Genomic DNA, 72,089 nt, shown 5'->3' with positions numbered 1-72,089 from the left:
TATTGAGACTGTCCTGGTTTGTAATTGTAACGTCGGAGAATCTGCTTTAAAAATCTTATTAGAATTAATATCAATTCTTCTATCTTTCCGAGTACAAGCAGGAGTTGGGCAAAAAAGTATTTAGTCAGCCACTGATTGTGCAAGTTCTCCTACTAGGTCTGTAATTTTCATCATAGGTACACGTCAACTATGAGCGACAAAATGAGAAAAAAATCCAGGAAATCACATTGTAGGGTTTCTAAACAATTTATTTGTAATTTATGGTGGAAAATAAGTATTTGGTCACCCACAATCAAGCAGGTTTTCTTGCTCTCTCAGACCTGTAGCTTTTAAGAAGCTCTTCTGTCCTCCACTCGTTACCTGTATTAATGGCACCTGTTGGACATCATTATCTGTATAAAAGACACCTGTCTACAGCCTCAAACAGTCAGACTCCAAACCTCCAACCTGCTTAAGCCAGTACATGTCCAGGCCTGTCTGAAGTGAACCACCTTAGTTCACTCTCTGTGAAACTAAATTTAGGGCATAGGTCTGTTTTACATTGGTGGGGGTCATAAATGCAAAAAGACTCCAGGGGTCTCTGTGTGAACCGATTTTATGTTAAATTAAAACTCTAACTCTAAAAATACAGGTAATTTTATAAAAGTTATAAAAGCACACACAAGTGTCCAAATAAACACAAAGGTTAAGAGAGTAAATGTAAATAACTGCAGAATTTTAAATAGAGAAATGGGTTTCAAACTGTGTGCTAACCAGCCAATTAATCATCAGAGTCCATATTGTCTATTTAAGACAAGACAGGTTGCCAAGTAGAGTTAAATTTACCACTGCACCCAGTTTTAGGTAGGAGGGTTTCTGTTTCCCTTTAAGTAATCTAAGCAGTCTTAGCCAGCACCTTTTGAACAAGATTTCCCCAGATAAAGCCCTTGAGGAGTCACCCCGAATATTGCTGTTGTGGAGTGAATGTTGTTGTTCATAATCGGGCTGTATATAGATCATTTATTTAGTGAAAAGGCTCTTCAGACTGCAGTCAGATTATCAGGGATTGTTTCACAGTCTGGTTTAGTGAACAGCTAGACAAAGATTCTGGTATGGGTAGTTTTGAATAGAGCAACATGTAACGTGCAGGAACAGCCCTGATGTTCGAAGCCCAATAATAGAGACAATCTGGTAACGATAAGCAGCTGTAGGGGGGCAGTGGTGGCTGTAGGGGGGCAGTGGTGGCTGTAGGGGGCAGTGGTGGCTCAGCGGTTAGAGCTCCAGGCTATTGATGACAGTGTTGTGGGTTCAATACCTGGGCTCTGCAAAATCCCACTCTTAAACAAGACCCTTCACCTTCTTTTGTGGGCACCGCAGCAATGGCTGCCCACTGCTCCAGCCACGTGTGCTCACTGTCCACTGTGTGTGTTTCACTGTGTGTGTTCTCTGCACAGCTGGGTTACGGAGGAAACAAAATCCCATCAGTGTAACAAAAAATATCAAATGGTGAATCTGGTTTTCTTGTCTTGTACGTCGACGCTGCAGTATTGTGGGGGAATTTTTTCAGGCGTTTCAATATTCTATGTATACGTTGTTTTCAGAAACAGATGGTGGCTTTTGTTACTTTGAAACAATGGAGTCTATGAACTTTACGCCAGCCTCATCACAGGGGGCTCAGAAATCATCAGCGTGATCAGCATAGGACATCAAAGGGGATGAAAACCAGCGCACCTTCCACCAGCGTTACGTTTACTGCAGGATTAAAGTGTTTCTCTACATTCCTAAGACTGACTGATGGAGTTGATTCTTTAAGTGCGGAGAAGCAAATCCCACTACCACAGTTTTGAAGGTTCCACAGAGATCCCAATATCCCTCTGGGTCCAGAGTTTTCAGAGACAGGATCAGAAACCAACAGAGGCGGCCGCCGACATCCCAATGAGTGATTCTGAGTAAATTCAGGCGCTCTACTGACTCTGAGACTCTGTACCCGAGGTGACTGTAAGTAAGTAATTAGACCGCTTGTCTTATGAATTTAGAATAAACAGGAGGAGACGGGACACCATATTCTTAGACCTTCAGGTTACTTTATCCCAGATCCCTTTGATATTTTAATTTTCAATTTAGTTTTAGATCGTTGAGTTTTTGCAGCGACCCGGACTCAAAGGATGAAGATGTCCAAAGCAATGCCTTAAGATCATTTCAGTCTCACAGTTGTCTTGGAAACTTTGAATTGCGATACATTTCAATCCCTGAAAAATTCTCTGGTTTAAACAACCCTGAGAATCTAAATATTCAGACAATGTTTTAGGATAATTTTGTAAAGGGATCCAAATTTATTTTTTAGAAAATTCAAAGATTCTGTAGCAAGGTTTTGGAAATGATGATGATGATGATGATAATAATAATGATAATAATAATTTTGATAATATTTCCATGGTTCTAAAACAGAGCAGAGTTTAATACCCAAAGAGTTCAGACTATAAACGTGAAATTAATACAGGAGACATTGTTACAAGCTCAGTTAATGTACTGCAGGACTGAGGCAGGAGACTCTGGAGCAGGCGAGACTGAAGGTAGGAGAGAATGTGCTTGTTTTAATTGTGGGAAATCAGTATAACCAGTATAAATATATTGAGGATACAAATAATTGATGATTGTTCTGTTACACAGTCAAGATCTGAGCTGCCAAGTGAGAATGACGAGACTGAGACTAATGACTTTTGTTGACGAATTTCCAAAACATTTCTGGTCTCCGAATGAATGATATTTGGTCAATAAAGGGAGCATCTCTGGTTAAAGTGGTGCAAGCAAAACAGCTGATGGGCCTTACTATGCTCAATGTCCCATGTCTACCTGTTGCAATGTTGAATGGCTAAAAGCATTGACATATAAACGCAGTAATCCTATCCTACACTTTTTCAATATTTTTTTTATTTCGATGCGACTCTGCTTTTAAAACTGATTCGACACGAACCGTTGAGTCCCTACTTTATAGTCTTTAATATAAGCTTTGTCGTCTTCATCGGAGTCGGTTGATGTGATCCTTGTGCTGTCTGCTCCCTGTGTTACTGTACAGTACTGTCTCACTGACCGTCGTTTGCGTTTCTGTCTGTGTTTATACTTGAGAAACTTGGCGACTGCTGAGGAGCGACATCTCCTGGTGCTCTGCAAGGAGGTCATCAAGCTTGACTGCTGCTGTTGTTGGAGGCTGTATAAACTCCACCGACGGAAGTCGAGACTGCCCGGGACTCCTCCAACGCTGGCCATCTTAAATCCAGCACTACCGGCACGGAGGACACAGAGGGTTGTTGTCTCCACTCCCGCACTGGAAAGGACCTAGGGCCGTTGGCATGGCCTGGAACAGCCGAGGGCTCCTCAATCACCACGGTTTTTACCTCAACCAACTGGCGCAAGGTTCAGTTCTTCGAGTTCACCTGCTCCCTCACCTAGGACAACTCCTCAGGGCTGTATTTTCATTGTTGGAGGTTTTACTGTAAAACCCTTAAGAGTATCGGGACCAAAGAGTAACGACTCAGTCTTTTTTTTTTTTTCAGGAGTGCTGGACATCACCAGGTGGCTTCAGTACCATCATTCTCTACTTTTCTCTGCCCGATGCAGTGAGGCCCGGAAGGAGCTCTGCCACACACTTTCTGGACACCACTGAAAAAGACAGGACCCCAGGGTAGGCAGCTGGATTGTTGGCAGGTAATAATTTACATGATCTACTGGATTTTATAATCATTTATTCTGTCATTTCTCTGCTTGATTTAAAAAGTAATATATCAGTGTCCCTCATAGTATCTCAGACAAGCCCTGCAGTATGGAGACTGTCTCTGTTCTCCGCATGGTTCGTAATTGTATCGTCAGAACACTACTTTAGGGGGAGTCACATGACCCCATTCATTGGCTCGGTTGCAGCTGGCTAGAGCTCTTATTTAGGCAAACAAACTCTTATATAGCATGAGCACTCTCCACTCCTTCATAATCATCATTTACTGATGGGGAATGCTGTTTCATTGCCCCCAATGGGAGAGCAAAGGAGCTCGACCTCCAGGTGAGATCTACAATGAAAATGGGTTAAGATCTTTCCAGGCTCTCAAAGAGCAATGTAATGTGCCCAGCACCTCTTTCTTTAGGTATCTGCAACTTAAATCAGTCCTCTGTTCTCTGAGACTCACTGAACTCCAAATTACAGCCCCACCTAATGCTTACCAAATTTCTACATAGATTCTATCTGACACCATTAAGATGGTTCCTTATGCACCTTTTTTTTTTTTTTCTTTTTCTTTTCGGATCGGACATGGCTGCTTTAACTTTTACTCTGTCTTTATATCTGTCTTTATTCACACTCCACCTGGTTTAGTCTCTTTAATGAAGTCCCACTTTTGACATACCTATGGCTGATACTTTTGGTGATACTGCTGATACTCCCTACATACTGAGCGTTATTTTATTTTTTCAAATCAGACCCTTTACTCAGTCCTGTCAGAAAAGTGGCAAGTTTAGATTTCAGCTCAACCATTTGGAGGAACAGCTCACCTCGAACAGCTCAGAAAGTAGAATCTCAACCCTTTACATTACTTCATCCAACATGGACTCATGTTATGACTAATTGAAACTAACTTGGGAGAGGGATCTAGGATTGACGTTTGATTAAGAGGTCTGGGGTCTCGGATATTTGTATTAATTTATTTGTTGGGGGGGGGCATTAAAATCGATTCACATTAGGGCCCCTTTTATATTTATGATAAACGTCTGACCACAATGTCAGGTTATATAGAGCCTTTATTTATAGATCCTGTAGCCAACACACTCATAAGTAGGTGAATAAATATTCAACAGCATCACAGCTAGCCTTTCTGAACTTTATTTAATATTGTGCATGTATTCTGTTTATTTCAGAGTCTTTATTCATCAGCCTGTCCTCAATTCTTCCTCACTTCTTCATCATTCACCCAGAGCGCTGTCATATTTCTAATGCCCAGTGCTCCATGCTTCAACCTCATTGTCAACCCAGTCTCCTTCAATACAATATCTAGAACATCACCAGTCACCAATCAGTGTTTCTTTGGCGTCTTTACCCACACAGAGTTCACTGCTCAACCTTTTGTCGTATCTGCGCCCTCTCCCAGCCCTATTGGATCAGCTAGGTCAGTATTTACTAGTTCAAGTACTGCTTTTGCTTGTGCATCAGGTTCTGTTTCTACTCTGAGCAGATTTCTCTTGTCTGCAGACTTCACAGTTCAGTTGATCAATCTTGCCCTTGATCTTCATGCTCTCTACTGCATAATGTGAATCATCATAATTACAGTGATCAAGGATTTCATGCTGTTTGAATATTGTAACACACTGCAACCATCACCACTGTGATCATTGACCACATTCAGGTAATAACGCGTATTGTACTCTTTAATGGGGAACTGGGTACCTTTTTATTAGCTTTGTCTTCTTTATCTGAGCCAGTTGTTGTAATGCTTGTGCTCTCTGCTCCCTGTGTCACTGCGTTTCTGTCTCGCCTGTGTTTTTTTTTTAACTCAGAGGCGACCATGGAGGAACAAGCTCTCCAGGAGGTTGTGAAGCTTGTACGGCAGATCCAGCTGCAGTTGTAGAAGCAGTCCAAACTCCACAGACTGAAGACGAGGCTGTAATTCCAGCACTACCAACGTGGCAGACTTAGAAGGTCGTCGTCTCCTCTCCCGCACCGGAGAGGGCACGGAAGTGTCAGCGTGGCTGGGAAAAGCAGAGGAGGAGTCCACCACATGATTCTGTCACTTTTCTGCTTTTTGTACATCAGTGTCACTCGTAGTATTTCCGACAAATCCTGCAGTATTGAGACTGTGGTTTGTAATCTGCTCTAAAATTCTTATTAGAATTTATATCAATTCTTTCATCTTTCCAAGCAGTTTTGCTGTTGAATTTGGTCTGTTAAATATCTCTAGCCCCTAAAGCAGTCATTGTCAGTGAAGTTATGAAAGTTCACTGCACCCAGTTTTAGGTAGGAGAGTTTTTCTGTTTCCCTTTAAGTAATCTAAGCAGTCTTAGCCAGCACTTTTAGAACAAGATTTATCCAGATAAAGCTCTTGAAGTCCCCGAATATTGCTGTTGTAGGGGAAAGGCTGGATCGGCTGTTTGAAGACTCCTGAGAAGAAGTCAAACCTAATTCCAAAAGTCATTTTTGGACAACACCGAAACGTGTTTGACATCTATCACACATTAGATTCATGTTTTAAACAGATTTATCCAGCTATGCCTTAGTCCAGTGTAAGGAATGCACTATTTTAAACTGAATTATAATGTGTTAAACGTGTAGATGAGGAGTGTTATCTACAATATTCTACCACCATTCAGTAAATGTATTGATTGACAGATGGATCCTCCACCTACTGCTCCTTTTATACTTGTAAGGGCTTCATATGAAATGAGTTCAGTAACAGATATGGTGCCAATTACATGTTTTATCTATGGGTTGACATGCAGAACCGTATCTAATAATGACGAGGAAGTTTGTGGGCACAAACTTTTTTTTCTCTCCAAGATGAAAAGGCCTCATCAATGGTAGAGGGAGTGAAGGTTGTTGTTCATCATCGAGCTGTGTATAGATAATTCATTTAGTGAAAATACTCTTCAGACTGCAGTCAGATTATCAGGGACTGTTTCACAGTCTGGTTTAGTAAACAGCTAGACCAAGATTCTGGTATGGGTAGTTTTGAACAGAGAAACACGTAACATGCAGGAACAGCCCTGATGTTCGAAGCCCAATAATAGCGACAATCTGGTAACAATAAGCAGCTGTAGGGGCAGTGGTGGCTGTAGGGGCAGTGGTGGCTGTAGGGGCAGTGGTGGCTGTAGGGGCAGTGGTGGCTGTAGGGGCAGTGGTGGCTGTGGGGGCAGTGGTGGCTCAGCGGTTAGAGCTTCAGGTTATTGATGACAGTGTTGTGGGTTCGATACCCGGGCTCGTCAAACTGCCACTCTTTGAGCAAGACCTTCACCTTCTTTTGTGGGTGCCGCTGCAATGGCTGCCCACTGCCTCAGCCACGTGTGCTCACTGTTCATGGGGGGGTTTCACTGCCCAGCTGGGTTACAGGGGGAAGCCAAATTGATCGAGTTGATTCTTTAAGCGTGGAGAAGCAAATCCGACTACTACAGTTTTGGAGATTCCACAGAGATCCCAATATTCCTCTGGGTCCAGAGTTTTCAGAGACAGGATCAGAAACAGACAGAGGCGGCCGCCCACATCCCAATGAGTGATTCTGAGTCAATTCAGGCACTCTACTGACTCAGAGACTCTGTACCCGAGGTAACTGTAAGTAAATTAATTAGACCGCTTATCTTACGAATTTAGAATAAACTGGAGGAGACGGGACACCATATTCTTAGACCTTCAGGTTACTTTAACCCGTATCACTTTTGATATTTCAATTTTCAAGTTTGTTTTAGATCATTGAGTTTTTGCAGCAATCTGGACTCAAAGGATGTTTCAATTTCAAAAATGCAAAGAGGTAGAAGCAAGATTCTGTTATTGTGTTAATGTTATTTTTCAGGGTTTTTCAAATTGGAGATTTCGAAGGTTCTAAGACGAGGGAGCCAAGTTTAGACTATACTCGTGAAATTAATACATAAGGAGACATTGTTACAAGCTCAGTTAATGTACTGCAGGACTGAGGCAGGGGACTCTGGAACAGGGGAGATTGAAGGTAGGAGAGAATGTGCTTGTTTTAATTGTGGGAGATCAGACTGTTTTGTAGAGTGTTTAGATCAGGAAAGTGGCAGCACAGCAGAAGCCGTACTCTGGATCAGCCAAATGGATCAAGAAGGTCAGAGCAGCAATAACCTAAGTTCAGTTACAGAACCAGATCCAGACTATGCTGAATAGGATAAGGTGGGAGAAAATGTAGACAGTCTGTAAAGAGGATTTTGAAACCCAGCGAGGAACCCAGTCTAAATGTAAGGATTTGTTGGAAAATGAATTCTGTTTTGGTTGACTCTGGTGCAGCAGTTTCAGTACTTATGGAGGGGTCAGTACCCATATCCGTCAGTACGGACACAATTCTAACAGTGGATGTTTCAGGCTTACCACTTACAGAACATTTGTGCAGTCCTGTGAAGGTGAAATTGGGTAATAGAACAGTAAAACACTGGTTTACAGTATCTACTCATTGCCCCGTGAATTTACTAGGACGTGACTTATTGGGAGCTTTCAGTCTAAACCTACAATGTAGAGATTCAGGTTTTTCTGCTGCTGGTCCTAGTGTAGGGATATTTCCACTTAAAATAGAATTAGTAGAATATTCTTTGGCGATGTGTATGATGTGGATATTTTAGACATGACACCTGACATATCTTAAACACTAAATTATGTAATTGTTTTGCAGCAGTCTGATGATCAGATATTAATATTGTCTGGTTCTCACAAGTAGTCACTAAAGGAAAAAGCTTTTTGTCTAAAAAAGAATCAGTTCAGGAGTGTGTCTTATGTACAGAAGAGAATATAAGCCCATATGGATCTGCATCTGTCTGTCTTAACAAAAATGATGTTTGTATTGATTTAATATTAGTTTCACTGGATTTAGAATGAAAGTTCAGTGATCTACCTGTGATCATGTTGAATGGCTAAAAGCAGTGACCTTTAAACACAGTAATTCTATCCTACACATTTTTTATATTTAGATTTTTTTTTTTGTTTCGATGTGGTTCTGCTTTTAAATCTGTCATTCGATACGATCCGTTGAGCGATCATCCCTACTTTATAGTCTTTAATATTAGCTTTGTCTTCTTTATCTGAGCCAGTTGTTGTGATTCTTGTGCTCTCTGCTCCCTGTGTTACTGTACAGTATTCTGTTTCACTGACCGTCATTTGTGTTTCTGTCGGAGCGAGATCTCCAGGCGCTCTGCAAGGAGGTCATCAGGTTTGACAGCTGCTGGCAGTCCAAACTCCCCCGACGGAAGACAAGGCTGTAGGCTGCCCATGACTCCTCCAACGCTGGGCATCTTAAATTCAGCACTACCAGCACGGCGGACACAGAGGGTTGTTGTTTCCACTCCCGCACTGGAAAGGACCTAGGGCCGTTGGCATGGCCTGGAAAAGCCGAGGGCTCCTCAATCACCACGGTTTTTACCTCAACCAACTGGCGCAAGGTTCAGTTCTTCGAGTTCACCTGCTCCCTCACCGAGGACAACTCCTCAGGGCTGTATTTTCATTGTTGGAGGTTCTACTGTAAAGCCCTTAAGAGTATCGGGACCAAAGAGTAACGACGCAGTCTTTTTTTTTTTTTTTTTTTTTTTTTCAGGAGTGCTGGACATCACCAGGTGGCTTCAGTACCATCATTCTCTACTTTTCTCTGCCCGATGCAGTGAGGCCTGGAAGGAGCTCTGCCACACACTTTCTGGACACCACTCTATAAAATGTAAATTTTTACCTGCTAACAATCCAGCTGCCTACCCTGGGGTCCTGTCTTTTTCAATAATTTATTCTGTCATTTCTCTGCTTGATTTAAAAAGTAATATATCCGTGTCCCTCATAGTATCTCAGACAAGCCCTGCAGTATGGAGACTGCCTCTGTTCTCTTTTCTCAGAAAACTACTTTAGGGGGAGTCACATGACCCCATTCATTGGCTCGGTTGCAGCTGGCTAGAGCTCTTGTTTAGGCAAACAAACTCTTATATAGCATGAGCACTCTCCACTCCTTCATAATCATCATTTACTGATGGGGAATGCTGTTTCATTGCCCCCAATGGGAGAGCAAAGGAGCTCGACCTCCAGGTGATATCTGCAATGAAAATGGGTTAAGATCTTTCCAGGCTCTCAAAGAGCAATGTAATGTGTCCAATACCTCTTTCTTTAGGAATCTGCAACTTAAATCAGTCCTCTGTTCTCTGAGACTCACCAAACTCCAAATTACAGCCCCACCTAATGCTTAAAGGGCTTTACTCCAGTCTTGCTTGGCTTCCAGTATTTACAATTTTTTTACTTTGAGCCTCTTGTAGACGGGTTGGACTGTGTGTGGTCCAAGGATCTTAAGTAATTTTTTTTTATGTTTTGAGAACCATGCATGAGAAATGATCATTTTATCCTTGAGGAATCCTGATCACCCAATAATCCGCTGGAAATTTCTACATAGATTCTATCTGACACCATTAAGATGATTCCATATGCAGCTTTTCCAATCTCTTTTGTGCTTCTATGTACATTATGGATTAGTGTTTTTTATTTTTTTGTTTTTTTTGGGGGTATTTTTTGGAATCAGATTTCTACCAGAGTTCTCAGACTTACTTTGTGCTCTAACTGCTGCAAAAAAAAAGCTGTGAATATATATTTAGAATAAAGTATTTATTTATTTATTTAACTGCCACACAAAAACCAAACATTTGTTCACAAGAAAAGAACCTGGTTTAATAATCTTATTGGGGGGTGTGGCACTTGAGCGGATCGGACATGGCTGCTTAAACTTTTACTCTGTTTTTACATCTGTCTTTATTCACACTCCACCTGGTTTAGTCTCTTTAATGAAGTCCCACTTAAATTAATTAATATCGGTTCACATTGGGGGCCCCTTTTATATTTATGATAAACGTCTGACCACAATGTCAGGTTATATAGAGCCTTTATTTATAGATCCTGTAGCCAACACACTCATAAGTAAGTAAATAAATATGCAACAGCATCACAGCTAGCCTTTCTGAACTTTATTTAATATTGTGCATGTATTCTGTTTATTTCAGAGTCTTTATTCGTCAGCCTGTCCTCAATTCTTCCTCACTTATTCATCATTCACCCAGAACGCTGTCATATTTCTAATGCCCAGTGCTCCATGCTTCAGCCTCATTGTCAACCCAGTCTCCTTCAATACAATATCTAGAACATCACCAGTCACTAATCAGTGTTTCTTTGACGTCTTTACCCACACACAGGAGTGTTCGCTGCACTGTCGTATCTGCGCCCTCCCCCAGCCCTATTGGATCAGCTAGGTCAGTATTTACTAGTTCAAGTACTGCTTTTGCTCGTGCATCAGGTTCTGTTTCTACTCTGAGCAGATTTCTCTTGTCTGCAGACTTCACAGTTCAGTTGATCAATCTTACCTTGATCTTCATGCTCTCTACTGCATAATGTAAAACTTCATAATTACAGTGAACAAGGATTTCATGCTGTTTGAATGTTGTACCACACTGCAACCATCACCACTGTGATCATTGACCACATTCAGGTAATAACGCGTATTGTACTCTTTAATGGGGAACTGGGTACCTTTTTATTAGCTTTGTCTTCTTTATTTGAGCCAGTTGTTGTAATGCTAGTGCTCTCTGCTCCCTGTGTTACTGCGTTTCTGTCTCGCCGGTGTTTTATTTTTTCTTTCTCAGAGGCGACCATGGAGGAACGCGCTCTCCAGGAGGTTGTGAAGCTTGTACGGCAGATCCAGCTGCAGTTGTAGAAGCAGTCCAAACTCCACAGACTGAAGACGGGGCTGTAATTCCAGCACTACAGATGTGGCAGACTTATAAGGTCGTCGTCTCCTCTCCCGCACCGTAGAGGGCACGGAAGTGTCAGCGTGGCTGGGAAAAGCAGAGGAGGAGTCCACCACCACGGTCGTTTTTTATCTCTGCGTGTCGTAACGTAGCCTTGAAGAAGCACTGCCAGACACTTCTGGACACTGTTTGGGTGAAAAAAGCAGACACCAGCATTATCGTCTTCGGCCCCCTGCCCACTTACTGACGAGTGAGGGAGCTGTTTCCCCAGCTCTTATCGCTCCACTGCTGGCTGCGGGACAAGTCCGTCTGAACTGACTATGTAGAAAACTGGGAGAGCTTTCGGCTGCGTCTGGTACTCTACCACAGAGATGAGCTTCACCTGACTCACATATTGTCAAGACAGGTTGCCAAGTAGTATTAAATTTACCACTGCACCCAATTTATCCAGCTATGCCTTAGTCCAGTGTAAGGAATGCACTATTTTAAACTGAATTATAATGTGTTAAACATGTAGATGAGGAGTGTTGTCTACAATATTCTACCACCATTCAGTAAATTTATTAATGGACAGATGGATCCTCCACCTACTGCTGCTTTAATACTTGTAAGGGTTTCATATGAAATGAGTTCAGTAACAGATATGGTGCCAATTACATGTTTTATCTATGGGTTGACATTCAGAACCGTATCTAATAATGACGAGGAAGTTTGTGGGCACAAACTGTTTTTTCTCTCCAAGATGAAAAGGCATCATCAATGTTAGAGGGAGTGAAGGTTGTTGTTCATCATTGGGCTGTGTATAGATAATTCATTTAGTGAAAATACTCTTCAAACTGCAGTCAGATTATCAGGGACTGTTTCACAGTCTGGTTTAGTGAACAGCTAGACCAAGATTCTGGTATGGGTAGTTTTGAACAGAGCAACACGTAACATACAGGAACAGCCCTGATGTTCGAAGCCCAATAATAGAGACAATCTGGTAACAATAAGCAGCTGTAGGGGCAGTGGGGACTGTGGGGGCAGTGGGGGCAGTGGTGGCTCAGCCGTTAGAGCTTCAGGTTATTAATGACAGCGTTGTGGGTTCGATACCCGGGCTCGTCAAACTGCCACTCTTTGAGCAAGGCCTTCACCTTCTTTTGTGGGCGCCGCTGCAATGGCTGCCCACTGCTTCAACCACGTGTGCTCGCTGTTCATAGGGGGTGTGTTTCACTGCACAGCTGGGTTACAGGGGGAAGCCAAATTGATCGAGTTGATTCTTTAAGCGTGGAGAAGCAAATCCGACTACTACAGTTTTGGAGATTCCACAGAGATCCCAATATTCCTCTGGGTCCAGAGTTTTCAGAGACAGGGTCAGAAACAGACAGAGGCAGCCGCCGACATCCCAATGAGTGATTCTGAGTCAATTCAGGCGCTCTACTGACTCCGAGACTCTGTACCCGAGGTAACTAAGTAAATTAATTAGACCGCTTGCCTTATGAATTTAGAATAAACTGGAGACGGGACATCATATTCTTAGACCTTCAGGTTACTTTAACCTGCATCACTTTTGATATTTTAATTTTCAAATTAGTTTTAGATCATTGAGTTTTTGAACAGTAAAACACTGGTTTACAGTCTCCACACATTGCCCCGTGAATTTACTAGGACGTGACTTATTGGGAGCTTTCAGTCTAAACCTACAATGTACAGATTCAGGTTTTTCTGCTGCTAGTCCTAGTGTAGGGATATTTCCACTTAAAATAGGCCCAGTAGAATATTCTTGGGATCTGACAGAGCAGAGAACCTGATGGGTCACATGTAGCTCTGTCAAAGGTTGAATGGTAAAATCCTCCATTTTTACATTGTTTTATTTGTCTCCAGATGGTGTTGACTATGTATGAACATATCGTGGTACAAAAGATACCAGCTGAAACAATATCAGTATCTTATGTGTACTATGGCGATCAGCAGCCACCCATGTAGTCTTGGATGAAGGACAGAGACAGTTGTTTAGAGATGCAGGTGAATTGCATATTTCCCCTGGGCAAGAAAGGGGGGCAGGGGAAAGGATATAGACTTGATGCTAAACATTGGAAAAGCAATAGTATTTTTGGACCCAGTATAAATACATTGAGGATACAAATAATTGATGATACTTCTGTTACACGGTCAAGATCTGAGCTGCTAAGTGAGAATGACGGGACTAATGACTTGCCAGTTTTGGTTGATAATTCTAAAACATTTCTGGTCTCAGAATGAATGATATTGGGTCAATAAAGGGTGCATCTCTAGTTAAAAATTCCCTTTTGGAAAAGGAGGCCGTTGTTGTTGCAGTGCTGACGATGTGTATGATGTGGATATTTTAGACATGACACCTGACATATCTTAATCACTAAATTATGTAATTGTTTTGCAGCAGTCTGATGATCAGATATTAATATTGTCTGGTTCTCACAAGTAGTCACTAAAGGAAAAAGCTTTTTGTCTAAAAAAAGAATCAGTTCAGGAGAGTGTCTTATGTACAGGAGAGAAGAGAGAATATAAGCCCATATGGATCTGCATCTGTCTGTCTTAACAAAAATGATGTTTGTATTGATTTAATATTAGTTTCACTGGATTTAGAATGAAAGTTCAGTGATCTACCTGTGATCATGTTGAATGGCTAAAAGCAGTGACCTTTAAACGCAGTAATTCTATCCTACACATTTTTTATATTTATATTTATTTATTTTTTTTTCGATGTGGTTCTGCTTTTAAATCTCGATGTCATTCGATACGATCTGTTGAGCGATCATCCCTACTTTATAGTCTTTAATATTAGCTTTGTCTTCTTGATCTGAGCCAGTTGTTGTGATTCTTGTGCTGTCTCCCTGTGTTACTGTACAGTACTCTGTTTCACTGACCGTCATTTGTGTTTCTGTCGGAGCGAGATCTCCAGGCGCTCTGCAAGGAGGTCATCAGGTTTGACAGCTGCTGGCAGTCCAAACTCCACCGACGGAAGACAAGGCTGTAGGCTGCCCATGACTCCTCCAACGCTGGGTATCTTAAATTCAGCACTACCGGCGTGGCGGACATAGAGGGTTGTTGTCTCCACTCCTGCACCGGGGAGGGTCTGGGGCCGTCTGCATGGCCTGGAAAAACTGAGTGCTCCACCACCACCACAAAAGGTTTTCACCTCAACTAACTGATGCGAGGTTCAGTTCTTCAATCCTCACAGTGGGCAATGTTTTTATTGTTGGTAAAACCCTTAAAGGTATCAGGGCCAAAGAGTTTCGTGTTTGTTTGTTTTTGTTTTTTTTTTTTTTTTTTTTTTGGCTAAGAGTCCTGGACGTTGCTATTTTTTCTAGATTAATTCTATATCCAGAAATGACACCAAAGGTATCCGGTACATTAAACTGCTACTCCACACAGTCTTGATAATAGTGCAGCTTTGTGACAATGGATGGGGAGCACAAGCTGCCCCATTGAAAATGCTAATTTATCCAGGTCGGAGCAGAGCAATGTTAAACTTTTTGATGACTCCTTGAGTGTTCAGCTTCTGAGTTCCACCACCACAGCCGGTTTGAGGTCCTCCGCTACTTTGCCTTCACCTGCTTCATCCATCAAGGACAACCCCTCAGGGCAGTGTTCGCATTGATGGAGATTCTACTGAACACCACTTAAAAATATCGAGCCCAAAGAGTAACACCACTGTCTCCTGTTTTCCAGATGCCAGATTTTCAGCACTACCGGTGCATCGGACACAGGGTAGTCGTCTCCACTCCTGTACTTGAGAGAACCTGGAAGTGTGGCTGGGAAAAGCAGAGGGCTTCTTATTAAAGCCATTTTTCGCCTCTGCTAACTTGTTCAAGGACGTCCGCTCTTCACCTGCTCCGGCACAGGGGGGCGAGTCCTCAGGGCAGTGTTCTCACTGTTGGAGATTCTTCTGTAAAACACTTAAAAGAATTGACCCTAAACAGTAATGCCCGTGTCTTGTACGTCACCAGGTGACTTTGGCACCATCGTTCTTCACTATTCTCCTCCTGATGCAGCGTGGCGTCCGGTCCTCTAACCCAGAGATGAGTATCACCTGAGCCTTCAGGGGTCCTTCCGGGAACATCAAGAAGGTACCAGGCCAGGACTGACCGGCCCTTCCAAGTCACACTGTCTGGTTAGTGAACTGCATAGTTTGCAGGTAAGTGATTTACAGGATTTACTTGAATCCACCCATTTATTCTGTCACTTTTATGCTTGTATTAAAAAGTAATACATCAGTGTCACTCATAGTATTAAAGTCAAATCCTTCAACTAATGAGAGACAAAATGAGAAATCCAGGAAATCACATTGTAGAGAATTTTTTTTTTTTTTGTGGGTTTGATACCTGGGCTCGGCAAACTGCCACTGAGCAAGGCCTTCACCGTCTTTTGTTGGGGCCCACAGCAATGGCTGCCCACTGCTCCAGGCGTGCGTGTGTGTTCTCTGCACAGCTGGGTTACAGGGGGAAGACAAATTCCATATGTGTAACAAAAAATATCAAATGGTGAATCTGGTTTTCTTGTCTTGTACGTCGACGCTGCAATATTGTGGGGGAATCTTTTCAGGCGTTTTAATATTCTATGTATACGTTGTTTTCAGAAACAGACAGATGGTGGCTTTTGTTACTTTGAAACAGTGGAGTCTATCAACTTCACACCAGCCTCATCACAGGTTGTTTACGGCAGGATTAAAGTGTTTCTCTACATTCCTAAGACTGACTGATCAAGTTGATTCTTTAAGCGTGGAGAAGCAAATCCCACTACCACAGTTTTGGAGGTTCCACAGAGATCCCAATATTCCTCTGGGTCCAGAGTTTTCAGAGACAGGATCAGAAACAGACAGAGGCGGCCGCCCACATCCCAATGAGTGATTCTGAGTCAATTAAGGCGCTCTACTGACTCCGAGACTCTGGACCCGAGGTGACTGTAAGCTAATTAATTAGGCCGCTTGCCTTACTGATTACGAGACACCATGTTCTTAGAACTTCAGGTTACTTTAACCCGGATCCCTTTGATATTTTAATTTTCAAATTAGTTTTAGACCATTTACTTTTTGCAATGATCCGGACTCAAAGGACAAAGATGTTCAAAGCATTGCCTTAAGATGATTTCAGTCTCACAGTTTGTCTGAACTGGGAACTTTTCGGGGTCCAGATTTGTTTTAAATTGGAATATTCTAAGGGATTGTTTTTGGAATATTTTGGTTCTCAGGGTTGTTTAAACCCGAGAATTTTTCAGTGATCCAAATTGATTAAAATTCGAAGTTTCTAAGACAAGATTTTAGGATATTTACTGTTCAAAGAACAATTACATCAATATTTAGTAGATCCCCCTTTTGCAGAAATAACAGCCTCTAAACGCTTGCTATAGCTTCCAATGAGAGTCTGAATTCTGGTTGAAGGTATTTTGGACCATTCTTCTTTACAAAACATCTCCAGTTCAGTCAGGTTTGATGATTTCTGAGCATGGACAGTCCACTTTAAATCACACCACAGATTTTCAGTAATATTCAGGTCTGGGTACTAAGATGGCCATTCCAGAACGTTGTACTTGTTCCTCTGCATGAATGCCTTAGTAGATTTTGAGCAGTGTTTAGGGTCATTGTCTTGTTGCAGTATCCAGCCCCGGCGCAACTTTAACTTTCTCACTGATTCTTGAACATTGTTTTCAAGAATCTGCTGATATTGACTGGAATCCATGTGACCCTCAACTTTAACAAGATTCCCAGTACCTGAACTGGCCACACAGCCCCACAGCATGATGGAACCTCCACCAGATTTTACTGTGGGTAGCAAGTGTTTGTCTTGGAATGCTGTTCTCTTTCCACCATGCATACAGCCCCCTTATGTCCAAATAACTCAATTTTAGTTTCATCGGCCCACAGCACCTTATTCCAAAATGAAGCTGGGTTGTCCAAATGTGCTTTAGCAGACCTACAGCGGCTCTGTTTGTGGCTTGTGCGCAGAAAAGGCTTCTTCTGCATTACTCTCCCATACAGCCTCTCCTTGTGCAAAGTGTGCTGAATAGTTGAACGATGCACAGTGACTCCATCTGCTGCAAGATGATGTAGGTCTTTGGAGCTGGTCTGTGGGTTGACTGACTGTTCTCACCATCCTTCAGTTCTGCCTATCTGAGATTTTTCTTGGCCTGCCACTTCGGGCCGTAACTAGAACTGTGCCTGTGGTCTTCCATTTCCTCACTATGTTCCTCACAGTGGAAACTGACAGCTGAAATCTGAGAGCTTTTTGTATCCTTCCCTTAAACCATGATGTTGAACAAGCTATTTAAGGTCATTTGAGCTCTCATGTTGCCACTCTTCATTAGAAAAAACAATGCAGGAGGAAGAGCCTTCTTTTATAAAGCCCCCAACTTTGGAACAACCTCCCTGTTAATATACGGGAATCAGACACACTCTCAGTCTTTAAATCTGGATTAAAAACCTTTCTCTTTACACCAGCTTTCAGATAACTCACCAGTTCTGTGTTCTGTCCTGTTTTAATTACATAACACCACAGTTCTGTCCTGCTCTGATTACAGGCTTTTTATTACTACTATTGTGGTCGTATCTCTAACTATTTCTGCTACAGGTCTCTCACTAAACGTAAACCTTGTTCTAATCTTCATCTTTGTCTCTCTCCCCTCATGTCCTGAGCTGCCTGCCTGGAGTTGCCCTTTTTTGGTTCAGTTCCTGCGTCTTGGTATCAGGCCTGTCCCGCTACTCAGCACAACACAACCATCCTAACCCCTCTCTCTCTTTTTTACATGTACTGAGATGCCCTGCCGTCCAGTCTGGAGGTGTTCATTCATCCATGTTCTGGAATCAGGCCTGTCGCTCTACTCAGCATGGACTTCAACATTAACACTGAGCATATGTCCAGCACCTACTCACACACATACTTCATAACCTGTTCCTACATTAGCTATAGCTCTTCATTATCTCTCTGTCTAGTTCTTAGTGTAATGTTTGTGCTGTGCGGGTCGACCTAAGGCAGATGGGTTCCTCAGACTGAGTCTTGGTTTCTCTCAAGGTTTCTTCCTCTTAGTATGAGGGAGTTTTTCCTTGCCACTGTCGCTACCACCTCCGTTGTGGTGCTTGCTCATAAGAGACGTGGACAAGGATCTCTGTAAAGCGATTTGTGACATTTGTTGTGAAAGGCTCTATATAAATAAAATTTGAATTGAATTGGCAGTGTGACCCCCTCTGTACCTTTAACCTCTACTATTGTTCACCCAATGCAGCAAGGTCCTGAAGAAACACTGCTGCACGCTTCTGGACATAGTCTTCAGCCCCCTGCCCACCTACCGATGAGTGAGCGAACAGTTTACCCACTTTTTATCCAGTTTATCCACTGCTGGCTGTGGGACAGATTTGTCGCATAGTTGGCAGGTAAATCATTTACATGATTTCCTGGATTTAATAATTTAAAAATCACATTCTGTCATTTCTCTTCTTGTTTTAAAAAGTAATATCTGTGTCCCTCGTAGTATCTCAGACAAACCCTGCAGTATGGAGACTGTCTCTGTCCTCCGTATGGTTTGTAATCGGAGCTTTAGAAAATCAGCTTTAAAAATCTTAGTAGAATTGAATCAAATTCTTTTGCTACAACACCACCATTCAGTACTGCTACCCTTAATGATATTCTGGGATTGTGTTGCTGCTGCCGCCATCCTAAGGGTAGGAAAACTGGTAAATGATCATCAGCCCAGATCAGTATCAGTATTATCCTCCTGATTTCAGTGTAAAGCTATTTTCATCTGGATAACGTTTCTGGTCCATCTACAGTTTTTAATCATAGGCCCACCTTCCCCTCACTGCATGTTCAGCTTCTGGGAGAGGGGTCAGAGTAAATGTGTCATTTTCAATGAGCGAAGTCTTCTCCTCTTTCATAGCGTCAACCCAGAATGTTGATTTTGTTGAATCTCTTTAAAGCTCTGTGGTTCATTACAGTCCCTGTAGCAGTAGTCAGTGTTGGTCAGTGTCTGATCTCCAGTATCTGAATCAGCTGAGTACTGAGGTGCTTTCCTATCTCTTTGGATAGCGTGTACTATCTCTCAGTAGCTTTTTATGGTTTCATCCTTAGGTTTTAGGAAGTACACAGACTACACCCGAGTAATCCTCAGTAAACGCCAGAGTGTATCTACAACCCTCTTCTGGACACTGGATCTATAGGACCAGCTAGGTCAGTATGTACTAGTACTGCTTTTGCTCGTGCATCAGGTTCTGTTTCTACTCTGAGCAGATTTCTCTTGTCTGCAGACTTCACAGTTCAGTTTATCAATCGTACCCTTGATCTTCATGTGAAACATCATAATTACAGTGATCAAGGATTTCATGCTGTTTGAATATTGTAACACACTGCAACCATCACCACTGTGATCTTTGACCACATTCAGGTAATAACGCGTATTGTACTCTTTAATGGGGAACTGGGTTCCTTTTTATTAGCTTTGTCTTCTTTATCTGAGCCAGTTGTTGTAATGCTAGTGCTCTCTGCTCCCTGTGTTACTGCGTTTCTGTCTCGCCTGTGTTTTTTTTTTTGTTTGTTTCTCAGAGGCGACCACGGAGGAACAAGCTCTTCAGGAGGTTGTGAAGCTTGTACGGCAGATCCAGCTGCACTTGTAGAAGCAGTCCAAACTCCACAGACTGAAGACAAGGCTGTAATTCCAGCACTACCTATGTGGCAGACTTAGAATGTCGTCGTCTCCTCTCCCGCACCGGAGAGGGCACGGAAGTGTCAGCGTGGCTGGGAAAGCAGAGGAGGAGTCCACCACCACGGTCGTTTTTTTTTTTTTATCTCTGCTAAGTGGTTTAAGGTCCTCCGCTCCTCACCTGCTCCGGCATAGAGGACAGCTCCTCGGGGCAGTGTTCTCACTGTTGGAGATTCTTCTGTAAAACTTTTAAGTATCGACTAATAAATAGTAAATAGTAACTAAATAGTAACACCACAGTCTCCTGGTTTTCCAGGTGGCTTTGGCACCATCGTTCTCCACTATTCTCTGCGTGATGAAACGTAGCCTTGAAGAAGCACTGCCGTATGCTTCTGGATGCTGTTCAGAAAAGGTTCATCGGGATCATCGTCTTCGGCCCCCTGCCTGCTTACCGAAGAGTGAGCGAGTCGTTTCCCCACCTCTTCTCGCTCCACTGCTGGCTGCAGGACAGGTCTGTCTGTGCTGACTTTGTAGACAACTGGGAGAGCTTGCGGCTGTGTCTGGTCCGGTGTCAGGTAAGTGATTTACATGATTCTTTCACTTTTCTGCTTTTTGTACATCAGTGTCACTCGTAGTATTTCAGACAAATCCTGCAGTATTGAGACTGTGGTTTGTAATCTGCTCTAAAATTCTTATTAGAATTTATATCAATTCCATCTTTCCACGCAGTTCTGCTGTTGAATTTGGGCTGTTAAATATACAATCTCTAGCCCCTAAAGCAGTCATTGTCAGTGAAGTTCACTAAGTTCACTGCATCCAGTTTTAGGTAGGAGAGTTTTTCTGTTTCCCTTTAAGTAATCTAAGCAGTCTTAGCCAGCACTTTTAGAACAAGATTTATCCAGATAAAGCTCTTGAGAAGTCCCCGAATATTGCTGTTGTAGGGAAAGGCTGGATCGGCTGTTTGAAGACTCCTGAAAAGAAGTCGAAAACCTAATTCCAAAAGTCATTTTTGGACAAAACCAAAACGTGTGCCTGTGTTGGTTCTGTTTGACATCTATCACACATTAGATTCAAGTTTTAAACAAATTTATCCAGCTATGCCTTAGTCCAGTGTAAAGAATGCACTATTTTAAACTGAATTATAATGTGTTAAACATGTAGATGAGGAGTGTTATCTACAATATTCTACCACCATTCAGTTATAATATATTGATGGACAGATGGATCCTCCACCTACTGTTGCTTTAATACTTGTAAGGGTTTCATATGAAATGAGTTCAATAACAGAGATGGTGCCAATTACATGTTTTATCTATGGGTTGACATTCAGAACCGTATCTAATAATGACGAGAGTTTGTGGGCATAAACTTTTTTTTCTCTCCAAGATGAAAAGGGAGTGAAGGTTGTTGTTCATCATCGAGCTGTGTATAGATAATTCACTCAGTGAAAAGACTCTTCAAACTGCAGCCAGATTTTCAGGGACTGTTTCACAGTCTGGTTTAGTGAACAGCTAGACCAAGATTCTGGTATGGTTAGTTTTGAACAGAGCAACACGTAACATGCAGGAACAGCCCTGATGTTTGAAGCCCAATAATGGTGACAATCTGGTAACTATAAGCAGCTGTAGGGGCAGTGGTGGCTGTGCCCCCACAGTGGTGGCTCAGCGGTTAGAGCTTCAGGTTATTGATGACAGCGTTGTGGGTTCGATACCCGGGCTCGTCAAACTGCCACTCCTCGAGCAAGGGCTTCACCTTCTTTTGTGGGCGCCGCTGCAATGGCTGCCCACTGCTTCAACCACGTGTGCTCACTGTTCATGGGGGGGGTGGGTGTTTCACTGCCCAGCTGGGTTACAGGGGGAAGCCAAATTGATTGAGTTGATTCTTTAAGCGTGGAGAAGCAAATCCGACTACTACAGTTTTGGAGATTCCACTGAGATCCCAATATTCCTCTGGGTCCAGAGTTTTCAGAGACAGGATCAGAAACAGACAGAGGCGGCCGCCCACATCCCAATGAGTGATTCTGAGTCAATTCAGGCGCTCTACTGACTCTGAGACTCTGTACCCGAGGTGACTGTAAGTAAGTAATTAGACCGCTTGCCTTACGAATTTAGAATAAACTGGAGGAGACGGGATGCCATATTCTTAGACCTTCAGGTTACTTTAACCCGTATCCCTTTTGATATTTTAATTTTCAAGTTTGTTTTAGATCATTGAGTTTTTGCAGCAATCTGGACTCAAAGGATGAAGATGTCCAAAGCATTGCCTTAAGATCATTTGGGTCTCACAGTTGTCTGAACTGGGAATTTCTTGGTGTCCAGATTTGTTTTAAATTGGAAGATTCTAAGATATTGTCTTGGAATATTTAGATTCTCATGGTTGTTTAAACCAGAGAATCTTTCAAATTTATTTAGCTCATTTAATTTTAGGATATTTATTCTCAGTACTGTTCAACCTAAAGAATTTTGTAAAGGGATCCAAATGTATTTTTTAGAAAATTCAAAGAGGTAGAAGCAAGATTCTGGAAATCAATGTTATTTTTCAGGGTTTTTCAAATTGGAGATTTCGAAGGTTCTAAGACGAGGGAGCCAAGTTTAGACTATACACATGAAATTAATACATAAGGCGACATTGTTACAAGCTCAGTTAATGTACTGCCGGACTGAGGCAGGGGACTCTGGAGCAGGCGAGATTGAAGGTAGGAGAGGATGTGCTTGTTTTAATTGTGGGAGATCAGACTTTTTTGTAGAGCGTTTAGATCAGGAAAGTGGCAACACAGCAGAAGCTGTACTCTGGATCAGCCAAATGGATCAAGAAGGTCAGAGCAGCAATAACCTGAGTTCAGTTACAGAACCAGATCCAGACTATGCTGAATAGGATAAGGTGGGAGAAAATGTAGACAGTCTGGAAAGAGGATTTTGAAATGCAGTGAGGAACCCAGTCTAAATGTAAGGATTTGCTGGGAAATGAATTCTGTTTTGGTTGACTCTGGTGCAGCAGTTTCAGTACTTATGGAGGGGTCAGTACCCATATCCGTCAGTACGGACACAATTCTAACAGTGGATGTTTCAGGCTTACCACTTACAGAACATTTGTGCAGTCCTGTGAAGGTGAAATTGGGTAATAGAACAGTAAAACACTGGTTTACAGTCTCCACACATTGCCCCGTGAATTTACTAGGACGTGACTTATTGGGAGCTTTCAGTCTAAACCTACAATGTACAGATTCATTTTTTTCTGCTGCTGGTCCTAGTGTAGAGATATTTCCACTTAAAATAGGCCCAGTAGAATATTCTTGGGATCTGACAGAGCAGAGAACCTGATGGGTCACATGGAGCTCTGTCAAAGGTTGAATGGTAAAATCCTCCATTTTTACATTGTTTTATTTGTCTCCAGATGGTGTTGACTATGTATGAACATATTGTGGTACAAAAGATACCAGCTGAACAATATCAGTATCTTATGTGTACTATGGCGATAAGCAGCCGCCCATGTAGTCTTGGATGAAGGACAGAGACAGTTGTTTAGAGATGCAGGTGAATTGCATATTTCTCCTGGGCAAGAAAGGGGGGCAGGGGGAAGGATATAGTCTTGATGCTAAATATTGGAAAAGCAATAGTATTTTTGGACCCAGTATAAATACATTGAGGATACAAATAATTGATGATACTTCTGTTACACGGTCAAGATCTGAGCTGCCAAGTGAGAATGACGAGACTGAGACTAATGACTTGCCAGTTTTGGTTGATGAAGCATCTCTAGTTGTTGTCTAGTTGTGATTCTTGTGCTGTCTGCTCCCTGTGTTACTGTACAGTATTCTGTTTCACTGACCGTCATTTGTGTTTCTGTCGGAGCGAGATCTCCAGGTGCTCTGCAAGGAGGTCACCAGGGTTGACAGCTGCTGACAGTCCAAACTCCACCGACGGAAGACAAGGCTGTAGGCTGCCTATGACTCCTCCAACGCTGGGCATCTTAAATTCAGCACTACCGGCGTGGCGGACATGGAGGGTTGTTGTCTCCACTCCCGCACTGGAGAGGGTCTGGGGCCGTCTGCATGGCCTGGAAAAACCGAGTGCTCCACCACCACCACCACAGAAGGTTTTCACCTCAACTAACTGGTGCGAGGTTCACTTCTTCAATCCTCACAGAGGGTAATGTTTTTATTGTTGGTAAAACCCAAAGAGTTTCGTGTTTATTTTTTTTTTTTTTTTTTTTTTTTTTTTTTTTTTTTTGGTTGTAGTTTTTTTTGGCTAGGAGTCCTGGACGTTGCTAGGTCGATTCGTTACCATTATTCTCCTCGATCCAGCGAGGCACTGAAGCAGCACTGCCGCACACTTCTGCACACAGTGATTTTTTTTTTTTTTTATTCTAAAATGGAATTTGTTATAAATTGATGTTTGTTGGGGCTGGTATTAACTTTTCTCTAGATTAATTCTATATACAGAAATGACACCAAAGGTATCCAGTAGATTAAACTGCTACTCCACACAGTCTTGATAATAGTGCAGCTTTGTGACAATGGATGGGGAGCACAAGCGGCCCCATTGAAAATGCTAATTTATCCAGGTCGGAGCAGAGCAATGTTAAACTTTTTGATGACTCCTTGAGTGTTCAGCTTCTGAGTCACTTGTGTGTCCATAAGCTTTGTCCACACTGAAAAAGGAGGCTGGGGGCGTCAGCGTGGCCTGAAAATACTGAGGGCTCTTCCACCACCACAGGTCCTCCGCTACTTTGCCTTCACCTGCTTCATCAATCAAGGACAACCCCTCAGGGCAGTGTTTGCATTGATGGAGATTCTACTGAAAACCACTTAAAAATATCGAGCCCAAAGAGTAAACACCACTGTCTCCTGTTTTCCAGATGCCCGTGTCCTTGACTTTGCGTGATGCCTTTGGTACAATGCTTCTCTACTATTCTCCTCCTCCAGTTAGTGAACTGAATAGTTGGCAGGTAAGTAATTTTACATATTTTTTTCTAATTTATTAAACATTTATTCGGTCACTTCTTTGCTTGTATTAATTTTTTTATCAGAGTCACTCATAGTATCTCAGACAAACCCTGCAGCATCAAGACTTTGTCTTTAACAACCTTATTAGAATTGCTGCAGATTCTTTTACCTCAACAACACTATTCAGAGATTGCTGCTGCCATCCTAAGTGTATCATTAACCCAGATCATCAGTATTATCCTCCTGATTTCAGTGTGTTTTTGTAGACTCAATGGTCAGCTGGGTTCTGTGTAAAGCCATTTTCATCTAGATAATCATGCAACATGTTCAGGTTCCTCCAGACTGTTTGAGAGCACACAATGATTTATTCAGTTTACAGACAAGCTTTTAACTGTTTTACCCTTAGTTTTCAGGAAGTTCACAGACTGCATCTGCGTAATCCTCAGTAGATGTCTGAGTGGATCTCCAACCCTGGATCTATCAAAAGCTCCTTAAATTGGTGACCTCATTTAATATTCATGAAGCTTCAGCTGCATTGGTCAGTATATAATGTGGAGTCTCAGCCAATCAGGAGCCTCCGCTGTAAAGCAGCAGCATGGTCTTGCAGCAGTGCGCAGGGCAAATGAGCCGGTGTGACCGAGCTCTGTAGCTCCTCTGGAAGACTGAACTTTAGAAACTGCTCAAGCTGTGTGACTGTGGGTGCCTTTAATTTAGAGTCTGAGACACAAAGTAAGCTGCTGTTCATTTAGTTTGGGAATGGTTTAGTTCTGTTGCTATGCTAGCTTTCTTCTTAGCAGTGTAGCTTCATTGTTTACCTGTGTATTACTGAATATTCATGGTTTCTGTTATTTCTTCATGTTTCACGCTACTGAGCTGTTTTAGGTTAGTATGGATGGTGTAATTCTGTGGATATGTGCTAAATTTGTTTTCTTAGTCAACGTCCTGGTTTTTATTGAACTACTGCTCAGAGGCTATTGCTGTTCCTCTTTTTGTCCTTGTGGGGGCGCTAAAACCCCATAGTTTAACCAGTGAAAACGGTCAGAGGCAGGTTAAAGCTGGTGTCTTGATATAAGCTTTGAGTGGTAATTATTAGCTTTGTTTCTCCTGTCTGTTGAGCGTATACACATCTCTCTTTGAATGCGCTCATTTAGTAGCACTATGATATAGACCTGGAGCCTTTCTGAACTTTTATTTAATATTGTGCATGTATTCTGTTTATTTCATAGTCTTTATTCGTCAGCCTGTCCTCAATTCTTCCTCACTTATTCATCATTCACCCAGAACGCTGTCATATTTCTAATGCCCAGTGCTCCATGCTTCATCCCCCCTTTACTGGATCTATAGGACCAGCTCGGTCAGTATGTACTAGTACTGCTTTTGCTCGTGCATCAGGTTCTGTTTCTACTCTGAGCAGATTTCTCTTGTCTGCAGACTTCACAGTTCAGTTTATCAATCTTACCCTTGATTTTCATGCTCTCTACTGCATAATGTAAAACTTCATAATTACAGTGAACAAGGATTTCATGCTGTTTGAATGTTGTGAAACACTGCAACCATCACCACTGTGATCATTGACCACATTCAGGTAATTAAGCCTATTGTCCTCTTTAATGGTGAACTTGGTGCCACTTTTGTGGATATGTTGATTTTTATGAGCTTTGTCTTCTTGTTGTGATCCTTGTGCTCTCTGCTCCCTGTGTTGCTGTACAGTACTGTCTCCCTGACCGTTGTCTGTGTTTTTACTCCGAGATGACCGTGGAGGAACAAGCTCTCAGGAGATCATCAAGCTATTTCGGCAGATCACGCTGTTGTTGTAGTGGCAGTCCAAACTCCACAGACAGAAGACGAGGCTAGAGGCTGCCAGTGACTCCTGGAATGCTGCCTGTGACGCCGTGGTCTTATTTTCAGCACTACCGGTGCAGGGTCGTCATCTCCACTCCTGTACCTGAGAGGGCCTGGAAGCGTCAAGCTTGGCTGGCAAAAGCTGAGGGCTCCTCCATCAACACAGCCATTTTTCGCCTATGCTAACTGGTTCAAGGACCTCGGCTCTTCACCTGTTCCGGCACAGAGGGCGACTCCTCAGGGCGGTGTTCTCACTGTTGGAGATTCTTCTGTAAAACACTTAAAAGAATTGACCCTAAACAGTAATGCCCGTGTCTTGTACGTCGCCAGGTGACTTTGGCACCATCGTTCTCCACTGTTCTCCTCCTGATGCAGCGTGGCGTCCGGTCCTCTAACCCAGAGATGAGCATCACCTGAGCCGCCAGGGGTCCTTCCGGGAACATCAAGAAGGTACCAGGCCAGGACTGACAGGCCCTTCCCAGTCACACTGTCTGGTTAGTGAACTGCATAGTTTGCAGGTAAGTGATTTACAGGATTAACTTGATTCCACCCATTTATTCTGTCACTTTTCTGCTTGTGTTAAAAAGTAATACATCAGTGTCACTCATAGTATTTCAGTCAAATCCTGCAGTATTGAGACTGTTATGGTTTGTAATTGTAATGTTGGGAAATCTACTTTAAAAATCTTATTAGAATTTATACCAATTTTACTATCTTTCTGAGTACAAGCAGTTTCACATTGAGTTTGGGCTGTTAAATATAAATATACAGCAATCAAGTATTTAGTCAGCCACTGATTGCAAGTTCTACTTAGAAAGATTAGAGAGGTCTGTAATTTTCATCATAGGTACACTTAAACTAATGAGAGACAAAATGAGAAATCCAGGACATCACATTGTAGAGAATTTTTTTTTTTGTGGGTTAGATACCTGGGCTCGGCAAACTGCCACTGAGCAAGGCCTTCACCGTCTTTTGTTGGGGCCCACAGCAATGGCTGCCCACTGCTCCAGGCGTGCGTGTGTGTTCTCTGCACAGCTGGGTTACAGGGGCAAGACAAATTCCATATGTGTAACAAAAAATATCAAATGGTGAATCTGGTTTTCTTGTCTTGTACGTCGACGCTGCAATATTGTGGGAGAATCTTTTCAGGTGTTTTAATATTCTATGTATACGTTGTTTTCAGAAACAGACAGATGGTGACTTTTGTTACTTTGAAACAATGGAGTCTATCAACTTCACACCAGCCTCATCACAGGTTGTTTACTGCAGGATTAAAGTGTTTCTCTACATTCCTAAGACTGACTGATCGAGTTGATTCTTTAAGCGTGGAGAAGCAAATCCCACTACTACAGTTTTGGAGGTTCCACAGAGATCCCAATATTCCTCTGGTCCAGAGTTTTCAGAGACAGGATCAGAAACCGACAGAGGCGGCCGCCCACGTCCCAATGAGTGATTCTGAGTCAATTCAGGCGCTCTACTGACTCCGAGACTCTGTACCCGAGGTGAATTTATTCAGAGTTCATTTGTACACAATTATGCAAATTTGGACAGTCATACAAATTAGGAGATGATGTCATTTAGCGACGTCTAGCGACCTTTAGGACAGTCAACAGCTGCTTTCCTTACTGAGGAGCAGCAGCAGCACTGGCGGTCAATGGCGGTCCCGTTGAGGCAGCTTGGGACTCTGTGGATTTCCTGCTGCTCTGACAGTCTTTTAGCTTCAGTCTTTTAGCTGGTAGTTGTGTTATTTTCCTGTAAATATGGTGGTGGTCAGTAGTCTAGCTCTGGTCACATCAGTGTAGGGGTGAGGGCCCTTTATTTGTTTATTATTCTTTTTCTTTTCTCCTGTGTTAAATGAGGGAGGAGGTAAGACCACTGTATTTTCTGTTTCTTTTTCTAGGTTATTTAGTAAGATGGGATGTGAGGTTTTGTTTATTTTGGTCTTTTCTCACCCTGAAGGTTTATGATGTTGACCGTTGTTTGTTTGTCATGTTGAAAATAATAAAAGATTTCACTTGAGCATCAGATCTGTTGTGCTGGTTCATTTATTTCTCTCCCCAAAGCTCTAGACCTCAACTTTACTATATTATAAACGGTGTGATGAACGGGGTCAGAAGTTCACTTTTAATGTTGTAAATAAATTAGCCCAGGTTTCAGAAAGCAATTATAGCTAATCTACGGCTGTCAGTGGGCTTTAAGTTATATGTTGAGGCGATAAACTAAAGCAGTAATAAATGCTGTTTAATGTAGAATGAGTTTTCTCTCTTACCAGACTCAATGTTCCACAGCCTCCTACCCTGCTACCTTTGGTGCAATTGTGTCTTAAATTGTAGAAGCATCACGGTAGGTCCTTTTTTTTAAAGAAGAGTTCAGGAGGAAAAAGATACAAGTGTGTGAAACGTTCAGAAACTGGTTGTAAAGGGAAGACAATTATCATTCACAAGCCCTGAAACATGCCAGCAGTCACTGTCCATCAGTTTGCTGGTAAGGTTGAAATGTGCAGTGCTGGGAGTCCAGAAGCAGGACCGGGATCTTAATTTTAGACCAACTCCATTTACACTGTCGTTCCCACAGCTCAGAATGTCTGCTTTTGTAGACGTCCATCAATTTAACCTGGAAAGCACAATCCTGGTCACGTCTTTCCCACTGTAGTACATAACAGAAACACACCAAAGATATCATGGCCAAAGCTCTCTGATGAGAACGTTAGTCGTACAGCTAATCTAAGCAGCTCAATGCTCTCTGGATCCAGTGGAGGAAGCAGGACGACGCCTTGGTTTGGTTCTTGTAGAGTCAATCCGGAATCTTCCCTGTCAATGGCCTTAATATGAGTCCCCTAAATACACACAGCCAGATAATTCACCTCAATTTTATTTAAATAGAGCTTTTACAACAAATGTAGTCACAAACAGCTTTACAGAGATTTACATTTAAGGCATTTAGCAGACGCTCTTATCCAGAGCCTCTTACAAAGGATATGTGTCAGAGCCTCTTTTGAGCAAGCCAGTGGCAACAGTGGCAAGGAAAAACTCCCTCGAGTCGAGAGGAAGAAATCTTAAGAGGAACCCATCCTCCTCAGGTCGACACCGGATCATAATAAAAATCAAAACAGGAATAAAAACAATAAAACAAAACTGGATTAAGAAAAAGAGAAAAAGGTAAATGTGGCATGAAGCCAAACAAAATGAGAATGTGAGTGAGAGTGATAAAGTCCATGCAGGTAAACAGTCAGAAGCAGAGTCATGCAGGGAGGTGAGGATGAATCAATGCGAGGCCCCAGAGCAGGACAGCGGGCAGGAAGGTTCTCCAGTTTGAATCTCAGCCCCTTCTCTTCCTACTCCTGTCATCTCCTTCCAACTATGAGGGTTTATTTAGGCTGTACTCTACACACTGCACACAAACACTTTTCTACAAAACAACAACGGCTAACTGTACAGTTTATTAACAATTCAGCTGAAGGTGGCACTATTGCAGATGTCCCCCAATATCAGGCTTTGTGTGTACTTTTGAACAGGATGCTGCAGAAGTATTGGAGCAGAAATGAAAATATTGCTGCACTGATATTAAAGGAACACAAGAATTTAGAGTATAGGGTCTTCTCACAGACTGCGTTTTTAAAATGAAGGTCACATTGATGGTCAATCAGAGGAAATATCTCACATACTTTAAAAATGAATCTCAGTCTAGATAATCTGGGGAGAGGAAGCCTCTGTCTCCTGGTTAAAATTGTATGTTAAGAAGTTTAGTCAGTTGGGGCTTCTTAAGGGTCTGTTAAAGAAAAAGGGTTTTAATGGGAGGAGCCAAGACACAACACACAGCACAACTAAAGCACTTAGTAAATCAATTCAGAAACAAATAAATAAAACATACCGACTGGTCTTCTCCAAACTCTTCATACTGTCCTGTTAGGTTTTAGTGCACCCTTGACAGTCTTTATTTGAACCACCAAACAGATTGTGACCCAGAGAGCTTTCAGCCTTAGTCAAAGATGAGCCTTCAGTTTCACTGTTGATGAAAAGACATGAGTAATTTAGCCATTTAGGGGTGTTTTACAGAGTAGGATTCTCAGTTCAGCCAGAGGACTTAAGCCCAGAGTCCAGCCTGTTCAGTAGGAGAAGAGCTGAGGGACATTCCCATCCTCACCATTGGACTAAATGTATCTGGCATATCTGCTTTAATTCAGATATAAGTTATAATAATGTTATAATACAGAATCAATTTTTCCTATAAAACAAGTATATTGATATAAAAACCTGGAACTGGATACTCCACCTCCAGCACAGTGGGTTATGGTCATTACCTCGACTGCAGCCAATGGTGCTGTCACCTTATTGAAGGCAGAGTGTGAGGATCAAGCTGCAGCAGATAAGAGATGAAGGTGTGGCATGGTTCCTCCACTGTGATCTCATCTGGATAGACTAAGGCTTCATGCTGGAGACATGGGAGATTCTTGTCAATGGAGCCTCTGAAAGGCAGATCCCCCGTGACCATGACATAAAGAATCACACCCAGGCTTCACACATTACTCTGCTTTGGATCATAAGGTTGATCCATAAGCACCTCAGGTACAGCAAAAGGAGGACTGCTACAAAACATCTGACTTAGGTCAGCAACGCTTCTCTAAAAGTGTCCAAAACCAAAGTCAGACAGTTGGACCTGGTCATCAGCAGCGCATATTCACATGTGAGGTCTCAATGGACAATGTCCTGCTAGTGCAGATAGACCGTGGCACAAAGGAGCTGGAAGAACCATGTTTTAGCCCGGTTGATGAGGATATAGTGGAGCTCCCTGATCTGTTGCAGCAGCCTCCATCACGATCAACACCTGTCCGCAACACACTGAAATTTCCTGGATGTGAACAATGTGACGGTGGTTCACTGCTCTTAGAATGTCAAGGAGCAGGAAATCCGAATCCTCATCGGACTCTGTCATCATTTCCAAAATTTTTAGAGCCACTTGGTTGGGGTACTGTTTGGATGTGGTCAGCTTAACCTTGAAGCCCTGTAAATGGAAGACTGAGATTAAAGTAAGAAGGTTAAGAACGTTGTAAGGACCACTTTCTCCTGTGTAGTCTTGCAGTTCAATGTCCTGTATATATAAACCTGGAACTGGATACAGTGCGTTAACTATGGTCCTTACCTCGGCTGCTGCCAAGGTGCTCATGACAGGGTTCCTCCACTGTGATCTCAACGGTCTGTCGCTGGAGACGTGGGAGATTCCTTATCTTGGAGGCTTTAAAGGGCAGGAGCCCGGTCCTACGAATCATTCCAGTTTATTAACCCACTGATTGAGGAACAATAAGAAATAAATGGAGAGCAGGCAATCAGCAACTCGGCAGACTTTTCCTCCTCATTGTAAACATTATTTTAGTTGAATCATAACATCTTCCAATCACCTGGCATGAAATGGGGAGATTTGATTCTTTTTGAAACCTGGGAATCTCCTAAACATATCAATTATATTTGTGAGTGTTACATCTGTCACAAGTGGCATTCAGATTTGGATCCATTTAGGCTACTGTCAGCTTTAGGTATATGAACATGATACACAATCATAAACTGGATCAATCAATGTCTGCTACAAGGAGGGGAGACATGGAAAGAATCACTTTCCATACTTTTCCTGAGAAAGAGGAGCTCGAGTACACTTATAAGGGTCAAAGTAGGAGGGCAATGATTGACATACAAATTTTTTCCTTTAGAATGGCTGAAAAGTCGCCCCAGAAATGTAAAAATAAAACCCAAAAAACAAACATATAGACACATGACTGTTGGCTGGACGCTGCTGCTAATTATATGGACAATTGAGACACGTTGAGACAAGAGGTAATTCATTAAGTGGCCGGTTGGTATAAAGAGAGATAATCAACATACTTGCTGTAGACACTGGAAATGGCTCCGGTTTTGAAGTCTTATGTGGGACACTTCCTACAGCATAGGCAGAAAGAAAGAGAAAGAAACATGCAAATTAACTACATGAGTCCAGTGTACAGAACGCACTGCCTGCATTCAGTGGCTTTCCACCGATTAACTTCCGGTAATGAATGAGGCGATCTGGCAAATTCAGTGGGCATAGATCCATTCAACCTCACAAGTTTGTCAGAAATGTCATTTTTCTGTCTCACGCCAGGTATTGGGTTCTCTGAAAACACAAGCACACATTTCACAACACCTAAACACACCAAATGCATGTAGCCTAATGCAACACCACTGACAAGGTATTCCAGCTGTAATAAGGGGGCTTTTGTCAAACTGGTGGTTCTCATTGTATGCAAACTGACTGACCTCTTTATCTGTTCTTTGATTTAAAGTCTGGTACATTTAAAAGTTTTAGTACATTTTAAAAAGCTCTAGCAGAAGCATCACATGGAAATACTTAGACGTGCCCATTGTAGGCGTTTCCCTGAAAGATAAACCCGTCATTCTGTAGTTTCACCAGCTCTTCTAGGAAGTCATCGAGGTAGTCCACTAGTGGATGAGGCTTTGACTGTTCACAGAACAGTGCACCTACAAATGGTTCCACGTTGTGGAATTTTACTCAAATAGGTCAAAACTGTGCTGCTAGACTTAAAAATGATAAGCCTATCAACATTCACTACTAAATCAACTGTGCTATCTGAATGTGTCAGGCATTAACTCTGACCTGGTCTGAGGCAAATGTAGGATTCTAGGTCATAAACACATTGTCCTCCACATTTTAATTTGACCTAAACATCTGAGAGGGTTAAAAGCAGAGTGTGTGCAACTTTGGGTAGATTGTGTCCACGATCTCTAGGAATTCCTAAAAGTTCATTAACGCTGCTTTGAGTTGTCATATTCTTTGTGGCCCTTTCTGCAAGGTCTGAGGCAAGGTCAGGTCCATTCCCATCTGTGCTTAAAAGTTCTGCATCTGTGTCTACTACACATTTTCTCTGACTACTACACATTTTAGAATAACCATAGTCTGTAGACTCTGGATGCACACTAGAATCAGAATTCAAGGTTATGTCCAGAAAATCTAGATTCATACTGGCATTAGTTTACACAGTTACAGCCTCATTAACTTCCTTTAGAATATGGGGTGCCGGTTCAAAAGTTGCTAAAGTGTTCACTTCAGCCATTCAGCTTCTCCATCTTTTCAGATACTGTGTACTGGATGCCATTTGTGGTTCTGTTGTTAAGAAATATTGATCCAAACCACCAATTAAAACAGGACGGGGCGGTCAGGGAGCTGACCCAAACGCAGAGAGGAAAGCCTGTAAGGACAGGCCTTAACGTGTGATATAAGGTTAAAGTATGTGTGGTTGATGTGACTGTGGGTGCTTTTGTGTACTTGTGGGAGAACAGTTGCTCCCAACTGGGTTTGAACCAGCATCCCTGGCAACAGAGGTCCCACACCTTACCACTGCACCACCAGCAAGCACAGGCAATTGGTGGAGTTGCACCCCTTAAAACAAAGAATTAAAAAAGGCAGGAAAACCAGACTAAGGAGACGCCAAGATGGTGTAGTTCAGACTTAGGACAGTTAGCACTAAAACAACTGAAGAAAAACAAATGAACCTCTCTCTCTCTCTTTCTGGAGAGGGAACTTCAATGCTTTACTCAAACACTTTTACTTATGAGCTGAGCTCTCTTCAGCTACTTCATTTTGCAACCCTGTTATCTGTTTCTGCAACTTTTCTTGTTTCTCCTTTCAAACTCCTTTCTTTCACTTCTGGGTAGCGTACCGGTCACCCCTCTACAAAGGTGTGACTGAGAAGGGACGTTTGTCACAGCTTTAAATGCTGTGATGACCAGGTGTGTCTGGTTGGCACTGATTACCTCTAGGATCTCTGGGGATTGGAGTTCCCTTGGGTAACCGTGCCTCACCGCTGTCGCCCTCTGCTGGTAGGTGGCAGCAGACACTGACCCCTTACAAAAGATGCATTTAAAAATAAAATAAAATAAAAATACTTAATTCTACACAAATTCACTTACCCCAGACTTAAGACATAGTTTAGCACTGGAGCTACAAGTCTAACGTCACATTTGTTAGAATCATTAGACTAAATTATAGATGCACAATGTGGACAAACATCTTGGCTGATAAACTACATATTGTGTCATTATTGACAATATTGACAATTGTGTCATTTTTTCCTCCCTAAAAAGGTTTGCAGTCACAAATGATTAAGGAAACATTATAAGGAGGAAAACTGCACAAACATCTGAACATTAAATGAAGCTGAGGCTGCAGTAATACTCACTATTCACTGTTTAAGCTCTGCCGGCATGTTGTGGCACAGCAGTCTGTCCCAAGTCCAGTCAGCGTCTGAAACACATATTCCTAAATAAAATGATACAGTTAGCTACAGTTCATTCAGCATCTCTGATAATACATTTCAGTGCCTAATAAAACCCACAAACTCATGTTTCCCTTGTTCTGCCAAAGCTAAAGATCCAGGTCTGAGCAGGAGAGCAAATGTTGTCCTGATCAATAACTAGACAAACAGCCGCTCCTGAAGCTGCTTCATTCTCACTAGATACCCACTTAGTTTAGGAGGAGAGCTCCTTTCAGACACTGTAAAACTCTCCTTACTTCAGCTTTAAGCACAAAATGAGACCCTGGAAGTTTGAAATGGAGTTTATTCCCACTTTAATAAGAACTAATGAAATCTGGAGGTGAAGTGGAGTTAAACAGGGCTAATGCAGCTCAGCACCAGCTATTAACTCCAGCTGATCTTCACACAGCAGCAGCAGCTCAAACAGCTCAGGGCAGAAAGCCTGTGTTGTCGGATGAAGCCATAAATAAAAGTTAGTCTTTCTTTTAGAAACGTTACTAAAAGTGTTTTAGAGAAGTTTCTAAGTGAACTCCGTACTTCACCACCCGACCACCCACAGACATCCTCCCCCCCTGTTCCCTGTGGCCAGCAGGTCTTAACGGAGCTAGCGCTAGCAGGTTAGCTCCTACAGTCGTACAGCTGCAGCACAGACACACACCTAACGATAATCCTCATATTTCAAATATTCGCTGTAGGTTCATGCTCTCATATATGTTGAAATATCAGTTAAAGCAGCTGGCTAACATGAACTCAGCTGCTTGTATCGGGAGCGTCTGTGCTGGGAGCCTCCCTGCAGGAGCCGGACAGGCTGGAAGGGGCGCTACCGGGGACGCACTGCAGCTCCTTTTGGGTGAAGCTGGAGCGACGATGAGGGATTATTCACTACTAAACTGTCCAGAGTTCATTATTAACATTAAATATCACACACACATGCTTTTCTATATCCCATAAAACACACAAACATGCTAAATAAACCCGTATGAAATTGTACATCCACTACTTCATTAGCATATTTAATTTCATTAAGAAAATAAGTGCAGAATATGTCGTAGTTTATTCTATGTAGTTTCAACAAATTATTTATTTTATGAATAATCCACATTTAATGTAACAGTGAAACCAAATCAGTAAATCATTCATATTTTATATATATATATATATTTTTATTTGATTAAATAAAGCTTGCAGATGTTAGTAAAGAAAACACTGACAGACAGAAAGGGGGTTTGGACTGACGGACTGTTCTCAGGCCTGTTTTTAAGCTCTAATGTGGTTCTTCGTTCACTGGGTTACATTAGACTCGTAGGTCAAACTCTTCTCCATTTTAGACACAGCTGTGGACGGAGACACTGTGGACTGTGGAGGGACAGAAGACATGATGTCCTGTCTCTCTGTTACACTTTCAGACACTAATGAAAGCTCAGAGACTTTGTGAGTCCGAACAAGGAGGAGCCTCTTCATCTGGAAGCAGTCCGAGCAGAGGCAGAGCGCCTGACTCAGGCTGAAAGAGGAGCGGTTTTTATTCATGGACATTCAGCCATCATCATCACTATCATCACCATCATCACCATCATCATCATCACCCTCACCATCATCACCACCATCATCATCACCATCATCATCATCACCCTCACCATCATCACCACCATCATCATCACCATCATCATCACCGTTATCACCATCATCATTATCACTATCATCACCATCATCATCATCACGATCACCATCATCACCATCACCCTCACCATCATCACCACCATCATCATCACCATCATCATCATCACCATCATCATCGTCACCATCATCATCGTCACCATCATCGTTATCATCATCACCATCATCATCATCACCATCATCATTATCACTATCATCACCATCATCATCATCACAATCACATCATCACCATCATCATCATCATTATCACCATCATTATTATCACTATCATCATCATCATCACCATCATCATCATCATTATCACCATCATTATTATCACTATCATCATCATCATCATCACTATCATCACCATCATCATCATCACGATCACCATCATCATCATCATCATGATCATCATCATCATCATTATCACCATCATTATTATCACTATTATCACCATCATCATCATCATCTTCATCATCATCATCATCATCATCATCTGTATAAGTGTATCTTTTCTAGATCTGAAGATAAATTATCATGATTCCAACATTTGGTGTTTGTATGTTGATCCCATGTTTAGTCGTGAAGCAGTTTCTTAAAAATGTTAGTTTTAGCATTTTATATGGAGTGTGTGTGTGTGTGTGGTTACAGTGTAAAAACAGTGTAAAACAGTGTAAAAACTCCCTTTCAGCCTTTTTAACACATTTGAGGTCAAAGTGCTTCTCAGCTTCTCAGCTCTACTGCGCCACCTGCTGTTCTAATAAAACACTACACCTCCATCGCCTGATTCACTTGTGTTCATAAGCTTCGTCCAGACTGAAACAGGAGCTCCATACAGTGATGTCTGCCTGTGTTTCTCCTGTTCATTGAATGTAATTTTATCTACATTTAACTGCATGTATTTGATCTGAGTGTGTAACTGCTTTGTTCTCCTCGTAAATAAAATAGTCACGTTTATTAATATTTGATAATGTGAAAAATCCCCCTGTTTAATGTGCATGTAGACTGAACATCTGCTGAACACAGAAATAAACAGAAACACTTCAGTGTTTTATTAGAGCTCATTTCACATCGTCTCCAGTTAAAAACCCTCGAATATGGAGGAGGTTTGTCAAGCACTTTTATTCTCTTTAGTCGGTTTGGAAACAACACCTGACCTTCAGAGAGAAACTGCTTCATGTTTTGTCTTTTTAAATGAAAGTCCAGCAGATTCACACAGTTTCTACATTTCTATTTCATTTCAGTTTATTTTTATAAAGTGGAGCAGAAGTAATTCACTATGGAAAATGATTATAGCAGCATTATGAGGAAACTTCAGCCACGCTGCTTAAGCCTGGTCTCCTCACTGCTGCTACTGAGCTCCGTCCAGAAACCCCCAAACCTCCTCCTCTCCTCCGAGACCCGGAAACTTTGAGGCGCCATCATGCCGCTTGTCCAAATACCTGTGTTGTGACATAGTCTGCATCCAGAAACTTTTGCTACTCCTCCTCCTTTCCTACTGCACCTCGTCTACCCCGGAGGAAGGTGGAGGAACTGAGAGGAGGAGAGGAGCAGGAGGACTGGAGAGCAGGAGCAGTAATTGGGGAAATGGGACAGCTGATCTCTTTTAGATATGATGTTGACTACTGATGAACTGAGCCAATCACAACACTCGCTTTCAGCACACCCCTAGTACTGCCCAGCCAATCACAGCTGCTGCACAGAGCAGCACGTATACGACAATTCTGTCTATTTAACAGCGTTAATTGTGAATTATATATATATGATATATATTAATATAAATTATATATATTATATTATTTGTTTATTTAATAATAACAACTTGTTAGTAGTAGGGTCATTAAGAAAGCTGAACTGAACAGACAGTACTTGCGGTTCTGTTAACTGAATAAAGATCATTTAAGCTCAGTTCCAGTATAGAGTTCAGCTTTATTAGTCTTTATATCACATCATTACTTCAGCTATAAATATTCATCTGTAAGTGATCGTGTCTCATTGATGCTTTTCAGACTAATACAGTCTCGGTTTCTCACTTGTGTCTCAGACCTGTATCAGAGCTCTGTTGTAGTGATGATGTCGTGGCAGATTATAGGAATATGATATTTATGTGGAGAAATATTTGTTTTATTACATTAAATGAAATTACATTTTACTACTTAAATATTTTCATATTTACACATGAAACCTTCCTCTATGGGTAAATTACATCTATACAGTCTTGTACAGCTGACTTGTTGTGAGTGACGTGGAATCTAAAAATAAACCGCATCTTTATTCATGTCGGACTCAGGGTGCCTGGTTTACAGGACAATTCACAGAGACTTAGGCCTGGAGAATAAGGGTTCTCTTGAGCAAATGGCCAAAAAATGGGACCATTATTATTATTATTATATAATATAAATTATATAAGGTGCATGTCATGTTCCACATAATGATAATGACTGTAGGTATAAGGGCTTGCGCTGGTGTCTGTTATGTTACATTATCCTAACCAGAATAACAGTGTTTAGAAAGTGTGTTTTCAGAGATTCCCAACTAGGGACAACATTGTATCATCACATTAATGTCTTTTAGGAGCTAAGAAGTCCCCCTACAGGGATGGGCACAGAGCACGGTGAGGCCACAGCAGCCACATGGCGCTGGTTTGGGGCAGTGCATGCCATCCTGGGAGGCAAACCTTCAGTGGCCTCAACAAGTAAAGGCTCAGACACAGAGGGGGCCTACAAAGGGGAAGATGACACACCCTCCTGTGCCAAGTCTGACCCTGTGAGCCAGTCAGTCTCCTCCACCAGCAGGAGTGCCTCCTGTCCCCCCTCAGGAACTCCAGCAGCCAAAAGGAGGAGGCGTACTGACTCTGCAGAGGTGCTGGAGTTTCTGAGGGAGGAAGCTGCCAGAGCTCAACGAGAGGAGGCTCAACATGAACATTTCTGTCCTTGTTTAAAGAAAGACTGAAAAAAAGTAATGAGTTATTTGGTGAATATTTTATTTGTGTACAGAAAAATATTTTAGTTAATCCTTCAAATAAATTCTGATCTGTGTTTGTCTTTTCCTCTTTTGGGTCCAGTACTGTAAAATGAAGTGAATTCCCACACTGCGGCCTCTTTCTCAGTAGATTATATATTTAAAGTTTAATAGCCTTGAATAATTATCACACAACTCTTAAATGAAGAGGTTTGGAATAACCAGCACTCTTCCTAGAGCTGACCTCCCCACCAGACTAAATAATCAGGGGAGAAGGGCCTTGGTAAGAGAGGTGACCAAGAACCCAAATGGTCACTCTGGTTCAAAAAGATCCTGTTTACAGAAACTTCCAGAAGCTCAACCATCACTGCAGCACTCCACCAATCTGGGCTTTATGGCACAGTGGCCAGATACAGGAGAGCCCCTAAAGGACTCTCAGACTATAAGAAACAAGGTTCTCTGATCTGATGCAACCAAGATTGAACTTTTTGGCCTCAGTTCTAAGAGTCATGTCTGGTGGAAACCAGGTTCTGCTCATCTCCTGCCCAACACCATTCTTTCAGTGAAGCTTCATGCTGTGGGGGTATTTTTCAGGGTCTGGGACAGGGAGACTGGGTCAGGGTTGAGGGGAAGCTGAATGGAGTACAGATATATTCTTAATGGAAACCTGATCCAGAGCACTCAGGACCTCAGACGGGGCAAAGGTTCACCTTCCAACAAGACAGTGACTCAAGACAACACAGGAATGGCTTAGAGACGACTCTGTGAATGCTACTGAGTGGCCAACCAGAGCCCTGCTTTACACCCTAATAAAAATCTCTGGAGAGCCCTGAGAATGACTGTCCACCGACGTCCCCACCCAACCTTACGGAGAGGATCTGCAGAGAAGAAAGGCTGAAAATCCCCAAATCCAGCTGAGCAAACCTTGTGGCATCATACCCAAGAAGACTGGAGGCTGTAATCACTGTCAGAGGTGCTTCAAATAAGTAAAGGGTCTGAATACTTCTGTCAATGCAACATTTTAGTTTTTCCTTTTTTTAATAAATTTGCAGAAATTTCTAAAACTCTGTTTTAAATTTGTCATTATGGGATAAACATGGTGCCAGTGTGTAAAGCTGTATATTTTCCTTTTATTAAAGATTTATGTTTCCTGATTAAAATTATATTAATAAAGTACCCAAAGGAAAAATATATTTTTTTAATTTCTCCTTTATATCTGTTATTATTTACAGTTATTAATTTGAGTTACTTTTAATAAGTTATTAAATAGTTGTAAACACTCTGTTTTCTTAAACTAGTTTATCATTTTCAGTTTAGAGAGTCAAAAGTATTTTTATTCAGGTTTAGGAGGGACTTTTATTTTGACAGAATTTCGTTCGCTACTCTGGACAAGTGTTGCTAGCTTCACACTGCTAGCTCGTTGCGCTCGGGGCTGCAGCGGGACCGGGGAACTGACGCGCCTTGAAACGTGATTGCGTAAGGAAGCGTCACTTCCGGCGACACGTGATCTCCGGTATGTTTGAGCGCGTGTTTGGATTCGGTTCTTCTTCAGAAGCTCGAGTCGTGATTCTTCACAGAGCGTCGAGCGACCGGCCCTCCTTTCTAGTCTCTCCTCTCAGCTCTGTCTCCTTCCTCTGAGACAGCTGCTGTGATCCTGGAGCTCTCTGCTCCCTGTGCTGCTGTACAGCTCTCTGTCTCACGGAGGGTCGTCGTCTCCTCTCCCGCACCGGAGAGGGCCTGGGGGCGTCAGTCTGGCCTGGAAAAGTCGGGGACTCCTCCTCCACCACCGCCGGTTTTCACCTCTGCTGACCGGTTCGAGGTCCTCGGAGCCCGAAGAGGAACCACGGTCTCCTGTTCTCCAGCTGCCCGTGTGCTGGACGTCGTCGGGCGGATTCCCTTGGCGCTATTCTCCGCCCGACGCGGAGGTTCAGAAGGAGCCCTGCCGCTTCAGAAAAACCCAGACGAGAGGATCCTCGTCTTCCCCCTGCCCTCCTACCGACGAGTGAGCGAGCCGCTCCCCCAGCTCCTCTCGCTCCACTGCTGCTGCGGGACAGGTCCGTCCACGCGGACTGTGTAGAGAACTGGGAGAGCTTTCGGCTGTGTCCGGTCCTCCACCGCAGAGATGAGCTCCACCCGGTCCGGTCTGGCTCCGTCCTTCAGGTTAGTGAGCTGGACAGTGGGCAGGTGAGTGATTTCCATGATCTACTGGATTTAATCATCATTTATTCTGTGATTTCTCTGCTTGTTTTAAGAAGTAATAGATCAGTGTCCCTCATAGTGTCTCAGACAGACCTGCAGTGTGGAGACTGTCTCTGTCCTCCACATGGTTTAAAATTGGAGCTTCAGAAAATCTGCTTTAAAGATCTTATTAGAATTGAGACAAAATCTTCCATATTTCTGAGTACAAGCAGTTCTCCTGTTGAATTTGGGCTGTTAAATATACGATCTCTAGCCTCTAAAGCAGTCATTGTCCATGAAGTTCTGACCGCTGTCCAGTTACAGTTTAGGTTCAGTTGATCAATCTTACCTTGATCTTCATGCTCTCTACTGCATAATGTGAATCATCATAATTACAGTGAACAAGGATTTCATGCTGTTTGAATATTGTAACACTGCAACCATCACCACTGTGATCATTGACCACATTCAGGTAGTAAAGTCTATTGTCCTCTTTAATGGGGGGCTTGGTACTGTGTTTGTGGCGTCCTTGTTCCCCACGTCCTTGGTGAGAGTCCCGAAGGCTGTCGCAGTTTCATACTGAATGCATCGACTCCTCAAGGTTTAGCTATTGCAGTTACTGGTGTGGAAGTGGTCCTGGTGGAGTCACCAGAATTAGAATTTAGACTCGATTGGTATCCTAGTCTTGCAGAATACAAACAATTCTTGTAAAACTGGTAAATGATCATCAACCCAGATTATCAGTATTATCCTCCTGATTTCAGTGTGTAAAGCTATTTTCATCTAGATAATGTTTCTGGTCCATCTACAGTTTTTAATCTTAGGCCCACCTTCCCCTCACTGCATGTTCAGCTTCTGGGAGAGGAGTCAGAGTAAATGTGTCATTTTCAATGAGCGAAGTCTTCTCCTCTTTCATAGCCTCAACCCAGAATGTTGATTTTGTTGAATCTCTTTAAAGCTCTGTGGTTCATTACAGACCCTGTAGCAGTAGTCAGTGTTGGTCAGTGTCTGATCTCCAGTATCTGAATCAGCTGAGTACTGAGGTGCTTTCCTATCTCTTTGGACAGCGTGTACTATCTCTCAGTAGCTTTTTATGGTTTCATCCTTAGTTTTTAGGAAGTACACAGACTACACCCGAGTAATCCTCAGTAAACGCCAGAGTGTATCTACAACCCTCTTCTGGATACTGGATCTATAGGACCAGCTAGGTCAGTATGTACTAGTACTGCTTTTGCTCGTGCATCAGGTTCTGTTTCTACTCTGAGCAGATTTCTCTTGTCTGCAGACTTCACAGTTCAGTTCATCAATCTTCTCCTTGATCTTCATGCTCTCTACTGCATAATGTAAAACTTCATAATTACAGTGAACAAGGATTTCATGCTGTTTGAACGTTGTGAAACACTGCAACCATCACCACTGTGATCATTGACCACATTCAGGTAATTAAGCCTATTGTCCTCTTTAATGGTGAACTTGGTGCCACTTTTGTGGATATGTTGATTTTCATGAGCTTTGTCTTCTTGTTGTGATCCTTGTGCTCTCTGCTCCCTGTGTTGCTGTACAGTACTGTCTCACTGACCGTTGTCTGTGTTTTTACTCCGACATGACCGTGGAGGAACAAGCTCTCAGGAGATCATCAAGCTATTACGGCAGATCACGCTGTTGTTGTAGAGGCAGTCCAAACTCCACAGACAGAAGACGAGGCTAGAGGCTGCCAGTGACTCCTGGAATGCTGCCTGTGACGCCGTGGTCTTATTTTCAGCACTACCGGTGCAGGGTCGTCATCTACCACTCCTGTACCTGAGAGGGCCTGGAAGCGTCAAGCTTGGCTGACAAAAGCTGAGGGCTCCTCCATCACCACAGCCATTTTTCGCCTATGCTAACTGGTTCAAGGACCTCGGCTCTTCACCTGCTCCGGCACAGAGGGCGACTCCTCAGGGCGGTGTTCTCACTGTTGGAGATTCTTCTGTAAAACACTTAAAAGAATTGACCATAAACAGTAATGCCCGTGTCTTGTACGTCGCCAGGTGACTTTGGCACCATCGTTCTTCACTATTCTCCTCCTGATGCAGCGTGGCGTCCGGTCCTCTAACCCAGAGATGAGAATCACCTGAGCCGCCAGGGGTCCTTCCGGGAACATCAAGAAGGTACCAGGCCAGGACTGACAGGCCCTTCCCAGTCACACTGTCTGGTTAGTGAACTGCATAGTTTGCAGGTAAGTGATTTACAGGATTAACATGATTCCACTCATTTATTCTGTCACTTTTCTGCTTGTATTAAAAAGTAATACATCAGTGTCACTCATAGTATTTCAGTCAAATCCTGCAGTATTGAGACTGTTATGGTTTGTAATTGTAATGTTGGGAAATCTACTTTAAAAATCTTATTAGAATTTATATCAATTTTACTATCTTTCCGAGTACAAGCAGTTTCACATTGAGTTTGGGCTGTTAAATATAAATATACAGCAAACAAGTATTTAGTCAGCCACTGATTGTGCAAGTTCTCCTACTTAGAAAGATTAGAGAGGTCTGTAATTTTCATCATAGGTACACTTCAACTAATGAGAGACAAAATGAGAAATCCAGGAAATCACATTGTAGAGAATTCTTTTTGTGGGTTAGATACCTGGGCTGGGCAAACTGCCATTGAGCAAGGCCTTCATCATCTTTTGTTATATATAAATATCAAATGGTGAATCTGGTTTTCTTGTCTTGTACGTCGACGCTGCAATATTGTGGGAGAATCTTTTCAGGCGTTTTAATATTCTATGTATACGTTGTTTTCAGAAACAGACAGATGGTGGCTTTTGTTACTTTGAAACAATGGAGTCTATCAACTTCACACCAGCCTCATCACAGGTTGTTTACGGCAGGATTAAAGTGTTTCTCTACATTCCTAAGACTGACTGCTCGAGTTGATTCTTTAAGCGTGGAGAAGCAAATCCCACTTCCACAGTTTTGGAGGTTCCACAGAGATCCCAATTTTCCTCTGGGTCCAGAGTTTTCAGAGACAGGATCAGAAACAGACAGAGGCGGCCGCCGACATCCCAATGAGTGATTCTGAGTCAATTCAGGCGCTCTACTGACTCTGAGACTCTGTACCCGAGGTGACTGTAAGCTAATTAATTAGGCCGCTTGCCTTACTGATTACGAGACACCATATTCTTAGAGCTTCAGGTTACTTTAACCCTTTGATATTTTAATTTTCAAATTTGTTTTAGACCATTGACTTTTTGCAGCGATCCGGACTCAAAGGACAAAGATGTTCAAAGCATTGCCTTAAGATGATTTCAGTCTCACAGTTTGTCTGAACTGGGAACTTTTCGGGGTCCAGTTTTTTTTTTTTAATTGGAATATTCTAAGGGATTGTTTTGGAATATTTTGGTTCTCAGGGTTGTTTAAACCTGAGAATTTTTCAGTGATCCAAATTGATTAAAATTCGACGTTTCTAAGACAAGATTTTAGGATATTTACTGTTCAAAGAACAATTACATCAATATTTAGTAGATCCCCCTTTTGCAGAAATAACAGCCTCTACACGCTTGCTATAGCTTCCAATGAGAGTCTGAATTCTGGTTGAAGGTATTTTGGACCATTCTTCTTTACAAAACATCTCCAGTTCAGTCAGGTTTGATGATTTCTGAGCATGGACAGTCCGCTTTAAATCACACCACAGATTTTCAGTAATATTCAGGTCTGGGGACTGAGATGGCCATTCCAGAACGTTGTACTTGTTCCTCTGCATGAATGCCTTAGTAGAGTTTGAGCAGTGTTTAGGGTCATTGTCTTGTTGCAGTATCCAGCCCCGGCGCAACTTCAACTTTCTCACTGAGTCTTGAACATTGTTCTCTCTAACTATTTCTGCTACAGGTCTCTCACTAAACGTAAACCTTCATTTTCTCTTTACACCAGCTTTCAGATAACTCACCAGTTCTGTGTTCTGTCCTGTTTTAATTACGTAACACCACAGTTCTGTCCTGCTCTGATTACAGGCTTTTTATTACTACTATTGTCGTCGTATCTCTAACTATTTCTGCTACAGGTCTCTCACTAAACGTAAACCTTGTTCTAATCATCATCTTTTTGTCTCTCTCCCCTCATGTCCTGAGCTGCCTGCCTGGAGTTTCCCTTTTTTGGTTTAATTCCTGCGTCTTGGTATCAGGCCTGTCCCGCTACTCAGCACAACACAACCATCCTAACCCCTCTCTCTCTCGCTCCCTCTCTCTCATTTTTACATGTACTGAGATGACCTGCCGTCCAGTCTGGAGGTGTTCATTCATCCATGTTCTGGAATCAGGCCTGTCGCTCTACTCAGCATGGACTTCAACATTAACACTGAAGAAACACTGCTGCACGCTTCTGGACATAGTCTTCAGCCCCCTGCCCACCTACCGATGAGTGAGCGAACAGTTTACCCAGCTTTTTGAGCTCCACTGCTGGCTGTGGGACAGATTTGTTGCATAGTTGGCAGGTAAGTCATTTACATGATTTCCTGGATTTAATAATTTAATCACATTCTGTCATTTCTCTTCTTGTTTTAAAAAGTAATATCAGTGTCCCTTGTAGTATCTCAGACAAACCCTGCAGTATGGAGACTGTCTCTGTCCTCCGTATGGTTTGTAATCGGAGTTTCAGAAAATCAGCTTTAAAAATCTTAGTAGAATTGAATCAAATTCTTTTGCTACAACACCACCATTCAGTACTGCTACTCCTAATGATATTCTGGGATTGGATTACCCAGATTATCAGTATTATCCTCCTGATTTCAGTGTAAAGCTATTTTCATCTAGATAACGTTTCTGGTCCATCTACAGTTTTTAATCTTAGGCCCACCTTCCCCTCACTGCATGTTCAGCTTCTGGGAGAGGGGTCAGAGTAAATGTGTCATTTTCAATGAGCGAAGTCTTCTCCTCTTTCATAGCCTCAACCCAGAATGTTGATTTTTGTTGAATCTCTTTAAAGCTCTGTGGTTCATTACAGACCCTGTAGCAGTAGTCAGTGTTGGTCAGTGTCTGATCTCCAGTATCTGAATCAGCTGAGTACTGAGGTGCTTTCCTATCTCTTTGGATAGCGTGTACTATCTCTCAGTAGCTTTTTATGGTTTCATCCTTAGTTTTTAGGAAGTACACAGACTACACCCGAGTAATCCTCAGTAAACGCCAGAGTGTATCTACAACCCTCTTCTGGACACTGGATCTATAGGATCAGCTAGGTCAGTATGTACTAGTACTGCTTTTGCTTGTGCATCAGGTTCTGTTTCTACTCTGAGCAGATGTCTCTTGTCTGCAGACTTCACAGTTCAGTTCATCAATCTTCTCCTTGATTTTCATGCTCTCTACTGCATAATGTGAAACATCATAATTACAGTGAACAAGGATTTCATGCTCTTTGAATATTGTGAAACACTGCAACCATCACCACTGTGATCATTGACCATGTTCAGGTAATAAAGTCTATTGTACTAAGTCTATTGTAATGGGGAGCTTGGTACTGTATTTTTGGCTGTGTTTGTCACGGCCTTGGTGAGAATTCAGAGGCCGTCGCTGTTTCAGTCTGAATGCATCGACTCCTCAAGGTTTAGCTATTGCAGTTACTCATGTGGAAGTGGTTGCGGCGGCATCACCACAATTCAGTTCAGTTCTAACCTTCCAGAGTACTCTGTCTCACTGACCGTCTGTTGCGTTTCTGTCTGTGTTTACTCGAGGAACATGGCGACCACGGCGGAACGAGCTTTCTAGCTCTCTAGCTTGAACGGCAGATCCAGCTGCTGTTGTAGAGGCAGTCCAAACTCGCCAGACGGAAGACGAGGCTGGAGGCTGCATGTGACTCCTTCAATTAGGCTCTCTTAATTGCCGCACCACCAGTGCAGCGAACACAGAGGGTCATCACCATTCCCGCATCTGTGAGCCTGGGGGTGTCAGCGTGGCCTGGAAAATCATCTCTGCTAACTAGTTTGAGGTCCTCGGCTCTTCACCTGCTCCGGCACCGAGGACGACTCCTCAGGGCGGTGTTCTCACTGTTAAAGATTCTTCTGTAAAACACTGAAAAGCACAGAGTAACGCCACAGTCTCCTGTTTTCCAGGCGCCCGTGTCCTGGATGTTGGCTTCCCTTGTGGCTGCATTGTGGCAGCATGACTCTTCGGCACGGTTGTACTTTACTGTTCTCTTCCTGAAGGAGCACTGCTGCACGCTTCTGCACACGGTTCAGAAAAAGACTTTCGTCCCCCTGATCACTTACTGCACTAGTCCTTTTCCCAGCTCTTCACACTATGCTTTAAACAAATTCTGCCCGCCTTGTCTTAGTCCAGTGTAAGGAATGCACTATTTTAAACTGAATTATAATGTGTTAAACATGTAGATGAGGAGTTCTCTACTATATTTTACCACCATTCAGTAAATATATTCATGGACAGATGGATCCTCCACCTACTGCTGCTTTAATACTTGTAAGGGTTTCATATGAAATGAGTTCAGTAACAGATATGGTGCCAATTACATTTTTTTATCTGTGGGTTGACATTCAGAACCGTATCTAATAATGACGAGGAAGTTTGTGGACACAAAACTATGTAGCTGCAAATACCTGAAAAAAATGAGCTTGAAGATTAAATTCAGTTCTAAGTTGTTTAAAAGATGCAAACCTTTTTATCAATAAACAGATTTAAGACATTTACTCCTTTTTCTCTCCAAGATGAAAAGGCCTCATTAATGGTAGAGGGAGTGAACGTGGTTGTTCATCATCAGGCTGTATATAGAGAATTCACTTAGTGAAAGGACTCTTCCAAACTGCAGCCAGATTTTCAGGGACTGTTTCACAGTCTGGTTTAGTGAACAGCTAGACAAAGATTCTGGTATGGTTAGTTTTGAACAGAGCAACATGTGTAATGTGCAGCAACTGCATGATCGTGGCTATGATAATAAATGGAGGTTCGAAGCCCAAAATAATAGTGAAAATTTATGATAACGATTACAGGGGTAATGATGATAAATTTGGGGGAAGCCAAATTCCATCTGTGTCACAAAAAATATCAAATGGTAAATATGGTTTTCTTGTCTTGTACGTCGATGCTGCAATATTTTTAGGCCTTTCAATATTCTATGTATCTGTTTGTTTTCAGGAACAACAAAACAAACGCGGCCATCTATCAGCTTTACACCAGCCTCATCACAGGGGGCACAGAAAACAGCACGCATCAGCAAATTGAGCTCAAAAGGACCAGAAAGTGTGAATGTCACACGTCCATCGTGTATTTGTGAGGTATAAAAAGTGTAATTCCAGCGTGCAAAGTATTTTTTCAGACAAACTAAAAGAGGCAGAAAATTGGTCTTATAAATATTTTGCAACACGTGTGATTGTAAATTCCTAAATATATATATTTGGGGAAGAATATGCGTGATGCCTTTGGCACAATCATTCTCTACTATTCTCCTTGAGACGCCGCGAGTTCCTGGCTTTAGTGAACTGAATAGTTGGAAGGTAAGTGTATAGGGTAAGTGTAAGTGTAGGAAAACTGGTAAATTATCATTAACCCAGATCATCATTACAATCCTCCTGATAATGTGTGTTTGGGTCAGCTGGGTTCTGTGTAAAGCCCTTTTCATCTAGATAATCATGCAACATGTTCAGGTTCCTCCAGACACCTCTCACCATGGACGACATCATATGCCACTGACTGGTCAGTCTGGGTTTGGTGTTCTGGAACACACTGAAAGAAAGTTCTAGCTTCTATCGGTCATGTTTGTAAGTGTAGCATCCTGATCCAAATACTCTCCTCTTTGAAAGGTTAAGCTTTCTCTCTGTCAACGTAGAGTCATTGAATACATATATATAGCTGCTGAGGTCTCACTCCTTATCCCCTGCTTACAGAACAATGACTGTAAATCTGCTGCTGTGAACTCTGAACCATTATGTGAACAAACACATTTTACTGTTTCATTTGGAGACGAATCGGCCAAACATCTCTCAGTAGCTTTAACTGTTTCACCCTTAGATTTAAGGAAGTTCACAGACTGCATCTGAGTAATCCTCAGTAAATGTCTGAGTGGATCTCCAACCCTGGATCTGTCCAAAAGCTCCTTAAATTAGTGACCTCATTTAATATTCACGAAGCTTCAGCCGCATTGGTCAGTATATAATGCGGAGTCTCAGCCAATCAGGAGCCTCAGCTGTAAAGCAGCAGCGTGGTCTTGCAGCAGTGCGCAGGGCAAACGAGCCGGTGTGATCGAGCTCTGTAGCTCCTCTGGAAGACTGAACTTTAGAAACTGCTCAAGCTGTGTGGCTGTGGGTGCCTTTAATTTTGAGTCTGAGACACAAAGTAAGCTGCTGTTCATTTAGTTTATGAATGTTTTAGTTCTGTTGCTATGCTAGCTGTCTCCTTAGCAGTGTAGCTTCAGTATTTACCTATGTATTACTGAATATTCATGGTTTCTGTTATTTCTTCATGTTTCACGCTACTGAGCTGTTTTAGGTTAGTATGGATGGTGTAATTCTGTGGATATGTGCTAAATTTGTGTTCTTAGTCGATGTCCTGGTGTTTATTGAACTACTGCTCAGAGGCTGTTGCTGTTCCTCTTTCCGTCCTTGTGGGGGCGCTAAAACCCCATAGTTTAACCAGTGAAAACGGTCAGAGGCAGGTTAAAGCTGGAGTCTTGATATAAGCTTTGAGTGGTAATTATTAGCTTTGTTTCTCCTGTCTGTTGAGCGTATACACATCTCTCTTTGAATGAACTCATTTAGTAGCACTATGATCTAGACCTGGAGCCTTTCTGAACTTTTATTTAATATTGTGCATGTATTCTGTTTATTTCAGAGTCTTTATTCATCAGCCTGTCCTCAATTCTTCCTCACTTATTCATCATTCACCCAGAACCCCCCCCTCCCCCCCATTACTGGATCTATAGGACCAGCTTGGTCAGTATTTACTAGTTCAAGTACTGCTTTTGCTCGTGCATCAGGTTCTGTTTCTACTGTGAGCAGATTTCTCTTGTCTGCAGACTTCACAGTTCAGTTTATCAATCGTACCCTTGATCTTCATGCTCTCTACTGCATAATGTGAAACTTCATAATTACAGTGATCAAGGATTTCATGCTTATTGGATGTTGTGAAACACTGCAACCATCACCACTGTGATCATTGACCACATTCAGGTAATTAAGCCTATTCTCCTCTTTAATGGTGAACTTGGTGCCACTTTTGTGGATATGTTGATTTTTATGAGCTTTGTCTTCTTGTCGTGATCCTTGTGCTCTCTGCTCCCTGTGTTGCTGTACAGTACTGTCTCACTGACCGTTGTCTGTGTTTTTACTCCGAGATGACCGTGGAGGAACAAGCTCTCAGGAGGTCATCAAGCTATTATGGCAGATCACGCTGTTGTTGTAGAGGCAGTCCAAACTCCACAGACGGAAGACGAGGCTAGAGGCTGCCAGTGACTCCTGGAATGCTGCCTGTGACGCCGTGGTCTTATTTTCAGCACTACCGGTGCAGGGTCGTCATCTTCACTCCTGTACCTGAGAGGGCCTGGAAGCGTCAAGCTTGGCTGGCAAAAGCTGAGGGCTTCTCCATCACCACAGCCATTTTTCGCCTATGCTAACTGGTTCAAGGACCTCGGATCTTCACCTGCTCCGGCACAGAGGGCGACTCCTCAGGGCGGTGTTCTCACTGCTGGAGATTCTTCTGTAAAACACTTAAAAGAATTGACCCTAAACAGTAATGCCCGTGTCTTGTACGTCGCCAGGTGACTTTGGCACCATCGTTCTCCACATTTCTCCTCCTGATGCAGCGTGGCGTCCAGTCCTATAACCCAGAGATTAGCATCACCTGAGCCTCCAGGGGTCCTTCCGGGAACATCAAGAAGGTACCAGGCCAGGACTGACGGGCCCTTCCCAGTCACACTGTCTGGTTAGTGAACTGCATAGTTTGCAGGTAAGTGATTTACAGGATTAACATGATTCCACCCATTTATTCTGTCACTTTTCTGCTTGTATTAAAAAGTAATACATCAGTGTCACTCATAGTATTTCAGTCAAATCCTGCAGTATTGAGACTGTTATGATTTGTAATTGTAACATCAGGAAATCTACTTTAAAAATCTTATTAGAATTTATATCAATTTTACTATCTTTCCAAGTACAAGCAGCTTCACATTGAGTTTGGGCTGTTAAATATACAGTGGGGCAAACAAGTATTTAGTCAGCCACTGATTGCAAGTACTCCTACTTAGAAAGATTAGAGAGGTCTGTAATTTTCATCATAGGTAAACTTCAACTAATGAGAGACAAAATGAGAAATCCAGGACATCACATTGTAGAGAATTTTTTTTTGTGGGTTAGATACCTGGGCTCGGCAAACTGCCACTGAGCAAGGCCTTCACCGTCTTTTGTTGGGGCCCACAGCAATGGCTGCCCACTGCTCCAGGCGTGCGTGTGTGTTCTCTGCACAGCTGGGTTACAGGGGGAAGACAAATTCCATATGTGTAACAAAAAATATCAAATGGTGAATCTGGTTTTCTTGTCTTGTACGTCGACGCTGCAATATTGTGGGAGAATCTTTTCAGGCGTTTTAATATTCTATATATACGTTGTTTTCAGAAACAGACTGATGGTGGCTTTTGTTACTTTGAAACAATGGAGTCTATCAACTTCACACCAGCCTCATCACAGGTTGTTTACGGCAGGATTAAAATGTTTCTCTACATTCCTAAGACTGACTGATCGAGTTGATTCTTTAAGCGTGGAGAAGCAAATCCCACTACCACAGTTTTGGAGGTTCCACCGAGATCCCAATATTCCTCTGGGTCCAGAGTTTTCAGAGACAGGATCAGAAACAGACAGAGGCGGCCGCCCACATCCCAATGAGTGATTCTGAGTCAATTCAGGCGCTCTACTGACTCCGAGACTCTGTACCCGAGGTGACTGTAAGCTAATTAATTAGGCCGCTTGCCTTACTGATTACGAGACACCATATTCTTAGACCTTCAGGTTACTTTAACCCAGATCCCTTTGATATTTTAATTTTCAAATTTGTTTTAGAGCATTGACTTTTTGCAGTGATCCGAACTCCAAGGACAAAGATGTTCAAAGCATTGCCTTAAGATGATTTCAGTCTCACAGTTTGTCTGAATTGGGAACTTTTCGGGGTCCAGATTTGTTTTAAATTGGAATATTCCAAGGGATTGTTTTGGAATGTTTTGGTTCTCAGGGTTGTTTAAACCCGACAATTTTTCAGTGATCCAAATTGATTAAAATTCGAAGTTTCTAAGACAAGATTTTAGGATGTTTACTGTTCAAAGAACAATTACATCAATACTTAGTAGATCCCCCTTTTGCAGAAATAACAGCCTCTAAACGCTTGCTATAGCTTCCAATGAGAGTCTGAATTCTGGTTGAAGGTATTTTGGACCATTCTTCTTTACAAAACATCTCCAGTTCAGTCAGGTTTGATGATTTCTGAGCATGGACAGTCGGCTTTAAATCACACCACAGATTTTCAGTAATATTCAGGTCTGGGTACTACAATGGCCATTCCAGAACGTTGTACTTGTTCCTCTGCATGAATGCCTTAGTAGATTTTGAGCAGTGTTTAGGGTCATTGTCTTGTTGCAGTATCCAGCCCCGGCGCAACTTCAACTTTTCTCACTGATTCTTGAACATTGTTTTCTTTTAACTATTTCTGCTACAGGTCTCTCACTAAACGTAAACCTTGTTCTAATCTTCATCTTTTTGTCTCTCTCCCCTCATGTCCTGAGCTGCCTGCCTGGAGTTGCCCTTTTTTGGTTCAGTTCCTCCTTGGTATCAGGCCTGTCCCGCTACTCAGCACAACACAACTATCCTAACCCCTCTCTCTCTCGCTCCCCCTCTCTTTTTTTTTTTTTTTTTACATGTACTGAGATGCCCTGCCGTCCAGTCTGGAAAAATTCTCTGGTTTAAACAACCCTGAGAATCTAAATATTCAGAATGTTTTAGGATAATTTTGTAAAGGGATCCAAATTTATTTTTTAGAAAATTCAAAGATTCTGTAGCAAGGTTTTGGAAATGATGATGAGATGATGATGATAATAATAATAATAATAATAATAATAATAATTTTGATATTATTTCCATGGTTCTAAAACAACAGAGCAGAGTTTAATACCCAAAGAGTTCAGACTATAAACGTGAAATTAATACAGGAGACATTGTTACAAGCTCAGTTAATGTACTGCAGGACTGAGGCAGGAGACTCTGGAGCAGGCGAGACTGAAGGTAGGAGAGAATGTGCTTGTTTTAATTGTGGGAAATTAGTATAACCAGTATAAATATATTGAGGATACAAATAATTGATGATACTTCTGTTACACAGTCAAGATCTGAGCTGCCAAGTGAGAATGATGAGACTAATGACTTTTGTTGATGAATTTCCAAAACATTTCTGGTCTCCGAATGAATGATATTGGGTCAATAAAGGGAGCATCTCTGGTTAAAGTGGTGCAAACAAAACAGCTGGTGGGCCTTACCATGCTCAGTGTCCCATGTCTACCTGTTGCAATGTTGAATGGCTAAAAGCATTGACATATAAAAGCAGTAATCCTATCCTACACTTTTTCAATATTTTTTTTATTTCGATGCGACTCTGCTTTTAAAACTGATTCGACACGAACCGTTGAGTCCCTACTTTATAGTCTTTAATATAAGCTTTGTCTTCTTCATCGGAGATGATGTGATCCTTGTGCTGTCTGCTCCTGTGTTACTGTACAGTACTGTCTCACTGACCGTCGTTTGCGTTTCTGTCTGTGTTTATACTCGAGAAACTTGGCGACTGCTGAGGAACGACATCTCCTGGTGCTCTGCAAGGAGGTCATCAAGCTTGACTGCTGCTGTTGTTGGAGGCTGTACAAACTCCACCGACGGAAGTCGAGACTGCCCGTGACTCCTCCAACGCTGGCCATCTTAAATCCAGCACTACCGGCACGGCGGACACAGAGGGTTGTTGTCTCCACTCCCACACTGGAAAGGACCTAGGGCCGTTGGCATGGCCTGGAAAAGCCGAGGGCTCCTCAATCACCACGGTTTTTACCTCAACCAACTGGCGCAAGGTTCAGTTCTTCGAGTTCACCTGCTCCCTCACCGAGGACAACTCCTCAGGGCTGTATTTTCATTGTTGGAGGTTCTACTGTAAAACCCTTAAGAGTATCGGGACCAAAGAGTAACGACTCAGTCTTTTTTTTTTCAGGAGTGCTGGACATCACCAGGTGGTTTCAGTACCATCATTCTCTACTTTTCTCTGCCCGATGCAGTGAGGCCTGGAAGGAGCTCTGCCACACACTTTCTGGACACCACTCTGAAAAAGACCCCAGGGTAGGCAGCTGGATTGTTAGCAGGTAATAATTTACATGATCTACTGGATTTTATAATCATTTATTCTGTCATTTCTCTGCTTGATTTAAAGTAATATATCAGTGTCCCTCATGGTATCTCAGACAAGCCCTGCAGTATGGAGACTGTCTCTGTTCTCTGCATGGTTTGTAATTGTGTCGTCAGAAAACTACTTTAGGGGGAGTCCCATGACCCCATTCATTGGCTCGGTTGCAGCAGGCTAGAGCTCTTGTTTAGGCAAACAAACTCTTATATAGCATGAGCACTCTCCACTCTTTCATAATCATCATTTATTGATGGTGAATGCTGTTTCATTGCCCCCAATGGGAGAGCAAAGAAGCTCGACCTCCAGGTGATATCTGCAATGAAAATGGGTTAAGATCTTTCCAGGCTCTCAAAGAGCAATGTAATGTTCCCAGCACCTCTTTCTTTGGGTATCTGCAACTTAAATTCGTCCTCTGTTCTCTGAGACTCACTGAACTCCAATTATAGCCCCACCTAATGCTTAAAGTGCTTTACTCCAGTCTTGCTTGGCTTCCAGTATTTACAATTTTTTTACTTTGAGCCTCTTGTAGACGGGTTGGACTGTGTGTGTTCCAAGGATCTTAAGTAATTTTTTTTCTGTTTTGAGAACCATGCATGAGAAATGATCATTTTATCTTTGAGGAATCCTGATCACCCAATAATCCACTGGAAATTTCTACATAGATTCTATCTGACACCATTAAGATGGTTCCTTATGCAGCTTTGCCAATCTTCAGCTTTTGTGCTTCTGCGTACATTATGGATTATTGTTTTTTTTTTTTTTTTTTTTTTTTTTTTTTTTTTCTTTTCGGATCGGACATGGCTGCTTAAACTTTTACTCTGTTTTTACATCTGTCTTTATTCACACTCCACCTGGTTTAGTCTCTTTAATGAAGTCCCACTTTTGACATACCTATGGCTGATACTTTTGGTGATACTGCTGATACTCCCTACATACTGAGCGTTATTTTATTTTTTCAAATCAGATCCTTTACTCAGTCCTGTCAGAAAAGTGGCAAGTTTAGATTTCAGCTCAACCATTTGGAGGAACAGCTCACCTCGAACAGCTCAGAAAGTAGAATCTCAACCCTTTACATTACTTCATCCAACATGGACTCATGTTATGACTCATTGAAACTAACTTGGGAGAGGGATCTAGGATTGACGTTTGATGATGAGGTCTGGGGTCTCGGATATTTGTAATTACATCTTTCCTTACACCTGTCCGCCTGCACAGTATATTCCCTAATACTTCAAACATGCGTTTTAAATGCTTTGCTGAAGTGGGCACAGTTTTACATGTTTTCTGGTTGTGTGTGAAGTTACAGGATTACCCATAAAGCCATCATTGTCAATGAAGTTATGACTGCTAACTGCGAAACTGAATCAGTGGTATTTTTTTATTTTTTTATTTATTTTTTGTGGGGGGCATTAAAATCTGTTCAAATTGGGGGCCCCTTTTATATTTATGATAAACGTCTGTCAGGTTATATAGAGCCTTTATTTATAGATCCAGTAGCCAACACACTCATAAGTAGGTGAATAAATATGCAACAGCATCACAGCTAGCCTTTCAGAACTTTATTTAATATTGTGCATGTATTCTGTTTATTTCAGAGTCTTTATTAGTCAGCCTGTCCTCAATTCTTCCTCACTTATTCATCATTCACCCAGAACGCTGTCATATTTCTAATGCCCAGTGCTCCATGCTTCAACCTCATTGTCTCCTTCAATACAATATCTAGAACATCACCAGTCACCAATCAGTGTTTCTTTGGCGTCTTTACCCACACACAGGAGTGTTCACTGCTAAACCTTTTGTCGTATCTGCGCCCTCCCCCAGCCCTATTGGATCAGCTAGGTCAGTATTTACTAGTTCAAGTACTGCTTTTGCTCGTGCATCAGGTTCTGTTTCTACCCTGAGCAGATTTCTCTTGTCTGCAGACTTCACAGTTCAGTTTATCAATCTTGCCCTTGATCTTCATGCTCTCTACTGCATAATGTGAAACATCATAATTACAGTGAACAAGGATTTCATGCTGTTTGAATGTTGTAACACATTGCACATTGTCGTTTTTTTTTTTTACATCTCTGCTAAGCGGTTTAAGGTCCTCCGCTCCTCACCTGCTCCGGCACAGAGGACAGCTCCTCGGGGCAGTGTTCTCACTGTTGGAGATTCTTCTGTAAAACCCTTAAGTATTGACCCTAAAGAGTAACACCACAGTCTCCTGGTTTTCCAGGTGGCTTTGGCACCATCATTCTCCACTATTCTCTGCGTGATACAACGTAGCCAACAAAGCACTGCCGTACGCTTCTGGACGCTGTTCGGAAAAGGATCATCAGGATCATCGTCTTCGGCCCCCTGCCTGCTTACCAAAGAGTGAGCAAGTCGTTTCACCACCTCTTCTCGCTCCACTGCTGGCTGCGGGACAGGTCTGTCTGTGCTGACTTTGTAGACAACTGGGAGAGCTTGCGGCTGTGTCTGGTCCGGTGTCAGGTAAGTGATTTACATGATTCTGTCACTTTTCTGCTTTTTGTACATCAGTGTCACTCATAGTATTTCAGACAAATTCTGCAGTATTGAGACTGTGGTTTGTAATCTGCTCTAAAATTCTTATTAGAATTTATATCAATTCTTCCATCTTTCCAAGCAGTTCTGCTGGACATAATTCCAAAAGTCATTTTTGGACAAAACCAAAACCTGTGTGCCTGTGTTGGTTCTGTTTGACATCTATTACATATTAGATTCATGTTTTAAACACATTTATCCAGCCTTGTCTTAGTCCAGTGTAAGGAATGCACTATTTTAAACTGAATTATAATGTGTTAAACATGTAGATGAGGAGTGTTATCTACAATATTCTACCACCATTCAGTAAATATATTGATGGACAGATGGATCCTCCATCTACTGCTGCTTTAATACTTGTAAGGGTTTCACTGCCCAGCTGGGTTACAGGGGGAAGCCAAATTGATCAAGTTGATTCTTTAAGCGTGGAGAAGCAAATCCGACTACTACAGTTTTGGAGATTCCGCTGAGATCCCAATATTCCTCTGGGTCCAGAGTTTTCAGAGACAGGATCAGAAACAGACAGAGGCGGCCGCCCACATCCCAATGAGTGATTCTGAGTCAATTCAGGCGCTCTACTGACTCTGAGACTCTGTACCCGAGGTGACTGTAAGTAAGTAATTAGACCGCTTGCCTTATGAATTTAGAATAAACTGGAGGAGACGGGACGCCATATTCTTAGACCTTCAGGTTACTTTAACCCGTATCACTTTTGATATTTTAATTTTCAAGTTTGTTTTAGATCATTGAGTTTTTGCAGCAATCTGGACTCAAAGGATGAAGATGTCCAAAGCATTGCCTTAAGATCATTTGAGTCTCACAGTTGTCTGAACTGGGAATTTCTTGGTGTCCAGATTTGTTTTAAATTGGAAGATTCTAAGATATTGTCTTGGAATATTTAGATTCTCATGGTTGTTTAAACCAAAGAATCTTTCAGATTTATTTAGCTAATTTAATTTTAGGATATTTAATTCTCAGTACTGTTCAACCTAGAGAATTAAAGGGATCCAAATGTATTTTTTAGAAAATTCAAAGAGGTAGAAGCAAAATTTTAGAAATCAATGTTATTTTTCAGGGTTTTTCAAATTGGAGATTTTGAAGGTTCTAAGACGAGGGAGCCGAGTTCGGACTGTACACATGAAATTAATACAGTCTAAATGTAAGGATTTGCTGGGAAATGAATTTCGGTTTGGTTGTCTCTGGTGCAGCAGTTTCAGTACTTATGGAGGGGTCAGTACCCATATCCGTCAGTACGGACACAATTCTAACAGTGGATGTTTCAGACTTACCACTCACAGAACATTTGTGCAGTCCTGTGAAGGTGAAATTGGGTAATAGAACAGTAAAACACTGGTTTACAGTCTCCACACATTGCCCCGTGAATTTACTAGGACGTGACTTATTGGGAGCTTTCAGTCTAAACCTACAATGTACAGATTCAGGTTTTTCTGCTGCTGGTCCTAGTGTAGGGATATTTCCACTTAAAATAGGCCCAGTAGATTATTCTTGGGATCTGACCGAGCAGAGAACCTGATTGGTCACATGGAGCTCTGTCAAAGGTTGAATGGTAAAATCCTCCATTTTTACATTGTTTTATTTGTCTCCAGATGGTGTTGACTATGTATGAACATATCGTGGATACAAAAGATACCAGCTGAAACAATACCAGTGTCTTATGTGTACTATGGCGATCAGCAGCCGCCCATGTAGTCTTGGATGAAGGACAGAGACAGTTGTTTAGAGATGCAGGTGAATTGCATATTTCCCCTGGGCAAGAAAGGGGGGCAGGGGGAAGGATATAGTCTTGATGCTAATTATTGGAAAAGCAAGAGTATTTTTGGACCCAGTATAAATACATTGAGGATACAAATAATTGATGATACTTCTGTTACACGGTCAAGATCTGAGCTGCCAAGTGAGAATGACGAGACTGAGACTAATGACTTGCCAGTTTTGGTTGATGAAATTCTAAAACATTTCTGGTCTCAGAATGAATGATATTGGGTCAATAAAGGGTGCATCTCTAGTTAAAAAGTCCCTTTTGGAAAAGGAGGCCATTGTTGTTGCAGTGATGACTATGTGTATGATGTGGATATTTTAGACATGACACCTGACATATCTTAATCACTAAATGATGGAATTGTTTTGCAGCAGTCTGATGATCAGATATTAATATTGTCTGGTTCTCACAAGTAGTCACTAAAGGAAAAAGCTTTTTGTCTTTAAAAGAATCAGTTCAGGAGTGTGTCTTATGTACAGGAGAGAATATAAGCCCATATGGATCTGCATCTGTCTGTCTTAACAAAAATGATGTTTGTATTGATTTAATATTAGTTTCACTGGATTTAGAATGAAAGTTCAGTGATCTACCTGTGATCATGTTGAATGGCTAAAAGCAGTGACCTTTAAACGCAGTGATTCTATCCTACACATTTTTTATATTTAGATTTTTTCTTTGTTTCGATGTGGTTCTGCTTTTAAATCTCGATGTCATTCAATACGATCCATTGAGCGATCATCTCTACTTTATAGTCTTTAATATTAGCCTTGTCTTCTTTATCTGAGCCAGTTGTTGTGATTCTTGTGCTGTCTCCCTGTGTTACTGTACAGTACTCTGTTTCACTGACCGTCATTTGTGTTTCTGTCGGAGCGAGATCTCCAGGCGCTCTGCAAGGAGGTCATCAGGTTTGACAGCTGCTGGCAGTCCAAACTCCACCAACGGAAAACGAGGCTGTAGGCTGCCCATGACTCCTCCAACGCTGGGCATCTTAAATTCAGCACTACCGGCATGGCGGACATAGAGGGTTGTTGTCTCCACTCCTGCACCGGAGAGGGTCTGGGGCCGTCTGCATGGCCTGGAAAAACCGAGTGCTCCACCACCACCACAGAAGGTTTTCACCTCAGCTAACTGGTGCGAGGTTCAGTTCTTCAATCCTTACAGTGGGCAATGTTTTTATTGTTGGTAAAACCCTTAAGTATCGGGGCCAAAGAGTTTCGTTTTTTTTTTTTTTTTTTTTTTCTTTAGCTTCAGCCTGTCCTCAATTCTTCCTCACTTATTCATCATTCACTCATAACGCTGTCATATTTCTGATGCCCAGTGCTCCATGCTTCAGCCCCCCCCCCCCCTTACTGGCTCTATAGGACCAGTTAGGTCAGTATGTACTAGTACTGCTTTTGCTCGTGCATCAGGTTCTGTTTCTACTCTGAGCAGATTTCTCTTGTCTGCAGACTTCACAGTTCAGTTTATCAATCTTACCCTTGATTTTCATTCTCTCTACTGCATAATGTGAAACATCATAATTACAGTGACCAAGGATTTCATGCTGTGTTTGAATATTGTAACACACTGCAACCATCACCACTGTGATCATTGACCACATTCAGGTAATAAAGCCTATTGTACTCTTTAATGGGGAACTTGGTACTTTTGTGGATATGTCTTCTTTTTTATTAGCTTTGTTGTGATCCTTGTGCTCTCTGCTCCCTGTGTTGCTGTACAGTACTGTCTCACTGTCCGTTGTCTGTGTTTTTACTCAGAGGTGACCATGGAGGAACAAGCTCTCAGGAGGTCATCTAGCTATTACGGCAGATCACGCTGCTGTTGTAGAGGCAGTCCAAACTCCACAGACGGAAGACGAGGCTAGAGGCTGTCTTTGACTCCTGGAATGCTGCCTGTGACGCCGTGGTCTTATTTTCAGCCCTACCGGTGCAGCGGACACGGTAGTCGTCTCCACTCCTGTACTTGAGAGAACCTGGAAGTGTCCAGTGTGGCTGGGAAAAGCAGAGGGCTTCTCCATCACCACAGCTATTTTTCGCCTCTGCTAACTGGTTCAAGGACGTCAGCTCTTCACCTGCTCCGGCACAGAGGGGCGAGACCTCAGGGCAGTGTTCTCACTGTTGGAGATTCTTCTGTAAAACACTTTATAATTGACCCTAAACAGTGATGCAACGGTCTCCTGTTTTCCAGGTGCTCGTGTCCTGGACTTCGCCAGGTGACTTTGGCACCATCGTTCTCCACTATTCTCCTCCTGATGCAGCGTGGCGTCTGGTCCTCTAACGCAGAGATGAGCTTCACCTGAGCCGCCCGGGGTCCATCGTTCTTTCCAGGAACATCAAGGAGGTGCCCGGCCAGGCCTAACTGACCCTTCCCTGTCACACTGTCAGGTTAGTGAACTGCATAGTTTGCCGGTAAGTGATTTACATGATTTCCTTGATTCCACCCATTTATTCTGTCACTTTTCTGCTTGTGTTAAAAAGTAATACATCAGTGTCACTCATAGTAATCAGTCAAATCCTGCAGTATTGAGACTGTTATGGTTTGTAATTGTAACGTATTAGAATTAATATAAATTTTACTATCTTTCTGAGTACAAGCAGTTTCACATTGAGTTTGGGCTGTTAAATATAAATATACAGCAAACAAGTATTTAGGTAGCCACTGATTGTGCAAGTTCTCCTACTTAGAAAGATTAGAGAGGTCTGTAATTTTCATCATAGGTACACTTCAACTAATGAGGAAATCCAGGAAATCACATTGTAGAGAATTTTTTTTTGTGGGTTAGATACCTGGGCTCGGCAAACTGCCATTGAGCAAGGCCTTCATCGTCTTTTGTTGGGGCCCACAGCAATGACTGCCCACTGCTCCAGGCGTGCGTGTGTGTTCTCTGCACAGCTGGGTTACAGGGGGAAGACAAATTCCATATGTGTTACAAAAAATATCAAATGGTGAATCTGGTTTTCTTGTCTTGTACGTCGACGCTGCAATATTGTGGGAGAATCTTTTCAGGTGTTTCAATATTCTATGTATACGTTGTTTTCAGAAACAGACAGATGGTGGCTTTTGTTACTTGGAAATAATTGAGTCTATCAACTTCACACCAGCCTCATCACAGGTTGTTTACTTCAGGATTAAAGTGTTTCTCTACATTCCTAAGACTGACTGATCGAGTTGATTCTTTAAGCGTGGAGAAGCAAATCCCAGTACCACAGTTTTGGAGGTTCCACCGAGATCCCAATATTCCTCTGGGTCCAGAGTTTTCAGAGACAGGATCAGAAACAGACAGAGGCGGCCGCCCACATCCCAATGAGTGATTCTGAGTCAATTCAGGCGCTCTACTGACTCCGAGACTCTGTTCCCAAGGTGACTGTAAGCTAATTAATTAGGCCGCTTGCCTTACTAATTACGAGACACCATATTCTTAGACCTTCAGGTTACTTTAACCCGGATCCCTTTTGATTATTTTAATTTTCAAATTTGTTTAAGACCATTTGACTTTTTGCAGAGATCCGGACTCAAAGGATAAAGATGTTCAAAGCATTGCCTTAAGATGATTTCAGTCTCACAGTTTGTCTGAACTGGGAACTTTTCGGGGTCCAGATTTGTTTTAAATTGGAATATTGTTTTGGAATGTTTTGGTTCTCAGGGTTGTTTAAACCCGACAATTTTTCAGTGATCCAAATTGATTAAAATTCAAAGTTTCTAAGACAAGATTTTAGGATATTTACTGATTAAAGAACAATTACATCAATATTTAGTAGATCCCCTCTTTTGCAGAAATAACAGCTATAGCTTCCAATGAGAGTCTGAATTCTGGTTGAAGGTATTTTGGACCATTCTTCTTTACAAAACATCTCCAGTTCAGTCAGGTTTGATGATTTCTGAGCATGGACAGTCCGCTTTGAATCACACCACAGATCTTAAGTAATATTTAGGTCTGGGTACTACGATGGCCATTCCAGAATGTTGTACTTGTTCCTCTGTACCTCATTGTCTTGTTGCAGTATCCAGCCCTGGCGCAACTTCAACTTTCTCACTGATTCTTGAACATTGTTCTCAAGAATCTGCTGATATTGACTGGAATCCATGTGACCCTCAACTTTAACAAGATTCCCAGTACCTGCATTGGCCACACAGCCCCATAGCATGATGGAACCTCCACCAGATTTTACTGTGGGTAGCAAGTGTTTGTCTTGGAATGCTGTTCTCTTTCCACCATGCATACAGCCCCCTTATGTCCAAATAACTCCATTTTAGTTTCATCGGGCCACAGCACCTTATTCCAAAATGAAGCTGGGTTGTCCAAATGTACTTTAGCAGACCTACAGAGGCTCTGTTTGTGGCTTGTGCACAGAAAAGGCTTCTTCTGCATTACTCTCCCATACAGCCTCTCCTTGTGCAAAGTGTGCTGAATAGTTGAACGATGCACAGTGACTCCATCTGCTGCAAGATGATGTAGGTCTTTGAAGCTGGTCTGTGGGTTGACTGACTGTTCTCACCATCCTTCAATTCTGCCTATCTGAGATTTTTCTTGGCCTGCCACTTCGGGCCGTAACTAGAACTGTGCCTGTGGTCTTCCATTTCCTCACTATGTTCCTCACAGTGGAAACTGACAGCTGAAATCTGAGAGCTTTTTGTATCCTTCCCCTAAACCATGATGTTGAACAATCTTTTTCAGGTCATTTGTGAGTTGTGTTGAGGCTCCCATGTTGCCACTCTTCAGAGAAGATGCAAAGAGGAGAAAAACCTTAACCTCCTTCTCATAATTGGATCCCCCTGTATATGTAGGTCAAGGGTCAATGAGCTTACAAAACAAATTGTGTTCCAATAATTAGTGCAATGTGCCTAAGTTTGTTTAAATAATTGTTGCACGCTTTCTGTAAATAATATAAACTTCATGTAAATCGCTTCATAAGCTCCAGCTTAAGGGTACTAACTAGAGCTAGGGGATTTAATCATATTAGTCCAATTATTTCATCCTTACTCTGGTTACCTGTTAAAATTCATATGGATTATAAAAGACTACTTCTAACATCATAATCTCTCAATGGTTTGACCCCACATTATCTGGAGGAACTTCTTACACCTTACAGCCCTCCACATACACTCCGCTCGCAAGATGCTGGCCTGTTATCAGTCCCACGTATTAGAAAAAACAATGCAGGAGGAAGAGCCTTCTTTTATAAAGCCCCCAACTTTGGAACAACCTCCCTGTTAATATCTGGGAGTCAGACACACTCTCAGTCTTTAAATCTGAATTAAAAACTTTTCTCTTTACACCAGCTTTCAGATAACTCACCAGTTCTGTGTTCTGTCCTGTTTTAATTACATAACACCACAGTTCTGTCCTGCTCTGATTACAGGCTTTTTATTACTACCACAGGTCTCTCACTAAACGTAAACCTTGTTCTAATCTTCATCTTTTTGTCTCTCTCCCCTCATGTTCTGAGCTGCCTGCCTGGAGTTTCCCTTTTTTGGTTTAATTCCTGCGTCTTGGTATCGGGCCTGTCCCGCTACTCAGCACAACACAACCATCCTAACCCCTCTCTCTCTTTTTTACATGTACTGAGATGCCCTGCCGTCCAGTCTGGAGGTGTTCATTCATCCATGTTCTGGAATCAGGCCTGTCGCTCTACTCAGCATGGACTTAAACATTAACACTGAGCATATGTCCAGCACCTACTCACACACATACTTCATAACCTGTTCCTACATTAGCTATAGCTCTTCATTATCTCTCTGTCTAGTTCTTAGTGTAATGTTTGTGCTGTGTGGGTCGACCTAAGGCAGATGGGTTCCTCAGACTGAGTCTTGGTTTCTTTCAAGGTTTCTTCCTCTTAGTATGAGGGAGTTTTCCTTGCCACTGTCGCTACCACCTCCATTGTGGTGCTTGCTCATAAGAGACGTGGACAAGGATCTCTGTAAAGCGATTTGTGACCTTTGTTGTGAAAGGCTCTATATAAATAAACTTTGAATTGAATTGGCAGTGTGACCCCTTCTGTACCTTTAACCTCTACTATTGTTCACCCAATGCAGCAAGGTCCTGAAGAAACACTGCTGCACGCTTCTGGACATAGTCTTCAGCCCCCTGCCCACCTACCGATGAGTGAGTGAACAGTTTAACCAGCTCTTTGAGCTCCACTGCTGGCTGTGGGACAGATTTGTCGTATAGTTGGCAGGTAAGTCATTTACATGATTTCCTGGATTTAATAATTTAAAAATCACATTCTGTCATTTCTCTTCTTGTTTTAAAAATTAATATCAGTGTCCCTTGTAGTATCTCAGACAAACCCTGCAGTATGGAGACTGTCTCCATCCTCCGCATGGTTTGTAATTGGAGTTTCAGAAAATCAGCTTTAAAAATCTTAGTAGAATTGAATCAAATTCTTTTGCTACAACACCACCATTCAGTACTGCTACTCTTAATGATATTCTGGAATTGGATTACCCAGATTATCAGTATTATCCTCCTGATTTCATTGTGTAAAGCTATTTTCATCTAGATAACGTTTCTGGTCCATCTACAGTTTTTAATCTTAGGCCCACCTTCCCCTCACTGCATGTTCAGCTTCTGGGATAGGGGTCAGAGTAAATGTGTCATTTTTGTTGGTAAAACCCTTAAAAGTATCGGGGCCAAAGAGTTTCGTGTTTTTTTTTTTTTTTTTTTTTTTTTTTTTTTTTTTTTTATTTACTCTAAAAAGGAATTTGTTATAAATTGATGTTTGTTGGGGCTGGTATTAGCTTTTCTCTAGATTAATTCTATATCCAGAAATGACACCAAAGGTATCCAGTAGATTAAACTGCTACTCCGCACAGTCTTGATAATAGTGCAGTTTTGTGACAATGGATGGGGAGCACAAGCGGCCCCATTGAAAATACTAATTTATCCAGGTCGGAGCAGAGCAATGTTAAACTTTTTGACTCCTTGAGTGTTCAGCTTCTGAGTCACTTGTGTGTCCATAAGCTTTGTCCACACTGAAACAGGAGGCTGGGGGCGTCAGCATGGCCTGAAAATACTGAGGGCTCTTCCACCACCACAGCCGGTTTGAGGTCCTCCGCTACTTTGCCTTCACCTGCTTCATCCATCAAGGACAACCCCTCAGGGCAGTGTTCGCGTTGATGGAGATTCTACTGAAAACCACTTAAAAGTATCGAGCCCAATCTTACCCTTGATTTTCATGCTCTCTACTGCATAATGTGAAACATCATAATTACAGTGACCAAGGATTTCATGCTGTGTTTGAATATTGTAACACTGCAACCATCACCACTGTGATCATTGACCACATTCAGGTAATAAAGCCTGTTGTACTCTTTAATGGGGAGCTTGGTACTTTTGTGGATATGTCTTCTTTTTTATTAGCTTTGTTGTGATCCTTGTGCTCTCTGCTCCCTGTGTTACTGTACAGTACTCTCTCACTGCCCATTGTCTGTGTTTTTTCTCCGAGATGACCGTGGAGGAACAAGCTCTCAGGAGGTCGTCACGCTATTACGGCAGATCCAGTTGTTGTAGAGGCTGTCCAAACTCCACCGACGGAAGACGAGGCTAGAGGCTTTCTGACTCCTGGAATGCTGCCTGTGACGCCGTGGTCTTATTTTCAGCCCTACCGGTGCAGCGGACACAGGGTAGTCGTCTCCACTCCTGTACTTGAGAGAACCTGGAAGTGTCCAGTGTGGCTGGGAAAAGCAGAGGGCTTCTCCATCACCACAGCCATTTTTCGCCTCTGCTAAGTGGTTCAAGGACGTCAGCTCTTCACCTGCTCAGGCACAGAGGGGCGAGTCCTCAGGGCAGTGTTCTCACTGTTGGAGATTCTTCTGTAAAACACTTCAGAATTGACCCTAAACAGTAATGCCACAGTCTCCTGTTTTCCAGGTGCTCGTGTCCTGGCCTTCGCCAGGTGACTTTGGCACCATCGTTCTCCACTATTCTCCTCCTAAAGCAGCGTGGCGTCCGGTCCTCTAACGCAGAGATGAGCTTCACCTGAGCCGCCCGGGGTCCATCATTCTTTCCAGGAACATCAAGGAGGTGCCAGGACTGACAGGCCCTTCCCAGTCACACTGTCAGGTTGGTGAACTGCATAGTTTGCAGGCAAGTGATTTACATGATTTACTTGATGCCACCCATTTATTCTGTCACTTTTCTGCTTGTATTAAAAAGTAATACTTCAGTGTCACTCATAGTATTTCAGACAAATCCTGCAGTATTGAGACGGTCATGGTTTGTAATTGTAACGTCGGGAAATCTACTTTAATAATCTTATTAGAATTAATATAAATTTTACCATCTTTCTGAGTACAAGCAGTTTCACATTGAGTTTGGGCTGTTAAATATACAGTGGGGCAAACAAGTATTTAGTCAGCCAACGATTGACCAAGTTCTCCTACTTAGAAACATGAGAGGTGTCGGTAATTTTAATCATAGGTGCATTTCAACTATGAGAGACAAAATGAGAAAAAAATCAAGGAAATTACATTGTAGAATTTTTTTTTTTTTGTGGGTTAGATACCCGGGCTCAGCAAACTGCCACTGCATAAGGGGGGAGTGTGTGTATGTTCTCTGCACAGCTGGGTTACAAAGGGAAGCCAAATTCCATCTGTGTCACAAAAAATAAATATGTGAAATATAGTTTTATTGTCTTGTATGTCGATGCTGCAATATTGTGGGGGAATCTTTTCAGGCGTGTCAATATTCTATGTATACGTTGTTTTCAGGAACAGACAGATGGTGGCTTTTGTTACTTTGAAACAATGGAGTCTATGAACTTTACACCAGCCTCATCACAGGGGGCTCAGAAATCATCAGCCTGATCAGCATAGGACATCAAAGGGGATGAAAACCAGCGCACCTTCCACCGGCGTTACGTTTACTGCAGGATTAAAGTGTTTCTCTACATTCCTAAGACTGACTGATGGAGTTGATTCTTTAAGCGTGGAGAAGCAAATCCCACTACCACAGTTTTGGAGGTTCCACAGAGATCCCAATATTCCTCTGGGTCCAGAGTTTTCAGAGACAGGATCAGAAACAGACAGAGGCGGCCGCCCACATCCCAATGAGTGATTCTGAGTCAATTCAGGCGCTCTACTGACTCCGAGACTCTGTTCCCAAGGTGACTGTAAGCTAATTAATTAGGCCGCTTGCCTTACTAATTACGGGACACCATATTCTTAGACCTTCAGGTTTGATATTTTAATTTTCAAATTTGTTTTAGACCATTGACTTTTTGCAGTGATCCGGACTCAAAGGACAAAGATGTTCAAAGCATTGCCTTAAGATGATTTCAGTCTCACAGTTTGTCTGAACTGGGAACTTTTCGGGGTCCAGTTTTTTTTTTTAATTGGAATATTCTAAGGGATTGTTTTGGAATATTTTGGTTCTCAGGGTTGTTTAAACCCGACAATTTTTCAGTGATCCAAATTGATTAAAATTCGACGTTTCTAAGACAAGATTTTAGGATATTTACTGTTCAAAGAACAATTACATCAATATTTAGTAGATCCCCCTTTTGCAGAAATAACAGCCTCTACACGCTTGCTATAGCTTCCAATGAGAGTCTGAATTCTGGTTGAAGGTATTTTGGACCATTCTTCTTTACAAAACATCTCCAGTTCAGTCAGGTTTGATGATTTCTGAGCATGGACAGTCCGCTTTAAATCACACCACAGATTTTCAGTAATATTCAGGTCTGGGGACTGAGATGGCCATTCCAGAACGTTGTACTTGTTCCTCTGCATGAATGCCTTAGTAGAGTTTGAGCAGTGTTTAGGGTCATTGTCTTGTTGCAGTATCCAGCCCCGGCGCAACTTCAACTTTCTCACTGAGTCTTGAACATTGTTCTCTCTAACTATTTCTGCTACAGGTCTCTCACTAAACGTAAACCTTGTTCTAATCTTCATCTTTTTGTCTCTCTCCCCTCATGTCCTGAGCTGCCTGTCTGGAGTTGCCCTTTTTTGGTTCAGTTCCTGCGTCTTGGTATCAGGCCTGTCCCGCTACTCAGCACAACACAACCATCCTAACCCCTCTCTCTCTCGCTCCCCCTCTCTTTTTTTACATGTACTGAGATGCCCTGCCATCCAGTCTGGAGGTGTTCATTCATCCATGTTTTGGAATCAGGCCTGTCGCTCTACTCAGCATGGACTTCAACATTAACACTGAGCATATGTCCAGCACCTACTCACACTCCTACTTCATAACCTGTTCCTACATTAGCTATAGCTCTTCATTATCTCTCTGTGTAGTTCTTAGTGTAATGTTTGAGTCTTGGTTTCTCTCCAGGTTTCTTCCTCTTAGTATGAGGGAGTTTTCCTTGCCACTGTCGCTACCACCTCCGTTGTGGTGCTTGCTCATAAGAAACGTGGACAAGGATCTCTGTAAAGCGCTTTGTGACATTTGTTGTGAAAGGCTCTATATAAATAAACTTTGAATTGAATTGGCAGTGTGACCCCTTCTGTACCTTTAACCTCTACTATTGTTCACCCAATGCAGCAAGGTCCTGAAGAAACACTGCTGCACGCTTCTGGACATAGTCTTCAGCCCCCTGCCCACCTACCGATGAGTGAGCGAACAGTTTACCCAGCTCTTTGAGCTCCACTGCTGGCTGTGGGACAGATTTGTCACATAGTTTACAGGTAAGTGATTTACATTATTTACTTGATTCCACCCATTTATTCTGTCACTTTTGCTGCTTGTATTAAAAAGTAATATCAGTCTCACTCATAGTATTTCAGACAGATCCTGCAGTATTGAGACTGTCCTGGTTTTTAATTGTAACGTTGGAAAATCTGCTTTAAAAATCTAATTAGAATTTATATCAATTCTTCCTTCTTTTCGAGTACAAGCAGGAGTTGGGCAAAAAAGTATTTAGTCAGCCACTAATTGTGCAAGTTCTCCTACTAGGTCTGTAATTTTCATTATAGGTACATGTCAACTAATGAGCGACAAAATGAGAAAAAAATCCAGGAAATCACATTGTAGGATTTTAAGAATTTATTTGTAATTTATGGTGGAAAATAAGTATTTGGTCACCCACAAACAAGCAGGATTTCTGGCTCTCAAAGACCTGTAGCTTTAAGAAGCTCTTCTGTCCTCCACTCGTTACCTGTATTAATGGCACCTGTTGGACATCGTTATCTGTATAAAAGACACCTGTCCACAGCCTCAAACAGTCAGAAGCCAAACCTCCAACCTGCTTAAGCCAGTACATGTCCAGGCCCGTCTGAAGTGAACCACCTTAGTTCACTCTCTGTGAAACTAAATCAAGGGCGTGGGTCTGTTTTACATTGGTGGGGGTCATAAAATCGGTTCACACAGAGACCCCTGGAGTCTTTTTGCATTTATGCTAAATTTAAAACTCTAACTCTAAAAATACTTATAAAAGTTATAAAAGCACATACAAGTGTCCAAATAAACACAAAGGTTAAGAGAGTAAATGTAAATAACTGCAGAATTTTAAATAGAGAAGTAGTCACACTGTGTGCTTAATTAATCATCAGAGTCCATATTGTCTATTTAAGACAAGACAGGTTGCGTCTCAAGTAGAGTTAAGTTTACAACAGCACCCAGTTTTAGGTAGGAGGGTTTCTGTTTCTCTTTAAGTAATCTAAACAGTCTTAGCCAGCACCTTTTGAACAAGATTTCCCCAAATAAAGCCCTTGAGGTGTCACCCTGTATATTGCTGTTGTGGAGTGAACGTTGTTGTTCATAATCGGGCTGTATATAGATCATTTATTTAGTGAAAAGGCTCTTCAGACTGCAGTCAGATTATCAGGGACTGTTCCACAGGCTGGTTTAGTGAACAGCTAGACAAAGATTCTGGTATGGGTAGTTTTGAACAGAGCCACACGTGTAACATGAAGGAACAGCCCTGATGTTCGAAGCCCAATAATAATAGACACAATCTGGTAACGATAAGCAGCTGTAGGGGGCAGTGGTGGCTGTAGGGGGCAGTGGTGGCTCAGCGGTTAGAGCTCCAGGCTATTGATGACAGTGTTGTGGGTTTGATACCCGGGCTTTGCAAACTCCCACTCTTGAGCAAGACCCTTCACCTTCTTTTGTGGGCACCGCAGCAATGGCTGCCCACTGCTCCAACCATGTGTGCTCACTGTCCACTGTGTGTGTTTCACTGTGTGTGTTCTCTGCACAGCTGGGTTACGGAGGAAACAAAATCCCATCAGTGTAACAAAAAATGTCAACTGGTGAATCTGTTTTTTTTTTGTCTTGTATGTCGGCGCTGCAATATTGTGGGAGAATCTTTTCAGGCGTTTCAATATTCTATGTATACGTTGTTTTCAGAAACAGACAGATGGTGGCTTTTGTTACTTTGACACAATGGAGTCTATCAACTTCACACCAGCCTCATCACAGGGGGCTCAGATTATCAGCGTGATCAGCATAGGACATCAA

The sequence above is a fragment of the Salminus brasiliensis genome, chromosome 5 (assembly GCF_030463535.1).
Source record: "Salminus brasiliensis chromosome 5, fSalBra1.hap2, whole genome shotgun sequence".
Lineage (NCBI taxonomy): Eukaryota > Metazoa > Chordata > Actinopteri > Characiformes > Bryconidae > Salminus > Salminus brasiliensis.
Note: the sequence above shows the minus strand (reverse complement) of the source record.